Source organism: Barbatula barbatula (assembly GCF_947034865.1).
Source record: "Barbatula barbatula genome assembly, chromosome: 8".
Classification (NCBI taxonomy): Eukaryota; Metazoa; Chordata; class Actinopteri; order Cypriniformes; family Nemacheilidae; genus Barbatula; species Barbatula barbatula.
Window position 1 is genome coordinate 31603 of NC_136771.1, and position 72089 is coordinate 103691.

The following is a 72089-nucleotide window of genomic DNA, read 5'->3' on the forward strand; positions in this document are numbered from 1 at the left end:
AAAAATAAAAGTTTATTTCCAGTCCACCAAAAGCACCAAAAGCGGGTTTCTATGCAAAGCTTCCTGTTTTCTGGCTGTCAATATTTTGATTAATGAGAGGCCTTCAGAGGTTTGTCATTTGCATTTGTGATGAATGACTATTTAATGTGACAGGAGGGAATATTGTAGGTATGGATGAGTTGTCAGGGGTTTCAGCACTTTATATTGATCCTGTGGTCGGTCAGGAGTGATGAGATGTTGGACCGTCTGTGTGATGAATGGCCGGAGGTTAACAAGTGACCCTGAACTGGATTTGGACAGGTTTTACAAGAATGTTGTGACGAACCTAGATTTTTAAAAATATTAATGAGAACTGGCATTATTGTCTCATCTTGGCTACTGTGTTTCTTTTAATAAACAGAACCCCAGTTATCATGTGTCATTATTACTCTCTATATGGTAGGAATTATTTTATGCATAATAATGTTAACAATTAATACTTTTGTGACTATTTATCTGTCAAAATATTTGTTTAAGGTGTAGGCCAAGTTTGTTATATAAGTAAAATGACTCTGATATTCTGATAGCATCACTGTACTGTGCATTTTATTTGTAATATTGATTAACAATGTTATTATTCCATTGTAATCTGTCTTTTGTTTTCAAGAACAATGGCTCTTGTCATCCCGACTTTGTCATTGTTATACAGACGTCCCCTTATATGTACAATACTGCCTCTCCAAAACAACCAAATAAATCACCAAAAGTCACCAAAAGTATCACACAGGGTGCAAACATCTAGAGAAATAGCCTAATTTTACAACATATTGAGCCTGTCCAGTATTTCTCAGAGCGGTTTGTCTATAAGCACACAGACGTGCATGGAGACAGTCAGCGGTATGTGTTTGTGGGTGGCTAGAGTCATGCCGCTCTCACACCCTAGACTCTTTTTATAAAGACGATTTGATTTTATAGGCCTTGGCCCGACTCCTAGACCACAATTATGCCGGGGCCCGGCAGGGTCCTGACGCAGACCGCTGGGAGAGGTCCGCCTTTATATAGCCTCTGCTGTCCCCTGCGGTTCGATGTGTGTTTCCCTGTGGGTGAATCTGGGCAAGTAAAAGAAAGAAAAACAAATATGAGGAAAAGGTTTGAGAGGAAAGAATACTGTGAAGACAGAGAGATGTGGATGAGACACACAAAGACATGTATTGTTGTTGTATCTGCAGGCAGTGAGCAGGTCAGGGCTTGTCTGTATAAATTCTTCCAGGGTCAAGAATAGTGTACAGAAGCTGGAGCTGTGTGAGGGGTGTTAAAAACTCATACACGCTCCGCAGCCTAACCCTTTTTGTCCTAGCAGCATGAGATAAAACGAACACTTCAGGGCAGTCGACATGAACAAACATTCACAGCTTTCTGTTTCCTTTCTGTTATGTATTAACTATTCTAAAGAGAAAAACATGTGTGGTCTTTTTATGACTGACAAAGGTGAAAACAATGCAGTCAAATGCAGTCAAACACGAAAGTAACTTCAAAAGAAAATTTGATGCTCAGGAGATTTAATGGAGTTCATTTATTTCAACTTGTTTTTTGTCTTAGATGTTTCTCTAAAAACTACAACAAAAACAGAAAAACACAAAACAATTGTTGAAATCCATGAAGAGGTGTAAATGAATGTAGATTGTGGAGGTAAAATAATCTGGAGTTGGGTAAATTTGATGAGGAATGTTTGAGTTCACATTGAGTAACTGCAATAGTTATGCTATTGATATTCTGCAAGCATTAATCATAAATACGAAATGATCACACAACACGTGGCATAGAAATAAGCTGTTTCTTCACAACAGTGTTATATTCAGCAAAGAAATGTTGAACAGGACAACCAAACAAAGCTGCATTTTGAGTTCTTTGCCAGTTGGAAGTTGAGAAGAGTCTCTTGTGTTGAGCAACCGATGACGTCGCTGAAGTCATTTACAATCTATTTACACAAAAAGAGGTTCATGATTGTTCCATCTTACGTCCAGCCGACCATCAAACCATCTAACCAGAGCGTCAATGGGAAAGGCTGAATTCGCGGAGACCGTGTTGAGCGGCTAATCTTGCGGAGAGAAAGACTGTGAAAGGCAGTGAGCGGGTCGAGTCTCGTAAACCTGGAAACATACAGAGTCCAGCGTCTGTTTAAGCTCTTAAGAGCATGTCGAAGTTGGCAAAGACTAAGTATAAAGCTGTTTCCATATACTTCGTGCTTTTCCTTGGCCATGGTGTCAAGAGAGCTGAGAAAACATGAGAAGAAAAGAAGGCCAGGGTCTTTAAAATGTATCTTCCACAGTATTAGATATATTTGGGATTCTGCTGACTTCGTAATAGCTCTGATAAATGAAACTGTGAACTCTTCTATACTTTTTTTTTCCAAACATGAGCAAGAACTCAACATTTGGAACAGTCAACATTTCAGTTGCCATCAGTAAAAAGATACTGCAAAGAAAACATGGCAGTTTCAAAGTCTAAAATAAATTGGATAATCTTTTTGCAGATGATAATGTGTGAGTTTGTGTTTTTCTATCTTTTAAATGAACATAGAGAAAGATATTTGGAAAAATGCTTGCAACCCAACAGATCTTGGCCACCATTGACTCCCATAGTAGGAAAAATGACAATGGTAGTCAGAAGTGCCCCAGAACTGTTTGCTGTCCTCCATTCTTCAAAATATCTTATTTTGTGTTCAACACAACAAAGACGTTTATAAATAAATTTTTCCTACTACGGTGGTCAATACTGGCAAAAAAGTGTTTGGTTACAAGCATTTTTCCAAATATCTTTCTAAGTTTTCATCAAAACAAAGACATTTATACAGATTGGGAACAACTTGAGGATGAGTAATTTATCACAGAATTTTAATTTTGAACTTTCCCTTGAACTCTATAATGTTGTGTTAGCTACAGCCTTCATTCTGTTGCAATGAGAATATGTGTGTCTACACAACAGCATCTAACTTTTGATATTCATACACGTGTGTCAATTTCATGTTCATGTTCATGTTCCAACTTTTACTGTTCCAATATGGTGGACGACTTAGAACCTTAGACACAGCTGCAAATGAAGCATCTATGTATATAATCTATGGGTCAGATACTGTAATGGCAATCATCTTACTGCAATATTGTGTAGATCACAGAAATGCAAAAATATAAATTTAACATGAACAATAGGAGCAAACACTTGCAATGCATTAGCAAAGCTTTTGAATTTGTTTCTGGTCTGGGGTGTACAGAAGCATGGTAAGGTTAATTTGGCATGAAATATCAAGAGGCAGTTTAAAAGCAAATCAGGTGTGTTGAAGTCAAAACAGGGCTGGCACTGGTGAACAATGAAGTACAATTATGACAAGACCAACAACAATATTATTAATACAAACTATCCACAACTCCTTTTTTAGAAAAGCAAACAAGTCTCATGCTGTGCAGTGTAAAACAGAAGACCAGGAGTCCAATATTCTCCTATCACAAACCATCTACAGTTCAGCTGCCCTCTTTCAATTTTTCAACCCAACTGTCAGTCAAAGATTCAGTTTTCAATACGGCCTCCAAACAGCTTCAACAGACATGCTGGTTGGCGAACTGCTATGGCTTCCTTCGGCCTCCACCACTTCGCTCTGATTGGGCAGAGAGGGGTGCAGGAGGGTGGAGCCTGTGGAGGCGTTGGTGCAGGGCGGTAGGATGCGGGGCGGCGAGCGTTCGCCTCCACCTCCACCCGGCATCATGGAGAACTGGTACGAGCCAGCAGCACTGCTGTAGTACAAGTGATAGGGTGACGAGCTGGCCTGGAAGGGTCCACCCTGACCTTGGGAGGAGCCCGCTGGGTAGGTGGGGGGTAAATACGTGTGGTAGCGGCCGGCGGGGGTCGTCATGGCTGACATGCCGATGCCGATAGCGTTGGTGACGGGGGTGGGTGTGTAGGTGAACGCTCCTGTGGGGTAGGGCACCCGAGGGTCGGAGAAACGCCCGTCTGGTAGTGAGGGGAGGGAGGGGAACGAGCGCTCAAGACTGACACGTGGGTCAGAAAAAGCTGTCAGATCTGGACCTGCAAGAAGAGAGTGTTGTGATTAGTTATGAATCTGAACATGTGATGAATTAAACACAAAGTTGTTGAACAAAGTTCTTTGTTCATATCAGAATATGTATCATAGAAATTATTTATTCATCACATTATATTAGTTTAAATCAACAGTAATTAGAGATGATAAAATGTCATAAGGTTTCTATTTTAAAGCAGTAAAGACTTATTGGGAAACATACAAATGGACATCTGGAGACGAGAGATCTTGAGAGATCTTATTTTTGGGAGTTTTATTTTTCTCTATCAACCAAATCCATTGCGCTACATCTAGACTTTAATTAAAATCTATAGATTTTTACCATTTAAATGATTTAGACAATGGTATTCTTTAATAAACCATGTAAAAACATGGTATATAAATGCAGATAATATATAATATTTCAAGGTACTGTGGTGTTAACATTGAATATCATTACAGTATCATGTGCAAAAAGTACTACGGTGATAATGTATTTTAGACAAAAGTCACACTTACAGTGTATAGAATTGCGGCTGGGCGATATAGGTGTTGTGGGATGAACCGTTGGGGTGGAGATGGGACCCAAATAAGGGTATGATTGGTCATAAGACCAGGATGGAGAGGTTTGCATCTGTCTCGAATCTAGAAAAAGAAATAGCAAAAGAAATACGCAAATGTACACAGATGCAAAACAAAATAAATGCAACATTTTGCCTACATAAACTCACACATAAACATCTAGCCATAATACTGTCATGATTCCGCTATCATGTCATGTTAATTCTTGGTCTTGCAGCGGAATCATGGCATAGCCTTAGGTTTTGTGTGAGAAAGACATGGCTTTGTTTTGATTTTGACTTTCCATGTGCTTTCTCGTGTCTCGTCAGTGTTTCCCGCCCTATTGTCTCGTTAGCCTTTAGAGCGTTGGGCTTGTGATCAGAAGGTTGCTGGTTCAAATCTCAGTGCCAGCAGGTCATGACTGAAGTGCCCTTGAGCAAGACACCTTACCCCTGATTGCTCTGCAGTAATGTGCCACTGTAGAAAACTACTTGTAAGTCGCTTTGGATAAAAGCGTCTGCCAAATGAATAAATGTAATGTAAATGTAGAAATAAACAGGGAAAACGTAATTGCTGACTCATGAAGTTTCGTCTGCACATTTGTACCATCCGGTTAAACTATTTAGACAAACATGAGGACACTGAATAATGGAGTAAAGAGGGCGGGAGGAGACATTGTCTCAGTGTGAGTTTGGGCTTTTTTTTCGCTTTCCCTGCGGTCCAATGAACGCTCGCCGAAAGGCTACAGACTTCCAGACAGAGGAGTGAGGCAGACCATTACAGAGGAAGCAAATTGCGCACAGCGGCCAAAGAGCGCGGGGCGTTTCAAGTGAAGCCAGACCACGGCCCGCTGCCAGACCCCCCGAGAGCCCCCGCTTCTCCAGCCGACCCTCCCCGAGCTTGAGGCTTGTGATCTGGTGCAGGAGTCACACATGGCTGGGTGGGTGGCTGGAGGCAGATTCAAGCATCCGGGCTCAATCATTTATTGCTCACACACACAGCTACCAGAAAAAAGAGTCAGAAGAGACACACCGAATGTAAGACTAACACAAATGTTATTAACAAAACCGTTTACTTGGAACACTGTAAGTGCTCAAATAGCTTTAAGCGTATGAGATTTAATTAAGTTTTTAGTTTTTTTTATTCAGGTATCAAATTACAAAACACATGAACAGTATGGAGAATTAAAATGAATGTTGATTGTAGAGGTTAAATAATATGGATTTGAGTAAATGTGATGAGAAATGTTTGAGTTGATATTGAGATCTTCACTAATATTGACTTTTGATTGCAGACGAGACAAATCTGAGCTCAGTTTGACACATTGATGACATCTCTTCTCAAGCTCTCATGACAGACACATTTGTCACATTTATGACACTTTTTTGTTTTCATTCGCTCTCCATTTAAAATCGTTAATGTCTAAGAGAAATGATTGAGATATTAAAGATATCTGTCATTGTTCTTTCCGGTGAGAAATCATGTCTTTTGGAAGTAGACTTTCTTGAAAGGAAAAACTGTCATTCTCTCGGGATTTGATTTAGTGAAACGATCATAATTACGTTATCAGTTCAGTGAATTTTCCAGCTTTCAAAATTTCCTCTGGCAATTTTTTCCCTAAAAGTCTCTCAAAGATATCTGCTGACACTTGAAACATCTGCCTGAAACTTATTTAAAGTAACAGCGGTTTAAAGTTATAGGGTTATAGTGGTGGTTGTGAAAACATCTACAGCAAGCATTACGTTTCATTGGAAGCCGCTGCCAAAAATCGTTCTCCAAACATATTTCTGTCCAAACTTCCTCTTTCTGTGCGCTCGTACCTACACGCTGTGAATGCAAACTTCTTTAAATTCAGAAGCTTCCTCAAATTTGCACGCACTGTGACACACCAGAGCCTGTGCAAACACACAAACAAACGGACATGGCTGCCCCAGCTGCTCATCATTTTCTCCAGTATGTGAAAAGAGAAGTAGCGAGTAACGAGAGCAAGAAAGAAAACGCTCTTGAATGACTTAATAACGGTTTCCGTTGGACTCGCTCCCACTGCTATTTCTGGCTGCCGGATCAGAGGGAAGCAGGCAGGCAGGAAACATTTGGTCCGGTTCAAACCGCTCACTTCATCATTCAGCTCAATGTTAGAGGAACACTTTATTGCTCATACAGTATGTTGCTCTTTTCTTGCTCATCGGGATTTCCATTTAATATTAATACTAACTAACATAAACCAGCTTGGGTCAGAATGGAAATAATTCATTTTGGCATCATGATTTTTTTACTGTTTTATAAACATGTGTTCTTTTTTTAATGAAATCGCATTATTTCTATCAACAGAATGAAGTCGCGTAATTTGCTTGTGTTTTAAATGAGGGATTTTCTCACGAACCTGCTTCCTGTCAAATGAATCTCACTTCCTTTATTCTGTGCTCTGCTTCCTCCCAATGCACACGTGCAAGGTGTTCGCTCTCTATATCCTTCTGTCTGTCTCTCTCACACACAACATACACACGGACACACAACACACACACCTTGGTCTCATCTCCACGCATGAAGAGGAATCGAAACTCTGAGCATCTCAATATTTCAGAGGTGGAGCTCCGTGTTTTCAAGCTGGGAGATGGGTGAAAAGCAGAAGTGCACAGGCTGAACTCTGACGTTCCGTCAGTCCATTTCTCAGAAGATGAACCATATATAAATATATGAAGTAAATGATAAACAAAATTGAAGAGCATTTGTGGGATGCATGTTACGATGGGAGTTTATACTCATCTCTTACACATATTTGATGTGGATCTGAGTCACAGGAATCACATTCCAAACAGACCGTACAACAATTTCAGCAATAGCAGTAAAAACTAGCTATGAGCAACAGCTTTTTTCATTTACACCATGACTGCATACCAAATGTTATTGAGAAACTATTATTGTCTATGAGAAATTACAGAATTAAGTTGAGCTTTTTACTCATATTACAAATTCATATTTTGGATCTACTGTACACTTTCCATTCCAGTGTGTTTATGTTTGTGAGAGAGAGTCTGTGTGTGAAAGTGTGTAAATATCTATGTGTGTGTGAGTCAGTGTTTGTGTATGTGTGAGTAAATGTGCATACAGACTGCCAGCGACTGTGTCGCTCGTCTCTTGCTACGTGGTGGTTAGAAGGCGTTCCTAGTTTTGGTTGCTCTAGTATCATTTATAAACAAACCTTGCAGTAACTGAAGAGAGACGGATGACGTGATTTCCGCTGCTTTACTCCTATTGGTAGTCGCTCCCGAAAGTCGCTCAGCGTACATTTGTGTGTGCATATATATGTATGTGTGTGTGTCGGTATGATTGTGTAAATGAGTCTGTGTGTGGTTGTGGCGACACGCTCTGGCATGCTCGTCTAAGCTCCAATCAAAGGTGGCCTTGTTCTCTGTATTTGTTATGTCTGAATGTCCGATGATGTGTGATGTGTCCCCACTTCCCCCACGTCACCTGCCAGGAACAAGCCGAACCAATAACAAAGTGCCATACACACGAACACACACACTTTCATTATACCTAAACCAGCGAAAAGCACTGGAAAAGAAATCCAAATTCCCCAAACAGTGTCAACACAACAGCCTGCATGTATTCCTTACTTAACAAAACATTTCTGTGACGTTAAGAAAGGATGATTAAAAAGGACAAAGGTCTAACGCAGGCCTGCCCTGCACCTGCCTTGCTCTCTGATATAAATATAATATAAAATATGGAGACTTTCGGCTCTAACTCACCGGGAATCTGGCTGTGGGTGGGGCTGCTGAACGAGGGTGTGTTGAGGGCTGGGCGTGGATTGGGGGCGGGGCCGTGGTGAGGACTGCAGCGCAGGGCACTTCGCCTCAGCTGCTCAGAGAAAGCTAACGCGCCTGGCTTTACACCTTCATCCGGCTTCTGGCGGTGTCCTGGACACACACATACACACACGGAGATGAGAGAAAGCGGTTGTGTTGCCCACGGTCCATTAACAAATTCAAAACACACACCAAAAAAAAAAACATTTATCATACTTTTTTACTCTCATTCCAACACATCCACCCACACACTTTGCATATGTCACACAGGAGATCTCACTAATGCTGCTGAATAAAGTGCGAAGAGACAGAGAATATTCAGAGGAAAGCAGAGAAGAGAAAAGCAATAGTGAGCCGAGAACGAGACATGATGAGCATGAGAGAAGAGCCAAGGATTAGACATGATGAGGATAAGAAAGCAGAGAAAGAGACATGATGAGAATGAGATGAGCAGAGAATGAGAGCTGATGAGAATGAGAAGAGTGGAGGATGGGACATGATGAGAATGAGAAGGGTGGAGGATGAGACATGATGAGAATGAGAAGAAAGCAGTAAATGGGACATGAGGAGGATGAGAGGAGAGCAGAGAATGAGACATGAGGAGAAAGATAGGAGAGCAGAATATGAAACATGAGGAGAATGAGAGGAGCGGAGGATGAGACATGATGAGAATGAGAAGGGTGGAGGATGAGACATGATGAGAATGAGAAGAAAGCAGTAAATGAGACATGAGGAGGATGAGAGGAGAGCAGAGAATGAGACATGAGGAGAAAGATAGGAGAGCAGAGAATGCGATATGATGAGAATGAGGCATGAGGAGAATGAGAAGAGTGGAGCATGACACATGAGGAGCATGAGAGGAGCAGAGAATGAGACACATGGAGAATGAGAGGAGAGCAGGGAATGAGACATGAGAAGAATGAGAAGAGTGGAGGATGAGACATGAGGAGCATAAGAGGAGCAAAGAATGAGACATGAGGAGAATGAGAGGATAGCGGAGAATGAGACATGATAAGGATGAGACATGAAGAGAATAAGAAGAGTGGAGGATGAGACATGAGGAGGATGAGAGGAGCAGTAAATGAGACATGAGGAGAATGAGGGGAGACCAGAGAATGAGACATGAGGAGAATGAGAGGAGTGCAGAGAATGAGACATGATTCGAATGAGAGGAGAGCAGAGAATGAGACATGATGTGAATAAGAAGAGAGCAGAAAATGAGACATGAGAAGAGTGTAGGATGAGAAATGATGAGAATGAGAGAAGAGCAGAGAATGAGACATGAGGACACTGAGAGGAGAGCAGAAGATGAGACACAATGAGAATGAGAGGAGAGCAGAGAATGAGACATGATGAGAATGAGAGGAGAGCATAGAATGAGACATGAGGAGAATGAGAGGAGAGCAGAGAATGAGACATGAGGAGAATGAGAGGCGAGCAGAAAATGAGACATTAGGACACTGAGAGGAGAGCAGAAGATGAGCCATGATGAGAATGAGAGGAGAGCAGATATTGAAACATGAGGAGAATGAGAGAAGAGCAGAGAATGAGACGTGATGAGAATGAGAGGAGAGCAGATAATGAGACACCAGGAGAATGAGAGGAGACCAGAGAATGAGACATGAGGAGAATGAGAGGAGAGCAGAGAATGAGACATGATGAGAATGAGAGGAGAGCAGAGAATTAGACATGAGGAGAATGAGAGGAGAGCAGATAATGAGACACGATGAGAATGAGAGGAGTCCAGAGAATAAGACACAAGGAGAATGAGAGGAGAGCAGAGAATGAGACACGATGAGAATGAGAGGAGAGCATAGAATGAGACATGAGGAGAATGAGAGGAGAGCAGAGAATGAGACATGATGACAATTAGAGGAGAGCAGAGAATGAGACATGATGAGAATGAGAGGAGTCCAGAGAATAAGACACAAGGAAAATAAGAGGAGAGCAGAGAATGAGACACGATGAGAATGAGAGGAGAGCAGAGAATGAGACATGAGGAGAATGAGAGGAGAGCAGAGAATGAGACATGATGACAATTAGAGGAGAGCAGAGAATGAGACATGATGAGAATAAGAGGAGAGCAGAGAATGAGACATGATGAGAATGAGAGGAGAGCAGAGAATGAGACATGAGGAGAATGAGAGGAGAGCAGAGAATGAGACATGATGAGAATAAGAGGAGAGCAGAGAATTAGACATGATGACAATTAGAGGAGAGCAGAGAATGAGACATGATGAGAATAAGAGGAGAGCAGAGAATGAGACATGATGACAATTAGAGGAGAGCAGAGAATGAGACATGATGAGAATAAGAGGAGAGCAGAGAATGAGACATGATGAGAATGAGAGGAGAGCAGAGAATGAGACATGATGTGAATGAAAGGAGAGCAGAGAATGAGACATGATGTGAATGAGAAGAAAGCAGAGCATAGAATGAGACATGAGGAGAATGAGAGGAAAGCAGAGCAGAGACATGATGAGAATGAGAGGAGAGCAGAGAATGAGACATGAGGAGAATGAGAGGAGAGCAGAGAAAGAGACATGATGAGAATGAGAGGAGGGCAGAGAAAGAGACATGATGAGAATGAGAGGAGAGCAGAGAATGAGACATGAGGAGAATGAGAGGAGAGCAGAGAATGAGACATGAGGAGAATGAGAGGAGAGCAGAGAATGAGACATGATGTGAATGAGAGGAGAGCAGAGAATGAGACATGATGAGAATGAGAGGAGAGCAGAGAATGAGTCGTGAGGAGAATGAGAGGAGAGCAGATAATGAGACACGATGAGAATGAGAGGAGTCCAGAGAATAAGACACAAGGAGAATGAGAGGAGAGCAGAGAATGAGACATGATGAGAATGAGAGGAGAGCAGAGAATGAGACATGATGTGAATGAGCGGAGAGCAGAGAATGAGACATGATGAGAATGAGAGGAGAGCAGAGAATGAGATATGATGTGAATGAGAGGAGAGCAGAGAATGAGACATGATGAGAATGAGAGGAGAGCAGAGAATGAGACATGAGGAGAATGAGAGGAGAGCAGAGAAAGAGACATGATGAGAATGAGAGGAGGGCAGAGAAAGAGACATGATGAGAATGAGAGGAGAGCAGAGAATGAGACATGATGTGAATGAGAGGAGAGCAGAGAATGAGACATGACGAGAATGAGAGGAGAGCAGAGAATGAGACATGAGGAGAATGAGAGGAAAGCAGAGCAGAGAATGAGACATGATGAGAATGAGAGGAGAGCAGAGAATGAGACATGAGGAGAATGAGAGGAGAGCAGAGAAAGAGACATGATGAGAATGAGAGGAGGGCAGAGAAAGAGACATGATGAGAATGAGAGGAGAGCAGAGAATGAGATATGATGTGAATGAGAGGAGAGCAGAGAATGAGACATGACGAGAATGAGAGGAGAGCAGAGAATGAGACATGAGGAGAATGAGAGGAGCGGAGGATGAGACATGATGAGAATAAGAGGAGAGCAGAGAATGAGACATGATGTGAATGAGCGGAGAGCAGAGAATGAGACATGATGACAATTAGAGGAGAGCAGAGAATGAGACATGATGAGAATAAGAGGAGAGCAGAGAATGAGACATGATGAGAATGAGAGGAGATTAGAGAATGAGACATGATGTGAATTTGAGGAGAGCAGAGAATGAGACATGAGGAGAATGAGAATTAGACATGCAGAGAATTATATTTTTTGTTGATACCATGAAGTTTGTAAAAGTCTTCAGGATGAGATCACACTGCTCCAGCAGGGGGAGCTTCAGTGTTTTTTGTGAATGTGTGAGGATGTTACACAGGAGGATGTCAGAGGCTGTTTTTGACTCTGTTTTTATTCATGGTAAACGGAGACGCATGTATGTGGGTGTCTCACTCTGACCACACATCAAGAGCGTTCGAGCACGGTGGATTAATGATCACAGGCGATGAGAGGAAAAGCACACGTCGCTTGCAGCTGTGCGAAGCTGTCAGCGACACTCATGCAGACGCGCTCGTCTGCGCACGCGAGGAGAGGAAGTCCAGCTGAAATCAGAGAGCGAGTCTGAGAGCTTTGAACACCGGGCCAGACAGACCCTGAATATGTGGGCTGGCGCCGCCAGACAGATTCCCGACCGGAATAACGGACCAACGGGGAATAGCCGTTCCACGGCCACCAGCACGAGAGCACAGTGTGTTACGAGCGCATACTAAGACACACTATAAAACCCTAACACACACACCGATAGAAAACACACAAACTATAGTTAAATAAAAGAAAAGAGATGTGTTTGGACTCACGGCGTGGCTCCCGGGGCCCGTCCACTGTGATCTTTATTGCTCTCTGATAGGTGGCCACCTGCGGAGGGTTCGTGAAGACAGTGATGGTGAGAGTAAAACTTTTTCCTGTGGACACACAAACACACACACAGATCAGAAAATGCACGCAAGACATTTGTTGAACAGATTTAGCAGATGAATTTAGGATTTATTTATAAAACATCTGCAAGGCTATAAAATCTGTGTTTTTATGATGAGGATATCATGGCAGATGTTTTGACGGACGGCTGTTAGATCTACACTGACACGACTGCATGTACTCTGATAAAAAACGAAACCACAACTCGACACATGTGGGGATTTAAAGTCACTTTTGTTGTGTCTTCAAACACATGGTGTCAGGACAGCAAAGAAACGAGCTACGTGAGCGTCCCCAAATAACCACGGGACGAGCCGCATGACCTCAGAGATATGAGACACGGTATTCACTCCTCAGAAATATCTACATATACAGACAGATTTAAATTCAGAAGACACACACATGTAAACACCAACACAAACTTTAAAAATCAAAAGCAAGAGACATGGACAGCAAGAGACTGTTCAATATGCTGTTCTGTCTTAAAGGGACAGTTCAGCCAAAAAATAAAATGATGTCATCATTTACTCACCCCCAGGTTGTTCCTAACAACATCTGCTTGTTCTGCTGAACACAAAATAAAATATTTTGAAGAATGTCAGTAACCAAACAGATCTCATCCTCCTTCTACAGTCATAGTAGGGAAAATAAATACTATGGCAACATATGGGGGATGAGATCTGTTTGGTTACTGACATTCTTCAAAAGATCTTCTTTTGTGTTTGACAGATTAAAAAAATCTCAGGGTCAGTAAATTTTCATTTTTGGGTGAACTGTCGCTTTAAAGACTTTTTACATAGTCTTTCCTTTTAAACAGAACTAAAAACACTTGAACATACATCGTCATATAAAGGTTATAAATCCCATGCAATAAAAAAAGTTATCTAGTTTTATTTTCAGAAAAATACCCATGAATATTTCCAAATGCATCACCATAATCTGACAAACTTTCCCAGGGATGACTGCAAACACACACATACACTAAAGCCACACAAGAGATCAGAGCTCAAACCCGAGCAAACGCACCCGACCGAAGCCGGGTGCTATTCTGAGCTTTGTTGCCGTGACAACACCCATAAACTTCAGTCTGAGATATCTCTCACACACACACACTAGTATTTATACACAAACATTAATACACAATCACACCTGTGTACAAGTTTATTGAATGCTAAATATAAATTTTAAAATACTAAATATAAAAATATTTCCTATAGAACAGCAAGTATTGTAACTATTTTGTGTATCATGATATTTTCTGAAATGCCTTGAAGACAGCAAAAATACCACAGTATTATATATTTATACTGTAATGTACATCAATAGCCTATTATGACAATACATTTACGCTTCTAGCAGATGCTTTTATCCAAAACAACTTTCATTGCATTTTTCCTATATATTTGTGTTTAAGTTTGTGCAATTCCCAGGGATTGAACCCACAATTTTGGCGTTGTTAACGTATGCTCTTACCCCTGAGCTACAGGAAAGTTCTGTCTTAAGAAGACACTCACTATCCAAACAACCAGGAAGTGCATGCGGTTCATCAAGGGGACGTCCCCATACATACACAAGTGTGTGTGCTTGTGCGGTTCTCTAATGTGTGTGGGGGGGGTTATGTTCATTTGTTTGTAAATGTCTGGGTTAGAGGGGATTTCATGGTGTGTGTGCATGCAGAAGTCAAATTAACAAAGTAAAAGTTTATATACAGTATGTGTGCGTTGTGTGAGTTTGTAACTGCCTCAGGACAGCAACTGAGCAAACATAGAAGATGAAGAGAATGAAAAGCCACACAGATGAATCTTTGTTGTCTTATCTCCATGTCTTAACCGATGAAAAACCTTGAGCACTTCAGCAGCATTAAAGAGAGAGTGTGTGTGTGTGTGTGTGTGTGTGTGTGTGTGTCTAGTTTACATTTGTTTCTTACTTAACACGCCAGCTTTCTCTCGGCCCGCACTCTTTTCCGGCACTAACCATAATCACTTCCATCACTGTAGAGTACAGCTGCTCTCCGGCGCACACACATCGCTCTAATAAACAACAGTCTGCTCAGACGTGCATGTCTGAAACAGTCGTGTGGTACATTCTGCACAACAGGGGCCTTCATGCAACCACACAAATATCTTCATTAAGTTAAGCACCCCAAAACTAAACATTTACATACGTCTCTATACACATTCATGGTGTACACAACCAAAAACACAAAACACCATACACAATCTTTCATTTGCGGTACATGCCTGTCTCTGATCTAAACACACCTGTAGCAAACACAGACCCCTAAATCCTGTTTTCACTCTATTATGCATGTGCGCTTGAATAAAAATGCAGACAAAAGAGAAGAGGACAAAGAGTGTGTTAACATTGTGCTTGTGTGTCTCAGGTCCGGGCATGTAGGTGTAAGACAGCAACATTAACATTAAGGGTTATATCAGACTCATCGCATCAGAGCAACAATACAGCCCCGCGGGACATCACCATTTCCCAGAAGAAAATCAAGTGTGCGTGTGTGTGTGTGTGTGTGTGTGTGTGTGTCATCACCAGAAACAGTTGTTGACTAACTTCTCTGTCATCATGAACACTCATAAATGTACTCTAACCTCCTTGTTTTTACTACTAAGATGAATTTATAGACACATTTTGGCTAAATATAATTCAGTTTCAGTTCACTTGAAAATAAAAATTTCATGATTATTGTCATACAAACCGTCCGTGTGTTTGTTTCTTCTGTTGAAAACAAATTTCAGGTTAAGGTCCAAATTTCTGTTTTATCTCAGCTTCGAAAGGCTCTACACGACACGAGTCGATGAATAAGGGTGTTGTCTAGTGAAATAATTGGTCCTTTTCCAAGAAAGAGCTTTGGAGTGCCTCCATGTAGCATGTCCGCAATTTATCGGAAAGCTGTGTTATGGTGCAATATGGCCTAATGTTAGAGAGTCGGACTCGTAAATAGAAGGTCAAATGATTCGAATCTCAGGGCCAGCTGGAAGCGACTGTCGTGCCCTTGAGCGAGGCACCTGACCCTGTTTGCTCCCCGGGCGCTGCAGTGATAGCTTCCCACTGCTCCGGGTGTACGTGAGTTCATGACTTGCTGTGCGTGTGTTCACTACTCTCTGGATGGGTTAAATGCAGATGTCACATTTGGTTATGGGTCACCATATCTGACAAATAGGTCACTTTCAGGTACTCTGTTATCACGTTGGAGAAAGTTCTGAGAAAGTGTGGAGTGTGGAGAAAGAAGACCGTTCTTGGATGTTGAATGACACGTTATACTGTATGTATTTGTGAAAGATTATTGTTTAAAATAGTAAGTTCATGTGAATATCAGGGATACATTTACATTTATTCATTTGGCAGACGCTTTTATCCAAAGTGACTTCCGAATAGTATTCTACAGTGGCACATTACTGCAGAGCAATCAGGGGTAAGGTGCCTTGCTCAAGGGCACTTCAGTCATGACCTGCTGGCACTGAGATTTGAACTGGCAACCTTCTGATCAGAAGCCCAACGCTCTAACCCCCAGGCCACAGCATGATTAAATCTGTTGAAATCCACATCACGTGTGACCTTTCTAACATGACTGCGTACTACGTAAGTCATGGACGTGGGTTGCCCTTATTCCCTTAAACCGTTATTCATCAACTGGTGATGTGTAGAGCCTTTTTAACCTGTGATGAAACTTAAATTTGGACCTTAACCCACGGCCCCCGTTTAAATGCTTCATAAGGGGAAGAACCCTGGAAAGCTTTGCTAAAAGGCCTCAATTTGTATTTGACAGAATAAATAACCATACGGACAGCTTGTATGACTTTAGGGTAAATTAATTATCATGAATCTTTAACTTTAAAGTGAACTACTCCTTTAAGTGACTCTCCATTAAGTCCGTCTAGTAAGTCAACAAACGCGGTCTACATGAGAAGTGTTTTGTTCAGACAATAATTCATTTCTTGAATATTATTCACAAAGTTACAATAGACCAAACGGATTGCAAATATCCAAAACAACAATGATCCAACTTTAAAAATGTCTACATTGAGGACACTTTTGTATCCAAAGTAACTTACAAATGAGGAACATTGCAATACATCTTAAAAGCATTAGAAGCAGGGCCGGCCCAAGCATTTACGGGCCCTTAACAGAATTTATTTTTGGGGGCTCCCCTGTGATCCCAATACAATCGACTATTGTCAATGTTTGAGCTGTGTTAGCTGTTTGGGATGTATGAATGTCATAAAAACAAATAAAACTTGCATTTAGTGCTGGGCAACAGTAAAACCTTTTAAGTCGCATTAATCGCATTACTTTTCTGTAGTTAATCATGATTAATTGCATTGTTAAGCGTAAAAATTGCTTAATGAATTTAAAAGTAGTTTTTTTTTTTTCCGAAGTACTGCTATATGGACAAAAGTGCAATAAGATTTGGTTTGCAAACACTTTAAACAAATAATGTGCTTTTTATTTAACAGTGTTTCCTTTACATCAGGGGTCTTCAACTACTTTTCCTTGAGGGCCAGTTTCTAAAAGTATAAATAGGATGCAGGCCAGTTTTTTGACAGACCGATCGCTTTATAAGTCGTCAGTATCGTTATGAATATTACTTTTGTATTGAATATTGCAGGATTTTGGAGTTCAAAGATGTGGCATCTCTCCACTTATGTGAAATGTGAAGGGGGGCCAGCTAAAGATGATTGGCGGGCCGCCTTTGCCCAGCGGGCTGCCAGATGACTAGCCCTGCTATATATAGTAGCATTAACAATTTTAACTTAAAATATTTCTTGTAAATTTCAACTTAAACGTAATTGTAATCAAATTAAATATAAAAAATATAAAAAGTTATCTGGCACTGCCAGGGCATTAACCTTTCTAGTTTCTAATAGAAAAACTTGTTATAATGATTATTGATTTTATTGCTTATACACAAACTCTATTTCAACACAAATTGTAAAGTGTACTGTATTTAAAATGTATTTAAAGCAACAATAACAATTCATATAAGGAGAACACAATTCCTTTAATATAAGTGATAGTTTTGGGCCCGTCCTTTGTTGTTTGATAAGCATGATAAAATGAGATCTTTGTCATGCTGCGGCCCCTTTAAGAGCGTTCTATATAGATATACGGATTTAATATACTGTGACACGTCCATTTAGTTTTCCAGCTGTTAACGTTCCTAAAACTGACTTTTTTTACATGGACCCTTGCTAATATGGTAATTTTTACATAATTGTGTGTTTATTTTTCTGTTTCAGAGTAATACGACGTGAAAAAGAGCTCAGTTGAGTAGTTTGCGCTCTGACGCTCTAGGCGTGCATGTTTAACAATGTTGTCTGCATTAGCCTCACTATGCATACAATAGGAAAAGGAAGAGATTTAAAACGAAGGCCAACCCCAAATGCTCTCATTGGTTGAGCCAGTGCCGATCATCATCCCACCCCTTCTGTGACCAACTGTTTGTCTGTACATTGACAGTGAGCAACAGTCTTTAGAAATAAAATAATACTCAAAAAAATGATGCCAGCGTTAATTAATTAATGCGTTAACGCAATAATAACGCTGTAACTTTCCCAGCACTACTTGCATTACAAGTGTATTGAGATTTAATAATTTCATAACTTCCAATTTTAGGTGAACTGCCCCTTTAAATTTTGAGCACAGACCATACAATTGTTGTGGCATTAATTTTTCAATGCATTAAACTATTTGCAATTTTTTTCTATTTTGTTTTAACCACAACCTTAAAGTCACACAGCCCTTGAGCATTATTTAATCTTTTTATTTAGTGTATTTGCCATAAATGTATTTAGTGTATAAACCATTAAATTAATTTACAATATGCCCACAATTATTTTTTAACTAATTATTCTACAACTTGATCCCTAATAAAACATTGAATTGAAAGATAATTATAAATTACATGAATCACGTAAATAACATTTTTTATCTAAATCAGCATTTTCTTGTTTGCATCAAGTGAAAAGTGCCGGATGTTCAACATTTATATAATATATAATAAACAGTTGTCAAATATTGAATGTGTTAGTCACTATTTTTGTTTTGTGTTGCACAGCAATCTCGACTTGACCTGATGCGTCTTGTTGAACAGCTGAAGGCGTGACTGTAGCTCCGACTTCATTGATTTGATTGGCCACTGCTCCGCTCCGTAACCAGTAACTCCCGCCTCCTTTTATTTGATTGGCCACCTCACTTATTTTGATATTGCAATGTTGCGTTTAGTCAGTCATTTCACAAATTCTGACAAACACCACAGAAAAAACAGTGTGCACGGCCCTACATGACAAAATTGATGAGTGTCGTAAAAATATCACAAAAAAGCTGTCACATCATGTGCTCTTGGGGGCCCCTAGTGGCGGTGAGGCCCTAGGTAGCCGCTTAGTTCGCTTAAAGGGCTGGCTCTGATTAGAAGTTAAAACTTTGTCTCAGATGTTTCTTCAAAAATAGTCTGGGAATAAAAAGTTAACCAAATGTAATTGTTTAAATAGTTTATAGAAACGTAAAATTAATGTAGATTGTTGAGGTTGAATAATCAGGATTTGGGTTAATGGGATGAGAAATGTTTGAGTTGATATTGATATCTTCAACAATATTGACTTGTGATTGCAGACGAGACAAATCTGAGCTCAGTTTGACGCATTGTTGACGTCTCTTCTCAAACTCTCATGACAGACACTTTGTCACATTTCTAGCTCTTTATTTTCTCAAGAGAAACATCTGAGGTCTCCATTTAATCTTACGGATATCTCTGAGAAATAATTGATTTCATCTGTGATTTTTGTCACATTTAAATCTATTTCTACATTCTTGTACTCTACTGTTGCTCCGCCCACAGCCCGATGAAATTGTTAAACAGTCCTACACTTGTTGAGTCAGCAGTACAAAACACTGGATGGGGTGGATGTCTAGCTAGTGTACATAATGGGTTATGCTTTAAATAGATAAGACTGCCGTATTTGACTGCACCTGATTTTGTCTGACTGTCGACCAGACGCACAGGAAACAGAAGTGTCAGGTGTAAAGGTCTGATGTGTGCGTTCGTACATCAAACACAAAAGGGAATTAAAATGTCTCGTTATTGTCTGCGGTATGACTGCATCGACCGTTTCCTTCGAACAAACATGCAAATTGTCCACTAAATCTGAGAAAACCATCCTTCGGGGACATCTGGGGACGTCCTCCTCACTTGCTTGTGTCTAGGAGCCAATATGGTCCTTCAGAGTACAAGATATACTGTGTGTGTCATATTTCTACAATCAGAGATATGCAAGCCAACATCTGTTCCACACAACCGGCTAAAAGCATCGTGCAGGGTGACACAAAGCCAAGAGAAAATCTATTTTGGTATCATATATTCACCTCTTCCACTGCGGCCCACGAAACGCAGGTCGTTGAATCGGGCAACTTGGTTTTTGATGGCGGCTGTGGCGTTGCGGAGCTCTGCCGAGTAATTCTCATCGTTCCCCGCCATTACTGTCACCAGCGTTCCATCGGGAATATCGCCGAGAGCCACCACCTGCCGTCCGGTGAATGATAATATATGTTAGACACAAAACAATTATAGAAATTCCGCATGCAACAGCACATTCATTAAAACACAATAACAAAACAAGAATAATACAATTAGATAGCAAAAAATTATAAAACATGTTGTACAAGTCGACGTTTTTTTCTTATTTAATTTGTCTTATTGTTGTTAAATTTGCAGCATCAATAGACATTTTATCATGAAAACACATGGGCAGACGTGATGGTGAAAATAAAACACAAATAACATTCAAATCGTCTCCGCTGCCCTGCGTCATGGCCAATATCTCCACATCTAAACAGAATAAGCAGGTTATTTGCATATTAACTGTAAATGTCAGTACAGTAACAGTCCTGAGTCCAGCGAAAAACTCTCGCAGGATCATTCATTACGTTTTAGCGTTGGCAAGACTGGGTGGGTCACATTTATGCCATCGATTGCCAAACGCGATGATGAAAGAACTTGAGGTCACCCGTGACCGCAGCAGATTAACAACAATTACAGACGTATCCCTCCAAAGCATTTAAGGATGTTAAAAGACTGAAGCAAAATTGTCAAATTGGACAAGATATTTTTAAGATTTTAAAGCTTGAGGCAGAACTGCATTTTTTTATAATGATACATTATGTTATTGTCCTTTCATTCAGCTAAAAATATTTACGACAGATGATCATTTTTGCACAATGATCTCCTAGAAATCATTTATTATGATAATTTCGATATTAAATAAATTCTTCAACCAAAAAATTAAATGTAATTTTTACCCCCAAAGTCTAAACTTTCATAAATGAAAGGATAATTGTTTAGTTTAGCAAACATGTTTGCCATTAGGACACTTGGAATATACAGCACGAGTGGCGTTTTGCATTAATTAATCCTTTAAGTTTAGTTTGGTATGTTTGGTCTGTGTCAAAACACTTTATAGCGAATAAAATTCAATGTGACAAATCCAATGTGAGCGCATCTCACAAGTAACAAAGACTCTTACTTTCCATTTAAAGACACTGTAAAATTGGGTGTGTAACACAGACGGTGTTGAAAGGAAACAGCAGACGGTGGTCCGGTACCTTGAAGGCGATGGGTAGGGTCTTGTTACAGCGCCAGTGTGTGGGCAGTACAGAGCACAGGAAGTTTGGGCTGTCCGTGCGCACCAGTTCTCCCGGGTGGTCGGAAAGCACCTCCACCATGCTCCGGTCAGCCATCCGCAGTTTGCCCACCAGGGCGGCGCCGCTGCTCTCCTGAGCCCCCAGGGGCAAGCCCTCGTTCATCTTCCCTGAGCTCAGGGTGGTCGAGGGAGGCGTGAAGCGTCGCCCAGGCGCAGGTTCTGAAACAGGAAGCAAGAAACATCACATTTCGTTTCATTGTTGTTCAACTCATCATATGTTAAGAATAAAACACCTCAATTCACGTTGATGTCAAATTATATTATTTAAGTATTGCATTCATTTTAATAAAACTATTTAACTTATTTAAGATCTAAGATACAATGTTGCATGCAAATTTTTTTATTAAATAACTGTCTGTAGAATCTGACTGGATGAGAAATGTCTTAAATTGAATCACACTTTAGTGAAATTCAATGTTATGCAATTTCAAGTTCTGATCTATCTGAAATTTTGATGTATAGTATGTAGTTTATTACAAAACTATAGACTACACACTTTATAGATTTATATTTTTTTTATAAACAAAATGATATATTTGATTAGGTATGTCAATAAACCTCACCATTTATTTTGACCCCAAAACCACTGTAACATACTGTAAGGATCTCATTCCATCCACACTATTATGTTACTGCGTTTTTTTCTCATTTCACCTACGCATTTGCAGTATACATCTTTAGATTATAAAGAGGCAAATTAAACCATTAAAAGCACATTTATTCAACCACTGGCACATGAGTGCGATAAACGCTACTGTAGGAAGGACCTGCTGTGGCACGGACGCGCCACCCAATATAAATGCAGAAGCACTGGATCAGCTCAAAACTGGAGCTGGTGACGATGAGTATTTGCGGTTATAAAGAGAGAGGAATAAGAGTAGGACCTAGGTGATGGAAAAGAGAGAGTTGCCGTACGCTTAAAATACACAGACACATTTGGGAGAAGATTTATATCATAAACGAATGAGATGTGAAAACTTTACCAAACAATAAAACAGTTTCAGTCTATTACACTTTTTAATTCTTTATCCCTTTAACGACTTAATAAATGTTACATTCGCATTTTAATCATGTTAATCTTTAGTCTGCAGTGAATTGCTTTATTATTTAAAGATGCTATTCGCTAATTCTTTGTACTGTTACTATTTTACTTTATTACTGCTTCGAGAACAAGAATGGTTGTCTCTTTTACTCAGAGAGAGAGAGAGAGAGGGAGGCTTATATTAAAAATAACAACGAGGAGCGTCTATGCCTATTAAATGTCACATCTAAATCACCAGCAGGTTCAGATATGAAATACTGTGGATATTAAAAGCTGCCAACGTCGAGATATTATTAAACACGAAGTCAAAATAGCCCTGTGTCCAGAGACTTGAGAAATACATCTTACCGTATTTGGCGTCCCAAAGAAAAACCATTTGTATGTTTTGAGAGCTTCTCACACCGGATCAGGATCCAAAGTCTCCAGACGCGCAGCTGAGATGCGCGGAACAGCAAGAGCCGAAGCGCAACGTAGAAACTTTTCGTTACTATCCGCTCGACGAGGTAGAAAAGACTTTAAGTCAGTCTTTAGACTGAACTTCGTGAACACTTCGATATTCTTCCTCTTTCAGAAGGAATCATCAGAGCTGACCCGCGTAGCCTATCCGTTAGAAAGCGTGCGTAAAGTTGCGCACCTTGGACACGCTATCTCTGACGCACGCGTTTTTGCGGTTCACTTTCACCTGGAAGAAAAAGAAGATGTACTCTGTTGTCTTTCTATGAACATAAGCTGTTAGGAGAAAATATTCTTCCTGAATCCAGCCCACGGCGCTTCCAGGACGTCGCTTTGCAGTGGGAATGATGGTGCGGTGAGTGACTCTCGCGGCAGCGACGCGGCTTTTACTGGCAATGCTCAGCACAGGAATGCCAGACCGGGGAGATATTTGCATACGCCGTCCCTTCGAGCTTTCTCATTGGCCTCGACTGACAACACTCAGTAGGCTCGACCAATTAGAGGCCCATCCGAATGGGGGAACGAGCAGTCAATGGAATTCCTCTCGAGCGTGCTTCGACGCGCGCTCTCGTCGCAATGTTAATTTGTTTTGAATCGTTTGGTTTGAAGTTACCGGTCACGTGACAGTAAAGATTAACCGACACGATGAAGAGATGAAAGAAAAAGACAGTAAATAATAACTTGGTTTATTTTAAATGATATATAATGCGCATGAACATTTGATTTAAAATAAATACAAATGTTTTTAAAACTGCCAAATAAACAGACGTCAAAAAGAGTACAAGATTACATCCAGTTACTTAAAAATATATATAAAATGGTTTTGTCTTAAAATGTGAATATTAGTTTTGTGATAGGTGAATCTACGTGAAGTTTTGTTATTGTTATTGTCAAATGCAAAATAACAAGAGCTGCATCTTCAAAGCATTATCGTGTTCATGAGAAGATGTGATTGTACTGTAACAAACAAACACAATGTGCACACGCAATAAACATAGTGTTACAGACTTTCCAAAATAGGTAAAGAATGTTATATAGAAAGGTCTATCCTCTACTAAAATAAATGACGACAAGGAACAGGAAGAGCAAGGGTCTGAGTGTGAACCGAAGAGCAGATGTCTGATCGCAGTTATAATTCGTATTCTGTAGCCAAAAGGGGGCAGCACTAGATTTTATATGAATCTCATGGAGCATGTTATGATGTGGATGTGCCAGACAATGCAAATGTTTTTCAACCACCATTAACCACCTGAGAACTGCAAATTACATGTATCCAAGACAACACTCCCAATGTTTTAAAAGAGGAACAGTTAATCTGGCTGCTAAAATCCCCAGGTTTTGCTAATTTGGTGTAAAAGGTTGAGTCTGCCTTTTGATGAAAGATACACTTAATGACAAACTGTATAAAATTCACAATGTTCATTCCAATTTCAGATACTGACAGAACATATATCAACATACAATCTATTCTCGACTGATTTACTGTTGCGAGATGCACTTTTATCTCTATGCCTTGACTAAGAATAAGTAAAACGAGTCAATGTGCAGCTTCATTTCACAACAATAACACAAAGAACTTAAAGATTTTGATTTCTACATGAACTGATTCATTTGTTAAAATGCTGTGTCATGAGATCTGTTACTCATGTGTCATGAAGTCTCAGTTGAGGATTATTTTATGTTCTGCTTAAAAAAGGTAAAGTGATGCACTTGAGGTTACCAATTCAAGTTAACTTTGGTAAAATTAAAACACACACACATACCAAAAAATACTGTTATCTTGGCCCGAACGTGAAACCAACGATCAATTTCAGGGAAAATATAACATGCACACACGCCAATCATAAATGATTTTCTAGCACAAAGGCTCCGCGGGTCTGGATGTCCAGGATCCTCCTCTTCTGTTTTACTGAATTGGAGTAATCTGATCTCTGAAAGTTGAGCGATCAATAGTGCTTGTAGTCGGCCATAAAATATATTGACAAGCATCGCAAGGTTGCAAATATGTGATCATGTTCAGTTCAGCCATGGAGGGTCATATCCTAAACAAAAATATATTTTTTATAACAAAGCTTATAATATAAAAATGAATGAAAATTTAAGCAAATATTTCCATTTGCGCTCTATTAAATGCCACTGATGGTTAGAGAAATAATCGAGATATTAAAGAGATAATTTAATTCAGTTCAATTTACTTATTTTTATATAACATAGCTAATTCTATATTACATGAAATTCAGGGCAGCTGAAAATTTCCAGAAAATATCCAGAAAACAAAGTGAACACCTTAAAATAATATAAAAATCATTGTATATATCCTGTGATTTAAAATTGTTATTCTGACAAATAAAATCCTGCTTTAAGGCCTGATGGAATCATACAACCACACACACACACACACACACTAAAGTTGTATTTCCCTATTTGAGCGGTTCCTCTTTTATATTTTAAAGCAAGAAAAAAAAGAAACAAAAGAAGATATGAATCGACATCAAAGAAAAACAACATGCAATGTAAAGAAAGGGAGAACAAAATTCTAATCTAAATAATATCAAAACATTTATGAGTGACAGTTTGGACTTTACCAAAAAGTGCGCTGCTGCTTCGGCCCTTCCTCATGAAGTACATAGCCCACGAGAGCGGTGCGGATGCTTTGAAGGACGCCGAATTCATTTCTGCTCGCTCTGACGGGACGAACCCAATCCAAAGTTTTGCACCTGAAATAAGGACTTGCTCTTTTCCCTCTGCTTTTATACACCAGCACGCACCAGATTACAAAAAAATCCAGATTATGAAGAGGTGATGGAGGGAAAGATGACATGCAGTCATGACTAATATATCCCATCAGTAACCATTGCCTCAGGAGACAGACCCATCTCTCTGCCCCAAGGCTATTCTGACCTTCTAATTTCATTTAGGCAATGATTTCTCCTCCATCTCGGGATTTCTGGATGCTGTGAAAATGGAGGTCGTGGATGAACTGATTCTAGGCAGATGACGTGAAAGATATGAACAAAATTCACATTGTTTTCACAAAGTTTCTTTGCTCTACTTAAAAAAATATAGACTTTTTTTGGATATCTAATCCCAAAATCCTGTGACGTAATCTCTTCGATATTTAAATTATTTCTCTCAGACGTTATTGTGATAAAATGGAAACGTTTGCTTAAGTCTCAGATATTTCTCCTGAGAAAAAGAGTCATCAATGTGACAAATGTGTCTGTAATGAGAGTTTGAGAAGAGACGTCACCAATATGTCAAACTGAACTCAGATTTGTCTCGTCTGCAATCAAAAGTCAATATTACTGAAGATCTCAATATCAACTCAAACATTTCTCATCACATTTACTCAAATATAGATTATTATAACTCTACAATCTACATTCATTTTCACCTCCATAGTCTTTGTCATTTTACAATTTTATGAGAAACATCTGAAGCTAAATTGAGACTCAAAAGAAACACAACTGAGAACTGCATTAAATCTCCTTCGCCGTTTCACATATTCACGTTCAGCCAGAGAGAGAAAGACAACTTTAAAACATCAATTTTAGACATCATAAACATGCACTTTAAACAAATTTGTGCACATGACAGATATCTCAACATGTGCTTGTTGAATGGTGCTCATACAAAGATGCTATTTTGGTCGTCAATAGGTCAATCGTGTCAAAGATGACAATGGAATAAACACGATTCAACCCACAGCTCAGTTTTCAAAGGACCTGTATGACTTTGGGTAGCAGGAAAGGTTTGGTAAGCCACAGTAAGTCACAACGGTCGTAACATCACAACTATGTGATGTTACAGGAGCTACATATGTGGGTATGTAGCTCCTGTCATTGCTCATCCCACAAAGATGGGTTGCATATAGTGCTGTCTGTCCAGTTTTGAAACTATCAGCACCTCAGACACACTTATGGAAGATGGCACAGATTTAGTCTCTGCCCAGAGGCAGTCTGTCCCCTGCGCCCCTAGAGACGACCCACCCCGGGGCCGGTACTACTGGGCACAGAGGATCAATAATCCCTTCCTGAGGCCCAACAATCAATGAGGCCAAACCTAGCAAACGTTCAGATTAAATAAGAAGGGTCATTTAAAGAGGGGATATCATGCAATACATTTATTTACTGTACAACTGGAAAGAGCTAATACCCTGCAATGTTTTAACTATAGCAAAAAATTGTTGGTTCAATTGAAAAACAAAAGGACCTGTTTGACTTAAAATTTGGAGATAATTCAATTTATAAATATAAGTCAACACAACAAGTTTGCATCAAATATATTGAATTCATATTTTTAAGTTGAATTGTAAGTCGAAACAACAAAAACCTACACATTGTTTTTTAGAGTATACCGTATGTTGTTATTTGCATATGAAATACATTTCATTAAATATTATTTTTTGTCTGAAACAAAAAACATTAGGAGAAATCAATCAGTTAATTAAATACAGTCGCTTTGTAACAATGGAAATGGTAAAAAGCGCTATTTAAATAAAGTTGACTTGACTTGACTTAATTGATGACTTATATAAACAGCTAATATGTTTGAAATAAATGTAAATAGTACAACTCAAATCTTTTTATAATGTTTATATTGAGACAATGTTGAGACAATCTCTTCTGAATCTGGGAAAGGTTCGTTAAAGGTTCTTTTTTGGACTGCATAGTTCCACACCTTTAGCATCCACAGAACCTTTTCTTTGCAGATAATATTTTCTCCTGAGAAAGAGTCAGAAATGTGACAAACGTGTCTGTCATGAGAGTTTGAGAAGAAATGTCAACAATGTGTCAAATTGAACTCAGATTTGTCTCGTCTGCAATCAAAAGTCAATATTAGTGAAGATCTCAATATCAACTCAAACGTTTGTCAAAAAAAGATGATTATACCTCTACAATCTACATTCATTTTAACCTCCGACTCTTCCTGGATTTCAACAACTGTTCTCTTTTTATTCTGAGAAACTTTTGGAGAAACATCTGAGACTAAGTTGACACACAACTGAGAACTGCATTAAATACTTCTAGGGCAAATCTGAAGAGGGGTATCAAAAAGGCCAAGCACTGCTATAAGCTGAAGCTAGAGGAGCATTTTTTCCAATTCTGACCCTCGACGCATGTGGCTGGGCATTACAAACCCAAACACTCCACCCCCATAGCCACAGATGCCGTCTTCCTGAACGAGCTTAATGACTTTTATGCTCGCTTTGAGAGAGACAACAAGGAAACAGCTACCAAGCTCACACCCTCTGCTGACCACCCAATCATCTCACTTAACGCCACTGATGCTCACAATGCACAATGCAAGTCGGATCAACGCGCGCAAGGCTGCTGGCCCAGATGGCATCCCTGGTCGCGTACTCCGGGTATGTTCGGAGCAGCTCGCATTTCAACCTGTCCCTGTAGCACTCACACCAATTGTCATGAAGTGCTTTGAGCGGCTGGTCCTGGCACACCTAAAGGACTCTCTACCACCCACACTGGACCCATACCAATTTGCCTATCGCAACAATAGGAGCACAGATGATGCAGTGTCCATGGCGCTGCACTCCGTGCTCACACATCTGGACAATAAGGACACTTATGCACGTATGCTGTTCGTAGACTTCAGTTCTGCTTTCAATACCGTCATCCCTTCCAAGCTAATCGTCAAACTTGGAAACCTAGGCATCAACAACCCTACCTGCAACTGGATTATGGACTTCCTGATGAACAGGCCTCAGCTTGTTAGGTTAGGCCCCATCTGCTCCACCACCACCACCCTCAACACTGGTGTACCACAGGGCTGCGTACTGAGCCCCTTTCTCTACTCCCTTTTCACACTCGACTGCAGGCCTGTGAACGGATCTAACTCCTTCATCAAGTTTGCAGACGATACAACAGTGATTGGTCTCATCAGCAACAACAATGAGACTGCATACAGGGAGGAGGTCCGGCATCTGGCCACATGGTGCACCGACAACAACCTGCTCCTTAACACCTCCAAGATAAAGGAGATCATCGTGGACTTCAGGAAGGCGAAAGGAGGCACACACGACCCCATCCACATTAATGGGATGGCTGTTGAACGTGTTTCCAGTTTTAAGTTCCTGGGGACTCACATTTCGGAGGACCTGTCCTGGACCACCAACACCTCATGCCTGGTCAAGAAGGCTCACCAGCGTCTCTTCTTTCTGAGGACACTGAAGAAGAACCAACTGTCTTCAACTATCCTGGTGAACTTCTATCGCTGCACGAGAGAGAGCATCCTGACCAACTGTGTCACAGTCTGGTACGGCATCTGTTCTCTTGCTGAGCGCAAGGCACTGCAGCGGGTGGTGAAAACAGCCCAGCGCATCACAGGGACTACACTTTCTGCCATTGAGGACATCCAGAAGAAACGCTGTTTGCGTCGAGCTCGCAGCATTCTCAAGGACTCCTCTCACCCCGCTCATAGACTGTTTACTCTCCTGCCTTCCGGTAGGCGCTTCCGGTGCCTCCGGACAAGAACCAGCAGACTAAGAAACAGCTTTTTTCCCATAGCTGTTTCATTATTGAACTCTCCCCCAACTGATTCCACTACCTCTCTTACCTTTAACTCCAATGCTGCTATAACATTGTTTACATTGCACTACAGGGCTGCATGCATGACTGAACTGTACACACCAGTACTTCATGTTATCTGCTCTACCGGACTGTTTACACACACACAGCATCATTTGCACTCTATACTGCTCACTTGCACACCAGGAATATTTAACTGAATGCTCATTTGCACTAATGGACCACTTCCATAACTGCACTAACCTATCTACTGCACTGTAATTCTATTAACTGCATCTACTCATCTATTGCACTGTAACTTCAATTACTGCATTAACTAATCTACTGCTCTGTAACCTATAAACTGCATTAACTCATCTTCTGGACTGCAAACTATTAACTGCATTAACTCGTATACTCCACTGTAACTTTAATAACTGCATTAACTCACCTATTGCACTGCAACTTTAAAAGCCAATGTTAATAATTTATGCATACCTAAGTCACTTGCACTATTTTAGTCTAAATTATTATTTGTTCATAGCCACCTGTACATTAATGTTCATAGTATATAGTCATCTGTATATATTGTTCATAGTATATACCTACTGTCATATTTTCATAGAACATTCCTACTGCAAAATATTTGTATAGTCCATGCCCACTGTATTATATTCTCTCAAATTGTATTCTGTATTTATTCTAACTGTATATCCTGCACTTGCTAACTGCACTTCTGGTTAGACCTAAACTACATTTCGTTACACTGTACTTGTATATGTGAAATGACAATAAAGTTGAATCTAATCTAATCTAATCTAAATCTCCTGAGCGATGAAAGAGAAACAACTGAGCAATTAAACTGCATTGTGTCTGTCCGTCACTACTGTACTGTATATGGGGAGTTTAGTTAAGGGATGTGGGGGGCAGCTCTTCTCTCTTTAATAATTCATGGGTCTGTATTGTGTGGATGCTGTTAACTGCTGCTTAAAAGTAATTAATTGATTTTCTGACATATCGTTTAGCAGCACAGCCAAGTGACAGCGCAAAACACTCTACACTATCCTCTCTCTCTCAATTTCACGGCATGATTGTGTGTTCTTAAAATATTGCCTAAGCATTGAACATACAAAAGACACACAATAAGTACAAACATTAGAGTCAAATTAAAATAAGGTGCTAAATAAGACATAAATATAAAATGAAATATCAAATTATTATAAAAATATGTGAAAATACATTTCAAAACAAATGAATATGTTATCAAATAAATAGATTTCTATCAAATGTATTTTTAGGCAGAAACATGAGAATTTAATAAAAGTAAACTTGTGCATTGATTGTAACAAGGGACAGATTGTATTTTCTGTTTAGGGTCCGATAACATTCTAGCTTACTTTGGTTTTTACTTTCCTTTTCCCAATGATCTAAAGATGACTTTTGAATTTCTTCGATCAATTAGTTTATTCTGATGTGGTTTTGTTCAGTTTTGCCTGTATGAAGTGTCAGTCATTTATATAGAAGTTAAACAGAGTTGGACTCGAGTTGCATCCCAGTCTTACTTCCCACCCCTGAGTGAACAATTCTGTTCGTTTAATCGCCAATTTTAACTCTGCATTTGTTTTCTGTGTACATGGATTTAATGATGTCATGGTAGAATTTTATAATATAGGCCGTCATACCATATTGAATCAAATGCTTTTTTTAAATCAACAAAGCATGCATCATTTTGTTATGATCGACGTGCTCATTGACTCATGTCTTTTGTGTGTCTTTTGATGTGGTCGGTGGTGCAGTGGTTAGGTAGAAATTCGATCTGACTTTTACTTAAGACATTGTGTTTGGTGAGGAAAGCTTGAATTGGAGTATTCAGGATACTACAGAGTCTTCACACAAATGCCTCGGTAGTTAGCAGGGTCCAATTGATCTCCGCTTTTGTATAGTGGCTGTATTAAGCCTGTATTCCAGGATTCAGGAAAGTTTCCAGATTGTATGTCAGATTAAATCGTTTTAGGAAAGCCTCCTGTATTACTGAATACTGTGCGCTCTCTCTGACACACACACTGTTCTAAAACCTATAGTGAGCAGCCTACACACACTTCATTATAAGGGATCATAGGCTATCACCCCACACAGTTTATCAAAAATTTGTCTCAAGTGTTACAACAGGTTATTAAAGTTATCACTCAGCACATTGTGTTATAAGACAAGACGTTTTATCTTAAAGACATGTCTGTTCAAACGGAACTCAAAACTGCTGCGTGTGAAAAACAAACATTTACAATGTCAATTACTGTACTGTACTGTATGCATCGTGTGTTTGTATTTAAAGTCATTTGCATTGAGCTGGATTAAGCTTCATTTCTACAGAATTTTGCACTTTGCATATTTTTCTTGTACTCACGCACCCATTGGATTTCCATCTTTTAAGGGGACTTACCAATGATGTATTGATTTGTATACTTTACAAACTGTATTGTATCCCCTAAACTTCACCTTACCGTTAAAACAAACCCTAATAATAAATCAGTATTTTTACAGTTTCAAATGAAAATAATTTAGTCTGATTAAAAAAAATCTCTCATTTATAATTATATATCATTTTAATTGTATTTTGTTATGTGGTTTTATATTGTATAACTTTTTTATGATTTAAGCTTATTTAAAAATATATGTATATTTTAGGTGAGTTTCTTTTATTTCCTTTCTTATTGCCTTTACTACTTTACTTGTCATGTCATGTTTAGAGGCGTGGAAATGTCCCTGCAGTAACAGACCGGTGTATATTCATGAATGTGTCAAAAGTTAACAGCAACAACGTTTATGAGTTTATGCCGTGATCTTCGTATACTTTTAGGAATTCAGCGCTTAGTCGATCATGATGAATTCTCATTGTAACAAATGTAAACCGATGTAAACACGACGGCTTTGTGTTGTTTCCAAACGGACCTCTGAAGAACGCAAACACGCATGTCTTCCGGAAATCCTGTACATTTGAACCAATCTATTGACGACTTCGAGCTTTCTGAAGTTTTTCCAAGAGAGTGTGCATTATGCATCAGACGTTCAGCCAACCATCAGTGGGCGCAACTCTGAGGCTGAGACAAACATTTTTAAAATTAGATTTAGGCCTGTATTTTATTTGATTTCAGAAAATAAATGTTTGAAAAGTTTAGGTAAAAATAATTACTCTGTTTGGGTAAATGCTTACCGGATTTCTTGGCTCTGTACTTGTAGTTTTATATAACCAAAAATTGCCCAGAATTGAAAAGAAATACTTAAAAAATGTGTCAAATCTATTTGACAGTGCCACATAATTGAATACCTATTAGATTAATAATGTTTTTTTCTGTAGCACTTTTCACAATGAGGATTGATACCATGCCGCTTTACAGATTTGAAAAAATATGCAAAAATATCATCAAAGCAACCATTTACCTTAGCAACATGTAATGTACTCAATGATATTAGGTATAAGTAAAACATTCTATACCTGTGTATACACTATAACTGTGTGTGAAGATGTGAGCACTAGAGTCACAGAGGTCTTTAGACAAAAAATAGCTCGGGACCAAATTGAGACCACACACACACACACACGCTCCCACAATGCAGCTGTATTTACATTTCTGCTGATCAGAATGTTCTCTTTTGATCACACATCCATTCGGACGTCATCGTAGTGTGACAAAATAATTTTCCCATGATCCTCTGAACCGGCCTGTGTCTGTCTATCTATCAGCAAACACCTGTCTGTGTCTCATCAGTGTCTCACAAACTACACACAAAGTCATATATAACTACATACCTCCATCACAGCTCCCAAAGGTCTCATCTGCTGTAAAGAGACACCAGATTGGTGCATGCTGACATTAAATGCTAACATTGGATTTGAACAATGACAGTCTCTTTTTTTCTAAAGCAAGGTTAAGAGAAATATCGGAGACTGAGGTGAATCCTAAATGAAACACAACTGAGAACTCCAAGAGGACTGCAGTCCGGCAGGAATGGGTCACGAGTCGACGTGAATAATTCAGAAGGCCCTTCAGTACAGTGGACACTTAAAGTGCCGAGCACTTCCTGAGAAAATACTGACAGATTTTCCGGCACATGGGATGAATTAACTCAATGTTTCTCTGTCAGATGTTAATATTACAGTGATCTGGTGCATGTCTGATGGTCTTGAGTCTTTGCTTTAAGTCTGAAGTGTGTGTTTTCTGTCCTGGTATGGCCAAGGCCCGGAGCGGTGTGTGTGTGTGTGGGAGGGAGCTGAAAGATGGCTGGAGATGTGCCTCAGGCAACATTTAGTGCAGTTTGAATGGATGAGTGGGCACAGCAGAACTAAAACTAAAACGCACATGAATGCACACACACACACACGCACACCCTAACCCACAGAACACAAATTAAACATTATTCCAATTATATGTATGACTCTCTTTATTCTACAGAACACAAAAATGTTAAGTGTAAATAAATGATGACAGAATTAAGTAGACCCCCATCCAACCCCCTTGTACTTTGCTTCTTGTTCATATATTGACACTCTAAAGAATGATGCTCTTTTTTGTCATTTATGATTTTATTATTAAGGCAAGTTAGACAAATAGATTCATTTATATTATCTTTGGGTAAAGCGTTCCAGTAAGACCCTGTGAAATATTGACGTTTAAAATTTCAAGGTTTCCTGTAAAATGTGTCTCATACACACACACTGACTTTGAAATCCTAAAACACACAGCATGCGATGATTTCCAAATACAGAGAAATTCATCTCGAATTCAATATGAGACGTTTCATCTCGTACTGGTTTGTTCTCAATAAAAATCTAATACAAGACAAAGTTTGATAAAGCACTCAAGAAAAGTGAATAAACAGAAGTCAATGAAGGAACGAAGGGAGTCTGAGGAAAAGGGCCGTACGGTAACTGGGGCCTCGGGGGCGAGAACTGGAGGATGTGGGGATGTCTGGAGCCGGAGATGAGCGAGGAAATGAGAAGCAGCAGTTAGATGATAAGAGACACGAGCAGAAACCTGGAGAAGGAAGATGCTGGAAACTGACGATCATCTCTTTAACAGCTCAAGATGAAATGTCAAACAGCTTTTGGTTTGAATCTAACGTGAAACTACAATTTAAATATATATTTTTTATTTGACTCTACAACAATGTAACACGTCTAAACAAGGACTTTCAGAAGAGAAGGAAACTGTAACTGATTTGAAAAAGGTTAGGGTTCTTTCCCTCATACATACTCTTACTGTATGTCCACTGTTAAATAACATCTAAAGTTTAAGTTAACAGAGAACTGCACTCCGATTAAAGAACAACCTATAAGTAATTGCACTTTCCTATTGGAAAACCATGTGTTTTAATACTGGACCAAAAAGAAAATAAAATTCTCCATCCCCAGAGTTAAGCACTGACTAAATGATAACAAATATTTAAAATGTGCTGCGAATCATTTGAGCGAAACTATTTGTTTAATGTATCATATACTCACGTGCGCACACACATCGCAATACAAAAAATTCTAATATATGTAGGCTATTCTACAACATTTATTTTACTATATGACATCTGTTTAGTCCTATTAATTGAACTGCCACATGTAATCTGCATCACTATATATAATTATATGTAATTGTATTGTTTTTTTGTCTGTTTTCATTTTGGATTTAATGGGGTGATATGACACGCTAAAACGAAAATTATTGTTTGCTTTAGATGTAATGCACTTTGTATACATGATTTAAGGTTTATAAACACTGTATTTTCCGCATAACATGCATGTTTGTATCTCCTCTTTGCTCCGCCTCTGAAACATGCAGATTTTTTACAAAGCTCATTGCTCTGAACAGCGAGGTGTGCTGTGATTGGCCAGTTAACCAGTGCGTAGTGATTGGTCAAATACTACAAGCGTGTGATGGAAATGTAACGCCTCTTACCACATTCGGAACATCAGGTTCCAAAGCAATTGTACTGACAGGTGATAAAATGTCATCAGTACTTCCTTCTATCAATTCAAGCCTGAATCTGATCCAGAAAATAAAGATGATAAAGCCGACACATCCACTCTGCCAGCCCGACTTGAGCAGGATTGGTAAGGTTTTATCAAAAAACATAATAGCTAACTGTTTTAACTTTTATACATGACATAATAAAGACCATAAAACAAACAACCATATACATTATACAGAGTTTGTGTGAGAGAGAAACAAGCTAACATTACAGAAGGGAATGGTAACATAATAAATAATGTGCACGCTTTGGACCTTCTTGATCAACCAGTGTTACGCCACGTCTCGTCGCGACTCAACAAAGACAATAAACATAACATGTGTTGCCTCTAGTTGGTACATAATTACTGATTATTAGGACTTATGTTTTTTTTTTTCACGCTTGCGTGCATTTGTAGATCACACAAAGAAACAACGTGCGCTACAAACACACAACAAACTCAACTCGTGTAAGTCCTCAACAAAGTCTTTAACTTACTGGTTTTGAATATGAAGCGCCAGACTGTCCTTGCGAAGTTGAAATGGTTTTTAACAAAAGCTTTTGTGCACAGCCAGTCTTGATCTCTCACAGGTTCGTGAAGCAATCATCTGTGAATTGTGCTGCACACACTTGAATATTCGGATTGTTCTGTTGTGGAACAGTATTGTCAATAAAATTAAACCATTCGTTTTTACTTGTCTCATCTTCTAGAGGGGCAAACAAAGAGGACCTCTTTTCGCAACAAAACACACAGTGTCTCCACGACATGGCTGCCACGGTGACGATACAATTAGATTTACAAGTACGCTCTACTTACTTGCATATTGATTTGGGCGGTCTAAGTCAAGTCATACCACGAAATGACGTACATTTGTGGTGGTGTGGTTACAGGTTTTTCAGGCAGGTCTGGATGAGCATTCGCTTTTAGATAGAATGCATCTTTTAATAATGTTATTCAAAAGTAATGTTGAAATAATATTTTGGGGATTATGATTTTTATTTACAGTCAATGTGAACTTCTGTACAAAACAAATATTGACAAATTAATGTTTCAGAAAGAAACCCTTTCTTGTCTAATTTTTTCTTTTTCAGGATTTAGGTATTTTTTAAATGTGGTGACGCTAGTACATGAACCACAGTATTGTATATTGAATGGCATTGTGAACCAAGTATTCCGCTCAACAACTGTTTTATATACATATTCAAAATATATTAATTTCTTTGTGAAGCAACACTCAAAAAATTGCAGGGCTATGTTAAAGCCAACGTTGGGTCAAAAAGGGACAAACCCAACCATTGGGTTGTGATTAACATATGCTGGGCTGTTTAAATCCAAAATGCTGGGTTGTTTAACTCATTGTTGGGTCAGAGATAAACATTTTCTGGGTTAATGTAACCCAATGTCTGGGTTTGAGTATAGAAAATCGAAATCTTTTTGACCCTGTGTGTGTAGCGTATACATACATTTTAAACACAATGTGTTCTATACAGAACAATGCATTCTCTATACGCCCTGACACGTCAGTGTTAAACACGTTTACTCATTGTTGATCTGCAATAAACTGAATCACCCAGACAGTTTGAAACTCTGTGAAAACAACTATTGTTCACATCAAGAGTGTTTAATTAAAAGTCTCATTCACCAACTTTGAGTATTTCCTTGTCTGTCTACCCCTCAATACAGACGGATATTGTTTACTCACAGACAGCAACATTAAAAACCCGTCTGGCACTCGCCTGTTATGTTGTTGTGTTGTGGTCTGTGATTATACAGAGTGGACCACACGGGCCGCTGTGGCGAGCGAAACTGCTTTGTTTGAGGGAGAGTCTTGGATCTGGATCAGGTCTGGATGACCTGCGGTCAGTCGGGGCAGATGGGCTCTTAGACAATGACTCAGAGATCAGACGTACACACACACTCGCCGTTAACAGCTATATGGGGTCATCCCTATGGTGAAAAACAATCAAAATGGTGCATGCATGAAGAGTCCTTGGCTAATTGGTATCATTTGGGTCTTGGACTGGATGTATGGTTGCCTAGCAACTAGTTGTTACATCATCAACAGTCAAGCTATCCTGTTTGAGCTGCAGAATCCTCAGTAAAAATCCTAAACTTTTCAAAATGATATCATTTGAACGTCTCTTCCAGTCAAGATGATCTGAGGTGGAAGAGATGTTAAAAATGTGTCAAACTGAGCTTAGATTTGTCAAGTCTGCAATCAGAAGATCTCGATATGAACTCAAACATTTCTCATCAAATGTGTCCAGATTATTTTATCTCTAGTTGCAGTTTGAAGTGACTGGTGACCAGTTAAGCAATTTTTAAACCCTATGTTACGAAAGCTGTTCTCATATGTAGGTCACAGAGTTTGGTGCGGTCAGTTTAGCCTTTCCACCCATCTGGGTCATTACAAAACTGCTCAATAAAAAGTCATTAGTCACCCACAAAATCAATTAATAACTCAAAGTCAAACGCTAAAAGTCATTTCCACCGTCATCTCCATCCTTCAGCAGGTCAGTTTCTTCTCTTTTATCCTTCACTTAAACTATTATGCGGATGAAGGCCTACCAAATTAGCCAGAAGAACATTCTAGCAAATGGGAACGTCTATCCACAAGGCGACAACCAAGCCAAATCCACAGATAAATAAATTAGCAACCGACAAATGGACAAGGACACGTTTTGCATCTCCAAGTTGTTAACCACATCGACAAAGAATGCTGGAGTTCCTCTTTGGGACAGATCCCATCGGGCTCGGTGGCTCTACTAACGGTCCATTATCAAAGTCTGTGAGGGTTATGTGGTTTGGAGAAGCGGCTCTGACCGTGTGTCGTACCGGGCCAGTATCGAGCGTTATATTGGCATTTGCTGTTGTGCTCTCACAACTTAGGGTTAGGGGTTAGGGTTAGGCGGGATAGATGAGTGGCATAAAGGTGACTGCGTGCATTTTCAACAACTAGCTGCTTCTGAAACATCTTTCGTGATCACATCAGAGCAAATGTAAATGTCTTAAATCATCAACAAGCTATAACATCAGTCTCAGATGTTTCTCATATCATTGCTTAGGAAGAATAACATTAGAAACAAATGAGACAAAATCTGACAAACTGGCAAATTTGAGCTCAGTTTTACACATTCTATGTTTCAGCAGGAATTTCTGAGAAGCACATGAGACTAAAGCAAAAGATTCCATTTGCTCTACATTTCATCTAATTGATGTCTAAATTAAAGTTATTAAAGATCTCATCTTTGATTTAACTTTCTTATGAGTTGTAAAGAACACAGTCGAGTTTTGATCCTCCCAGCCAGTCAGCCTTGCCCGATCTTTGATTTGTGGGACGAAACAATAATATAAATATAAATGAAAATATAACAAAACTCTCCAACAGCTGCAGTGAGAAGATAAAGTGCTGAACACATATAGGAAAAATGCAGATAAAGAAAAACATGGAAAATGAACACCCTACTTCCTCTAAAGCATTTTGCCTCAAGCTGCTAACGTAACTGACGGTCTGTTTGTTCCTCACGCTATTGTCTGCACGTCTGTCACGAACGCCTCTAAATGTCTCAGCAGTTACTAGTAACCAAAGTCAGATGGATCATTTGTGTCTATAACACATCAGACAAACTGTTAGTCAAAGAGCGATTAGCGCTCTCGGTTACAATCTTCAGGGGAACAAAGAGGCTCCTGTCAAGACCGTGTTACGATCAATGGCAACACCTTCCATTCACTCTCCTCCTCCGCCTCAACCAGTTCATTCATGCAGATCAATATTACTCGGCTGCCAGTTGGTGGTACAGCCTCTTTCTGCCGGATATATTCAACGACCTGTTGAAGTGAAGACGAACAGATTAGCGCGCGGATCTACACCCCGGCAGTTTTATTATCGACTAGCAAAGGTCTAGCATCACTCAACATGTCTGAGACGTGGGTTAAGAGGAACATGATTCTAAGTCAACATGAAGCGCTGCTCACAAACTAGTTTCACTCTCTGTAACTAGTTTTTTGTGCTATGGGATGATTTAAGACAGATTAAACCAGTTTAAACCGAGAGTTGAAAGATGTTGTTAAAGGTCTGTTGTTACACTGTAAAAGGTTGTTTTAACCTGTTTTGGGGGAAAAGTTCACATTTATTATTTAATAAATAAACAAACAAATACATGTATAAATACATACAGTACATACATAAATAAAAATTATATTTATATACATTTAAATTATCCTTGAAAATGTCCATATTAGACCCATTGTTATAATTGACTAAAACTAAAACTATTAACACATTTCTGTTGATTTAAATCAAAATAAAATATAAGCCTAAATATTATCTGAAAATGTTGTTGCCTCAAGCCCTCAGCAATAAACTAAAATAAGTTTAAGTAAAGTAACTGAACTAAAATTGAAATAGAATTAAACTTACATTCAATACATTTACAATGTAAAAACATTAAATAAACATAAAAACAAACAAATAAATATATAAATAAATAACAAAAGCAAATAACAAATTCCTAGAAATAAAAAATACATGAAAACTACAAACAAATCAAATAGAAAAATATTAATAAAACTTCATATTACAAAACGTTAAAGGGACAGTTATCATTTACTTGCCCTCAGATTCTTCCAAACCTGTATAAATGTATTTGTTCTGTTGAACACAAAGAAAGATGTTTGGAAGAATGTCAGTAACCAAACAGATCTCATCCCCCATTGACTCCAATTTAATCTTCCCTACTATGGCAGTAAATGGGGGATGAGATTGGTTGGTTACTGACATTCTTCAAATTATATTCCTTTGTGTTAAACAGAACAAAGACATTTATACAGGTTTGGAACAACCTGGTGAGTAAATGATGGCAGAATTTGCATTTTTGGGTCAACTGTCCCATTAATAACTCTTGTTGATACATGTTGCATCCTCAATTGAAATGTTTATTATTGCAGGTGGACGTAGCGAAAGCATTGAAGTGGACAAAGCGTACTAAACGTAGGTGGATTGTTTTACAGGTTTTTAAGCTGTTTACCATCTGGATCATCTTAACAGGTGTAAGCTGTTTCTTCAGCGGGGTACGAGAGCAGAGAGAAATGAAAATAAAAGGAAATGAAGAGGCTTTATTAAAGATCCTCTTCCTGTTCCGCGGATGTTATGCGGGGCGGTGCAAAGAGCAGATCAAACACCTCGGCGGGCCTCTTAGATCCAGAGCCAATCTGCCACATGGCCGAGGCTCCCCGGGGACGGGGGCGGGGTCAGGAGGGGAGGCTAGGCAGGGCTGGACTCTCACACAAGACAAAGATTCTAAGGGGCCAAGAGAGAGACAACATGCACCCCTATCTGAACACTGTGAGGATTAAAGCAGGTCACGTTAGACAACAGACTAACCTGTTTAACCTGACGAGGACAGATAAGACATGATGATGATTAGAGCTCGGCTTCTGGTGTGAGAACATACTGCTTCTGACAACCTTTCAAAGGTGATAATGTTGCATGACAATACAAACATGTCTGCCCTATGAACACGTGTTGTTTTGTTTTAATATTCTTGTGCATTTTTTATAAAAAAGAAAGAATATAACCTTTTTGTAAGCGAGGGCTACCAAAATATCTAAAATCCTCTAGAGGGCTACTTGTTGATAACATACTTTCAAACTTTAAACATGTGATGCCTTATTTTTACGCTCACAGAACCAAATTTAGTTTTCTTATATTAAAGAATATATTAAAACTTACAACACTTATAATAAACTTTCATGACGATGTAGCACTTGGCTGATCGGTATAGTCACAGATTTATTATTGGTGAGCCGTCTGTTTAGCGGGCACCTTACAGAGTTCATGCGGGCTACCAGGTGCCCACGGGCACCACGTTGGAGACCACTGATCTAGAGGTTAAAAAGAGAAATCGCTCAAATTCAGATTTGAGCTCTATCATGTTCTGTTGTACTGATACTGTTTGTGTCTTCTTTGGAACACAAGAGAAGTTACACAAATGTTAAATAAAAAGTATTTTCTATCTAACTTTTTTGATGCCACATGAAAGAAGTGAAGAGAGAGAAAACCTTCATACTTTATAAGGTAAACAACAGCAGGACAACAGGACCACAACATCTTTCAAAACTGCAGAAAACACAGAAAATATATCTCTCATCCCTCTTTTATTAAAAAACTATCAAAACCATGGTTTTACTACAAAAAGAAACATGTTAACCATACAATTTTAAAACTGTGGTTATACAACTGGTGATCGTTCCACCAAAAACATAATGGTTACCACTCTTTTATTATAGTAAAAACCATGGTTAATGAATTACCTTAGTATAAAACTACCACTGTAATAGGAGGGTAAAAAGGCTTAATTTGCCCTATATTTTCAGAAAAAAATCTTATTTTACACAATTCTTCAACTAAATTGTGTCATCATTTATCCTTCTGCCCGTAAGAAAATGAACCATGGTAAAAGTGTAGTAACCATGGTTTTTTGTATATTCATTACTTCTGGCAAAAAGTACTTTTCTTTACAGTAACCATGATTTAACCATGGTTTTTGAAGAGCATAGTTTTCGAAATCACTATTATTTTGTGGTTTAAATTTGAAATCTGATTGATACATGAATCTTCTCAGATCTTCTTAACATTTTTAAGGTAAATGCATCAGTCTGGTGTGGTTTGTATATCTTCAATACAATTTTGTGCCATAGTAGTTAAACAGTCATTGTTTACATACAAATAAACATAGAGCACAAAAGATAAAGCAAATGAAAATGAAGCAAAATGCTTTGTTAAACTGCCTATAATACATATTTATTATCCATTACGAAATTTCTTCCATTATGAAACAAAAATATTTAATGCAATATATTACATAATACATTAATTTTAGTGCATCTTAATATTTGAAAATGTCAATTCTTTAAGTATTATTTAAAAGATTTTATATATTATTTTAACCAATATACCACTCTATTTATTTCCAAATCTATATTAAATGATTTAATATATTATTGATGGTTTATTTAGAGGGAACTATTTCTTTAAGATTATTGTCAGTCGTTGCACCCTGAAATTGAACTGTAACTTAAAAGTTATTCACTTCAAATGATGTTACCGGTATGCCAATTGCCAAGAGGTGTGTTTGACTGCACAGAATAATACAATGTATCGCAAGAGCCATTTAAAAGAATCTGGAGCAGTCCGTTCTCACAGTAGTTTGCGACATACTGGGATCGGTCTGGGCCACTTTCAAGTCAAAAACCCAGTTCATGGGTCCAGTTCTCTCACCCCGTTTGGTTGCGGGGTCTAAACGAAAGTCGGTGACAAATGAGTCTGAAAGTCTTGTTTTGGGCACGCAGGTGTTTCCATGAGCCGAGCTCCCGACTGTGCGCAGATGCTGATGACATCATTAGCCAGCGCTGTTATGTGATCAAAACAGCAAAAATTTCCAAAAGAGGACATGGGTGAAGCTCATAACTGAAACGGTTTCTTCCTATATAATTTTGCAACTGATCAGTATATGTCTAACTCGTCAATTGAAGGTTGGGTGCAAAACTGACTATTAAAAAAATCAGAGGGGGCACTTGTCCCTCTGTTTGAATGGGCATGACACCTCTGAGTAAAACCGTGGCTTTTTGGTTTTAAACTTTTTGGTCTCTTTATTTTCATTTACATTTTGCATTTGGTATCAACTTTAAAGTCTTAGATGTTTCTTCTAAAATTGCTCAGGAGAAATAATATAACAAATGGAAAAGATTGTTCAAATTCATGAACATTATGGAGGTGTAAAATGAATTAGAGGTTGAATAATCTGTATTTGAGTAAATGTGATGAGAAATGTTTGAGTTGATATTGAGATCTTCAGTAATATTGACTTTTGATTGCAGACGAGACAAATCTGAGCTCAGTGTGACACATTGTTGACATCTTTTCTCAAACTCTCACAACAGACACATCTGTGACATTTATGACTCTTTTTCTCAGGAGAAACATCTGAGACACTGTTACACTGGAGTATCCATTTTCTCTCCATTAAATCTTATTAATTACTAGGAGAAATCTTTGAAATATTACAGAGATCTCATTTGAAATTTCTTTCTTACAGATGGAAATGCAACAAACACACAGAATTCACGTCCACCCAATCATGTGTGTGCATTAGTGCAAAACAGATTGAGACGCAGTGGCTAGACATGACTACGGCTTTCTAGCGCGGCCAAACGACGACCGGACAAGACGCTCCCCAACTGTGTGCCAATGCACTGATACTGTGACTAAACATAGCCAACTGCGATCTCCTCTGACTCACCATCTACACAACACACATATACACACGGGCGCCCGGGCGACTGCGCTGGAAACAGGTGATGCTCACTGTGCCAACAGACACTGAGTCATACGGACACAATTACTGCAGCAGATGCAGACTGTAAAGTTTGCGGACGGCATTCTTGCAGCGCCCCACTCAGACGCATGCGAGCTTTAAAAGGATGCATAACAGAAGCATTTGTGTAACCGGGGTTAGCATGAGCTTTCTCTTGAGTCATTTGTCTGGCAAATGATTTCATGTGTGAAGAGGGAACAGGGCCGATGGTGAAATGAGAGTATGCAAATAAATATGACAAAGGCCAGAGATGAAGATGATAACAGTCAAATAGTGTCGAGGAATCTACTGTACAGAGCAAAAAACAAGAGGTTGATGTGGAGAGTTTTGTGTGTTTGCTTGTATGTAAATGAAGCTTAGTTATGATGGACATGGAGATGATGTGTTGATGATAATGCAGTGGTGTTTATGAGCAGTACTTTTAGATATTGGTGTAAATCATGGTCTACATAAAAATTAGCAGTGTACTCTTAAAGGACAAAAGCGTGTTTTTCTGTCCATCGCTGAAGCTGATATTGCAGAGGAAGGAAGCTGCAGATGTGAGTTTGCCGTTAGGAGCTCAGAGCCCAACTGAACAATCTTTGTGACATCTCCTGAAACACACACACACACACACACATGCAGACACTCATGCTGACATCTCTGTCTCACACACACACATACACATTGTTACACAAACACAAAAACAGAGAGATACAAACAGATGCTAGAGACAGACACAAACACACACACACACACACACCCCATGCACACATGCACACACTCTTGCTCTTTCTTTCTTATAAACTCACACACAAACAAACACATGCACACACATGCAAACTTACGCACATTTATATATAAAAAAATATTAATATTAAAAAATGTGCCACTGCTGTTACAATCAATGGCGACGAATGCAACGCTCAATATGGCCGCTTTAGCAAAGTCCCTCCTTCCAGTAAAATGAGCCAATTGCAAAACAGTAAAGACTGATGACTCTCTGGGGCGGTGATCTTGTGAGGCGCTTGCTAGCCTGTTTGCTGACGCAGTCGATGAGTCGACATCGAAAAAAAGGTGATTTTCATTGCAATTAAAGCTTAGCAAACCAAAGTTATGATATATTTCTTGTCATGTTTCATCACTGATCCGAAAAATACTGTTAAATTTGGATTTTTACCAGCGATTTAACGAACATCTGCATTCCCTCATTCAAGTAGATAGGAATGTGGACTTGCTAAGACCCAAATAGCTGCCCAGAGACATTGCAAACATGGCCCCCAAGTGGCACGACTTCCGTAAACTGACTTTGATATAAACATGCTCACTCATACAGAAACACATTAACTGATGCTTTAAAGGAAGTGTACCCTCATCCAAACACCGACCTGTCAATCATTTCAAAGTCTTCACTGGAAACGTCTCTTCTGTATTACATGCAAGCTCGAGATGAATTTCTAGAAATGTTTTACCCTGAAACAGAACCTCATCTGTGGACTTTTCATATTTGAGTCATTTGTGACCCTGGACAACAAAACCAGTCTTATGGGTCAATTTTTAAAGCTGAATAGTTAAGCTTTTTATTGATATATGGGTTGTTAAGATGGGACAATATCTGGTGGAGATACAAGAGTGTAAAACTCTGGAAGTAAAGGGTGCAAAGAAATTAAATATTGAGAAAATCGCCTTTGAAGTTGTTAATCCGAGGCACTGTAGCAGGCCATCCACTCACAAAAATAAAGTTTTTATATATTTTGGGTTGAAAATTTACAAAATATCTTTATGGAACATGATCTTTACTTAATATCCTTATGATTTTTGGCATAAAAGAAAAATCTATAATTTTGACCCACACAATGTTTTTTTGGCTTTTACTAAAAATGTTCCCGTGCTACTTAAGACTGGTTTTGTGATCCAGGGTCACAATTCTCTGTAATGTGGCCGTTATTTTGCTTGACTAGTCTTACGTTAAATCACATTTATTGGGGACTTAACCTACAAAGAGATAATGTCATGTTCTCTTTTTATTTTCAGAATTTATTTTAACTATGAGTTCTTATTTTAATCTTACATAAGTGCACATGTCTTGTTTCCAAGCGTGTGGCCGGTGTCGTTGTGTTGTTATTTTAAACATGTGTCTACAGCAACACTGTCTGAATGAAAGCTTTGGTTAGGCTACTTTGCATGTGGGTAGAGAATTGTGGCTAGTCGGGCAGCCACAGTCTCTGCTCCATCACCACAAGGTTAGTCTTACTGAAACCTCACATAGACTCGCCACACACAACATATACAAGGACTCGACACAGAAACTTCAGAAACACATACATGGGCACGATGCTTCAGGGCTATCCACTGAAAGTATCAAAGTCTTTGTATGAAGATAACTTACTAGTGAGACTAACAAGTTCCTATGCTTCTAAAACATATTGTACCAGACAAAAACGCTACTTCTCTATTTGTATTATATACAACAACAATCAGTCATATAAACAAAAAGGCAAAGTGTAACGATATTCTCAGCGCATAATTATTATTTATGGCGGTCACATAATATCAAGAAAAACATTGTAATAGTTCTAAAATACATTTTGTTTTTAATAATATCTTATTACATCCCTTATAGTTTATATAAAATTAATTTAAAATGATTCACATTTTCGCAGCATCCATCGTTGTTAACTTTGGATATCTATTTTAGCCAAAGTTATAAATTGAAAATTATATCTTATGACTGGATAGTGTAATTTAAACATTTATTTCAAAATACTACAACTATTATGATATATTATAAGATATTGTTTCCCCCCAAAAAGAGATCTGGTGCAGCTATAACTTTGTGTGAGTAGCTTAAAGTGTCGCTGACAATAGTTGAAATGTATTAAATTTCAACTAAACCAAAGCTTGAAAAACGAGTTTCCAAGCCTGGATATTAAACACACACGATGAGGTTTGCATTTCACTGTTGCACCGGGGTTTTGCACATATCCTGTGCACATGAAACACGTGGAGTGAAAGCAGCCGTTCTTCATGCACCTTGCAAAAGCAGCTACTTCCTGTCAGGGCCTTCAAGCGAAGCACTATTCCGCTTTCTCAAGCGACATTTGGGGCCTGAGGTGTTAAAACAGAGACTCACAGCGAAACAGTTCTTTTCTACTCGTGGCTGTTGACTCACAGGAAAAGTAGGCGGGGGGGTTAATAATGAAGGAGAACACAGAAGAACTCTTATCTCCACTGACAAAACCTTTCTGTGGTTTCTGAGCGTACATGTCGAAGCCAAAGAGGCGTTGCACTTCTCCCTTCCCTCGCCAACACAAAGCTCCATCTCTCACATTGTTTTTACATGCGTTTGGGCCTGAAAGATTATTTCCATAAGGAAATCTGCCTTGATGGTGACTTTACAACAGGTTCAAAATTGTGTCTTTATGTGGAATTTTACAAAATGGTCCGCTCTGACATTCCATGTAAAGCTCGACCTCATCGATAGCTAGCCAATCAGTGGCTGATTTAATGAGATGCAGTCGACTAATCAATGTCTGTCCTGAAAATAATTATTGAAATGAAATTGGATTTGTGTTCATACCAAATCAAACGTCCTTGGAGAAATGTTTTAATATATAATTTAAACCAATGGAGCCGGACTTTTTAAAATAAATATTTAAATGTGACAAACTATTCGAACAATAATCACATACATTCATCTAAGTCGAATATAAAATGTGAACAAACAAAAAACAAACATAACTCCAGCTTTAAAGTGACACCGCAGGCAAATGTGAGGTTTTACAAAATGACTAATTGATTTGCATGCGACATCACTTCAACCATCTTTTTGTTTTCTTAAAATCCCAATGGAACAAAAAAAATTTCAGTAAATATACACAAACATTATTTACCACATTCGTTATTAAAGATAATACTACAGAATTTACTATAATTGTTAACTGCGAACACATGCAAAATAGGTAATCCAAACCTATTTTTAGTATTCTGAATTACAAAATGAAAATCAATAAATAATATCATAGACCGTGGAACTGGGGTGGCCGGAGGGGCCACGGCCCGGGCAACTTTTTTACTCTGACAAACTATCTTATATGAATAAAAGCCTAAGTTGTATCTGTGTTTTTACGAGTCAAACAATACTAGTCACCACAACGGCGGGCGACTGTTTAACCGCTGGCAGCATTAACAGGCTGCGACAATGAAGAGACAGAAGTCAATATCAGATTTTTACAAATAAACTGGCAAAACAAAATGAGCAAACTACTCCAGCTTCCACTGTGGCCTCAACAACAGTCCCGGAGCGTCCATCTCCATCACGGACTCCGACGAGCTCTAAATAGCTCGGAATAAAATAAAGTGCTCCCCAACGTTATTTAATATATCAGTAATATTGTCTGTTTCAATGCATATGCGCCCCACTCCCTCTGCGTGACTTGAAATTATGGCCCCCCCCTTGTTCAGATGCGTTCTGCGGTCCATGCATAATATAATTATTATATTATATATATATATATATTATATTACATAATTGTATTTATTTATTTATAATAAAATACAGAACGACTTAATACTATGAGCGATTTCATCTTCTCTCAAACATGAGTCCCCTACATCAAACATCTTTATCTTCGCTCTCAGGAGTCGCTTCATTGTCCAGGGATGGCGCCACTGGAAACATTCCCAGCATGGTTGTGTCAGACACGGGTTCAATAGCGAGCGGCCTGCCTGCCTGTCTACCAGACAACGGGGCTCGATATTAGCAGGGCCAAACTCTCTGGGCAGCTGCATTGTGTAAAGAGAGCGGGGTAAGAAAATCCATTACAGCAGAGCGACACTTCAGGGGCCAGTAAGGACAAGAAACTCAATATAGGCCTCATCAATGACCGGCAAGATGATCCCTTTGACAAAATTCTGATATTGAGAGTATCAGCCTTCCACATTGGAACATATTGCTCTTTTATACAGATCAGGTATTACACGGAGATACAATCTTCTAACAGGCCTTTAGGAAGATGCTGGGTTAGGGCGGCACTTTTCTACAGCCACTTTGGAGAAATATAAATTACTTTGGGTTTCTTAGGTAGGGTTCCAACACAAACCACATTCTCACAATTCCTGAGGACCGATGAGGCCGTCGCCCCTATCCGCACCTTCTTCAAGTTCCGCTAAGCTCTTGAAATTCACCGAGAGCTAAGGGACACACAGGAGCGGACGAGAGGAATTTATGACCCTATGCGAGTCCCTTTCTGAATCTGCATGGACCATGGCTTCCTTCTCAGGTGCCTGGGGATGTAGATAACCAAAATCAGCCATGGCCAGGCGTGAGGCCGCCGGGTCACAGACCCGATGTCTGCAGGTCCGCAGGGCAGTGACGATTCTTAACACCATCATAAATTAATCTCTGGTGACACTACAAGCCACAGGAGCACAAAACTAACTTGTAAAGCTTTCAGCTACAGTCAACACTGGAAGATATACAGTACGCAATACAACACAAGCCACAGCGCCAGAGAGCACGGATCGCATCTGGAAGAAGGAAACAAAGGAGGTGGAGGGTGAAAGTGGCTTCATTTGAAGATAAAAAGAGTCAAGGGGTTCTTAAGTGTGACCTTTTCATCACTTGGTTGGGTTTTATGGCACTTTTAACACCTCTGTCAAGACCCTACACACATGCATGTCAGGCGTTGAACCTGTGACCTCTACGCTAACGCAGGGTGCTACCAATTGAGCTACATGCATGTTGTAGCTCAATATAAATATGCTGCTTTTATAAATATGATCTTAGCATATGTCAGAAGCTGTTCTATTAATGTAACCATGGTTAGGCGCCTCTAAGAAATGAAAGTTAAGTTGAGAAGTTACGTTTAAGAAAGTTAAGAAGTAAAAATGTCAAAAATGTTTTTTTAATGTAACCACAATCGATGTTGGGAAGCAACTAATTAAAAGTATTAGTTTCCTAGTGTGAGCTTTTTCAACAATAATCTGTGTATATTAGGCAAAATTGAGGTAGTAATCACATACCGTCTATACTCAAATCTATATTTGAGAGAGAGAGAGAGATTTTTAGTTTGTTTTAAATGTTTTGCTGTCACACGAACACATATTTACGATAAATTTGTCAACTACTCACATCTGCTATCATATAACTTTAGTGAAACCATGGTAACCACAAATTAACCACAGTAACCTTGTTTAAAGTAGGCCTATCTGTAGTGAAACTGTGGTTATACAAATGCAAACCAATCCAACATTAAAAACGTGTCTACACTCTTACAATAATAAAACCATGGCTAATTTGAATTTATTAAATATATAGGCTGTTTGTGTGCACAAATGATCCAACTGAATTTTAATAAATATTTAATTGAATATTTCCAGCAAACAATAATGACTATTAAACTATAGTGTGATATATACTGTTACTGTTATATAGAATGAGTCATTCTTCTTTACTTTTTGAGTCATGTGAGAAGTTTCCTATATACCTTCTGCCCCACAACATTTACACACACACATGCATGCACAAACTCTTAAACACATGCACATGAATGCACAAAACTCTAACACAACTACCACATGCACAAACTTTAAACACACACACACACACACACACACGCTTTGTGCATTCACACATGCATGTAAGCGCACACATATACTCTCATTCACATACACTTCAAAATCTGCAAAATCTGAGTAAAACATTCCCAGGTGGTGCAGTATTACTCAGGTGAGATGCACAAAGATGAAGCGCATGTAAAACTGCTGTTGTGTTCCGTTCTTTACACTGATTAGGAGAATAAAGCCTTTTATTTACACTCAATTGGCCGTTGGCATGACTTTCAGAGCTGAAGATGCACCATCAAGGCTGGTTCACATGCACTCAGAGCAAACACGCATCGGGTGCGACTGATAAACTTCCTGTGTTAACTGAAAGCGCTTGCACGTATGCAAACGCGTGAGAAAGCGAGAGAGCTCAGGAAATTAAAATGAGATGTACATGACTTTGTCAGAAACAAACAGATAATAGGTCACATGTCCTCATTAAAATAACCTTTCATAATGATCTCGCGATCGAATCTGTTATTCAACCGATGAATTTAAATGCATGTACAAACACAAGATAGGTTATACTGATATGATCCAGTAATCTGAGCACAGAGTGAAATAAGCCGGTTTAAAAACTACAGGGTTATTTACATTCACCCCAACCCAGTCATTTCAGTACCAGAAACTAAAGCATCATGTTTGGATCTCAGCCGTGACCTCAGGCACCCTTGGGCGTTTTACACACAAACGAAAATGATGAGGGAAAGTTCAGAGATTTGGGGACGAACCATTTTCATACAAACCATCAACCTGAATCATACCTAATATTTACTTAAATATTATAATAAATCCATGACTTTAAAAAAGACAAGATCACTCTTAAAGGTATAGTTCACCCCAAAAAACTTTTTCACTCTCATGTCATATCAAACCTGTATGAGTTTCTTTCCCCGGCAGAGCTCAAAATAATATTTTAAAGCATGTTGGTAACCAAACGTCGACATTGACTTCCATTCTTAAAATATCTTCTTTCAGAAGAAAGAGTGCCATACAAGTTTTACAACCATATCCACATTATTATTCTCGCCTCCATCTCCAAGAAAAATAGAAAATGCATCCAAACGAATTTGTATCTCGATTTTTTCTTCATCTCTTCATCCTTCCCATCATCCTCCTGCTTAAGAAAGCAACTCGAAATGATCTCAAAACTATTAGAAAAACATTTCTGTATTAAACAAGCTTCCGTCTATCCTCCATTCAATCCTATAACAACTAAAAGTTTAATGGTTTCAAACTAAAGTTGCAGGCGACCAAACGCTCAATAGGTGCCTACCGCCGACTTTTTCTACGAGGAAACATCAGCGTAGGAGACGCGGTGGAGTCCACTACGCACCGGCTGGTTGACTGAGGTTAACCATTGGAGTGCTGACTAACCCACAGCCCTGTGGTTTTCAGATTCAGCCACAAGATTTCAGTACCTCAGTGACACTGCAAACCAGAACTTCACTGTCGTCACGTTGTGTAAACAACAGCATGGATAAACCTTCATCATGACATGGAGAAACGTCTCAGACACTCACCTCTGTTGAAGAAAGGCTGGTAGGACGAGAAGCTTTCGAAGATGCTGTTGGAGGCCATGGTGAGCGACTGCTTCTGTTGCGCCTCCTCCTCGGTTGAATCCAACACCTCTAACTTGATTTGCTCCCTAATTTTGAAGGGCTCCCTGCCTTGCCCTGCAAAGACCAAAAATACCACCGTGAAACACGCCGCACGCTCAACGACATCCACGTTCCACCCCGTAAACCGAACCCCGAAACCCCAACATGCAGTACACACCCACACCCTGGAACCCATGGTCACCCTGCGGCGGTCCGGTGCGATTCTGTCCTTGGGCTCTGTGCATGGCTGACAGACACGAAGATTGCTATCGGCGGTCAGCCTGTGGTTGACTGATGCTTACCCAGTGCAAAAGAGAAGCAGCACAAGCGCGTAGCTGTGGTTTTTTGCGGCAATTCGGCTGATTCACACTCTGACATCAACATGTCGTGTCATCCCTCCCTCCCTCTGCCTCAGCGTCTATCTTTATCTCCACTGCCTGCAGAGCCGTGGCCGGTCACAGACTCGGTTTGTGGTTGGCCCACAGAATGCTGAAGCCAAGCCAGACGGCAAGTTTAACCGTTCCCCACCATTGCAAAAAAAATCTGGAAGTGGCAGAGCGCCATTGGGCGCCATAGGTCACATGCTTTCATTTTGACTTTGAGGTTTTGTTATCTGCTGGTTGGACTCGTTCAAACCCCACCTGTCTGCATTTGCTTGAAAAGGAGGAAACAGTTGTGGTCTGCTTCAATTGCACAGAAGAGGCGAGCGGAAGGGGGTTGAGAGCGAGGAGCAATATTGTATTATTGCTCCTGTATGACATATCGCTTATTGCTCCCTGAATTCTTTGTAAGACGCATTGGATAAAGCTGTCTGCTAAATGACTCAATGTAAATATAAATGGAGGTGAGGACACCATAGCATTTAAAAGTCGAGCGCTGGGGTTAGTGTTCGTGAGAGTCACAGCATGCAAATCCTCCTGCGAGAGAGAACACAATTACTTCAGTGTCTCAACTACCATTAAAGTTCTGCAGCTTGACTAAATTTACGTGCTGCTCTTGATATCAGACTCGTGTATGAGAGAGAGAAATAAGAGATAATTTGCTGACTGAATAAACTCTCATACGTCCCTTAAGCTACTGACAATGTATGAACATTGTTGCATTAGATAATAAAATATCAAAGCAAATGGCTTAGAACGCTAATTTGGGTTCCGGAAAACTTTTAGTTTCAGTCTATTTAAAGATTAAAGTGTACAAATCAAAAAAACATCAACAGGATTTTGTGAATCATTGCATTACCTCATGTAAATATTCATTTTTGTGCAAGATGCCTTCGTGGATTCTGCAAAAGAGGAAACGTTTAAATAATGAATTGACAATAAATTATACCATATTTGGTTTAAACAATTCTGCACAAAATTTGGAGAGAATCAGGCATCATCGTACTTTTTGATTTCTGAAATGCAAATGCAGTGTCATCATTCTTTATGAAAATAAACTATGGTTTATTACAAGTGAAACTAAAATAAAAATATGGTAACCACAATTTAACCCGAGATTTACTACAGTAACCATAGTTAAACCATGAAATAGTAAAACTGCGGTTACCTAAATGTAAAAACCATGATTCATTTTCAGACTAAACTGTAAGTAATGTGTTAGCTGTGCTTTCGCCACTTTTACTCTAGGAAAACAATGATTCTTTTACTGAATTGTTAATAGGTTAGATACATTGCAGAGATTATTTACTTGAGTAAAACATTTATGACGTCTTACGTTTTTAAGCACAATCAAATTGGCTTTACATTCATTTCAACTTACTATTTAAGCTTAATATTTAGATTATTTCAACTCATCAAGTTGAAATGACTTAGGGATAGAAAGCCAATTTGACTGCAATTAAAAACTTAAGGCAGGTTTGACAGTTCATAATATAAATGTTTGTGAGCGATCACATTACCTGGATGAAATGATACGTCATAATGCATTTCACCCGTCGGGTGTCTTCATAATTGGAGGCCTCATTACGGTCTCACGTGTCGGCAATGAGTGCATTACATTACACATCCAGGTGGGCCATGATATCATACAAGAGGTCGGTCCATCCCGACTGCCACAATACGGACGCTTCGTTTCATCCAAAGAACATCACGTTCAACTGTCGCATAACCCCCGCCTCCTCAATCCCTATTATCTCGTAGCCACACACCTGCGTCCACCTCCATCTTAAATGGCCTTAAATTGGCACATGTACACCTGCACCACACCTCCAGCACATGCCGAACACACCCACACCTGTGTCCTTTTTCACCTCAGAAGCGTTCGGACGGGTGGCTTGGGGCTGGTGGGCGGAGTGCTTTAGGTGGTATTGGCGTGCACGACCACCTGCTTCCACTTTCAACCTGGAGTCAGATTTCAGCTCAACATCCAGACACGCTTCTACACACAGGCTTCATGATGATTAAACAGCGCTGGGGTTCGTTGGTGAGTCCTGACGTCACGTGAAGAGCAAATGAGATTTGATTCTCTGGTGCGTTTCATTTCAGTATCAATTTAGTCTCCGATATTTCTCTTAAATTCCTTAAGGGAAATAAAAACAGAGAAATTAGACAATTGTATGTAAGAGCATGGAGGTGTGAAATAAATGTAGATTGCGAAGGTGAAATAATCTGGATTTGATATCAAGATCTTCAATAATATCGATTTTTTATAGCAGACAAGAAAAATCTGAGCTCAGTTTGACCCATTGTTGATGTATCTTCTCAATCTCTCATGACAGACATATTTCTGACTCTTTTACTCTGGAGAAATATCTGAGACGCACATAAGACTTAAGCAAATGTTTCTATTTGCTCTCCATTTCATCTCATTGAGATCTAGGAGAAAGATATTTGAGATAACTCTTCTGCGATTTTCTTTCTTTCTTTACCCTTGGCTCCATGTTTGTTATAGTCCGGGGTCCAGCATATAGTATAAGTGAGACTGTTGAGTAGGAGGAAAGGTCTATGTGTTATTTATTTATTTTATTTGATGTCTGGGACAAACAGCTGTTCCTAAGACACGACTCCTGCTGTGTTCCCACGGCAACACATCGTGCTGCATCCTGGAATTGCATACTCTCGTCCCTGAGAAAAATACTCCAGGACGACCAAACTCTGGAACATTTATTCTGTTTGTCCATGTTGCTATGATTTTCATCATAAACCACATAGACAAAATCTAAACGAGAAATACGTGTTGATGTACCAGAACAAACTTCAAATGTATTTAGAGGTGATTTACATCCCGGTCACTTTTTTGAGCTGATTATTAGAAAAATTTAAAATATACTTCGCCTTTTAAAAACCATTGTTATATAATCGCAATAATCACAAAAAATACACATTATTCAAATAAATAAATTATGAAGATTATGTAAATTCGTCGTCTGTGGACCAAAAAACTTGGTTCGTGGTCAATGATAGGTATATCATATGTACATTTTCAGTCAACGTATTTTGCATCCCACTGCTCACCTATTCACGCAGACACCTTATGTCATCAGCACGGTCACATACCCTGTACAGACACAGCAAAAGAAAGGCAGGTAAACAGCTGGACCTAACTTTCCCCATGTTAAATATGTGCACGTTTTGGTTATGACCTTGAGTCACAACAGCAGGCCAGGAGTTCAAGCACAGGACAAGACTGCACATGAAGTGCTGCTTTCATTGGTTGCTAGGATGATGCTATGCAGTTCCTAAGGTGTTGACAGTGATTCCTAGCAGGCACTTAGAGAGACCCAAAGACTGACCACTTGATTGTTGAGATCTCTTCTGAACGTCTAGAGGAGACAAACGTGAGAGTCTTTAACTCGAGAGAAACATCTGAGATCCTATCATGTCCATGCAGAAGCATGAAGTAGAATCACCGTCGTGAGTTTGTTCAGGGGAGCGATGGAGGCAGTGAGGGATGAGACCGGGATGAAGGGGGGGACATGACACCTGCTGACATCTCAATGCTGGAGGAGGATGAGTCAGGACACAAACAGACAGAACAGCAAACTGTGAGAATTCCCCTCCCGGCCGAGCTCTGCTGCTGTCAATACAGCACTCAGATCTCAGCCAGAAACACTCATTCTCACAAAACACATGCTGTTGACAGTAATAAAATAATTTATTTAGTTAGAAATATTGGACACTTTAAGTAATAGTCACCCAAAAGTCAAATTGGGGTATCATATATTGACCCTTTAAACCTGTGTATGATTCTTTTTTATGTGCCACACAAAAGAAGATATTTTGAAGTCAAAGAGGTCCCATTTTGCTATATTAACAACATTTCTTTCAAAGAAAGTCATAAAAGTTTAATGACACGACAGTGAGTAAATGTAAATGTTTTGGGTGAACTATGCCCTTTTTATTTGAAAAGGATGCCAAACATTTCCAAGCACAACGCTGCCCAAAAATAAACAATAAAAAACACTAAATGCAATAACATTCGGACAAGCCAAAAATGAGTAGCGCCAACGTGATTTTAAAATCTATATTTTGTTCAGCTATTTTATTTATATACTGTAAGTGAATTTAACTTTTTTTTAGCGTTTAGACATTTGTGTCAGAAAACAAGATAGAGATTATGAGTTTTTTTGTCATATATCTGCTCAAAATGGTCTGAAAGTAAAACCAGATGTAATGTTGCATAATCAGATATTCCCAAAATACACTCTCTGACATGGAACAAGATTTTCTTTTCACGGCTGCTGTGAAAGCTAGAACAAATCTGATTGAGGTTTTGTTTTTCATTTTCCACGAACGCACACACAGTGTATAAGAGTAAACATAACCAGACCGCTGTTTTGTCAGACCTGACCAAGGTGCCGTTTGCCAGGGCATGACAGGAATCTGAAGCTTATCCAGTGAGCGAGAGAGAGAGAGAGAGAGAGTGGGAGGAATTCTGCAGTAATTCTGTTACATCGACTACAAGAACTTACAGACACGATCAACTAAACTTGTGCGTCTGTATGTGTCCAGAAGAAAAGCTCACACAATAACTTGTTATTTCTCATTTGCTTGGGAATTTTAATGGACCCTTTAGTTGAATCAGCTTTTCTCAATAGTTTCTACTAAAATAGACTATAAAGAGAGATAAGCAAACACAAGGTCTGAAATTAAGCTCATGTCTTCCCCCGTGTGAGCGCTGCAGTCATGTTCATAACTGTCGTTGTTTGGCACGCGCCCCGGCCGGCAGTCTGTGAAATGTGAAACCAGGTGAAGCAACAGGAGAAGATCAAACTTGTGCTTTGGGTTTGTTACAAAGAGAATGGAATCGCTTTGATCTTCAACGCTGCTGTTAAAACACACACCGTCAGCCAATGAAACCCTCGGAGAGAAAAACCTATTATAGACACAAATGTGTTCAATTAGAACATTCTAAAAAAAGATTAGAAGACATCCATTGTTCACATACATGGAGAGTCTGAAGGTGTAAATGAATGATGAGTAAATGTGATGAGAAATGTCTGAGTTGATATCGAGATCTTCAATAATATTGACTTTTGATGGCAGACGAGACAAATCTGAGCTCAGTTTGTCACATTTATGACTCTTTTTCTCATCACATTTCCTTAAATCATAAAGTGAGCACACAGTCCTTCCGTATGCTGTCGTCACAATCGCCACGACAGACATGTGCTATACGCATTTTTTCTCCTAACTGCCAGTTGCTGATGATGTCAGTGATGAGCAACCATTGAGCCATCTTGGAGGTCAGGAAAACAGATGTGTGTGTGTGACATTCGGCTCGAAGAACAGAAGCCTGTGGAAAGTCCCTAACAGGACAGAAAAGCAAATATGTGTGAGTGGGGGTGTTTTGAATATGATTCTCTGTGTAAAAATGCTGTTAACGTCTGTGTGAAAGTGTGTGTGTATAATAGATCAGCGATTGAGTTTCCTGACAGTGCAAGCTGCATTGAGACGTTTACAGACAGATGTGAATATTTTCACATTTCTCATCATTCCAGTAAATGTAGTGAACAAACTCACCCTTCACTCCCCAACAAAACACACACAGCTCCTGGAAACATGACTTCATCTTTACTAAGAGAGAGAGAGAGAGAGAGAGAGAGAGAGAGAGAGAGAGAGAGAGAGAGAGAGAGAGAGAGAGAGAGAGAGAGAGAGAGAGAGACACTGAGAGAGAGAGAGAGAGAGAGAGAGAGAGAGAGAGACAGACACAACACACACAACACTGACACAACACAACACAACACACACAACACTGACACAACACTGACACAACACACACAAACTGACACTTATGACAGGATCCTGTCACTTTCACTAAGAACTTTTGTGAATACTTTGCACTTTTCTGTCTGTATTGATGTGTACATATTGTTTCTTATATAGGATACTCTTATTTTGTTTTAGAGAGAGAGAGAGAGAGAGAGAGAGAGAGAGAGAGAGAGAGAGAGAGAGGGAGAGAGATAGAGAGACACTGAGAGAGAGAGAGAGAGAGAGAGAGAGAGAGAGAGAGAGAGAGAGAGATTTAAGATTTAACAAAAAAATAACAACATTTTACTATAGTAAAACCATGGCATTGTAGAAAATAATGGTTATAAAAATGGTTATTATTTGATACAAAAGAAGCAATGTAAACTATGGTTTTGACAGTAACAAATTCACAAAAGAAAACATGGTTACTACACTTAAACTACAGTATTGTAAAACCATAAAGGATTTTCATAAAGGCTAAAAAACACTGGATCGCAAGCTCAACATTTTATTTCACTCTGAAGAACCAATGACACCATTAAATGACACCATTTTCATTATGAATTCACCCAAACTCATCCACCCACCACTGTTTTTCCTCATGAGCGATTTCTGCAGCTCAAGCAGTAATGAACTGCACATTATCTACGAGTTTATGATCTGTTAATTAGTGGAGTATAAGAGGCACGCTCCATGACAGAAGGTTTTGACCTCTGCTGTGTCAGACGGCCCATCAGACCTTTAACATCACAGCATAAACAGCTGCTGTCCGTTTCAGTAATTCAAATAAATAAACATCATAAACAAATATCAAAACATGCTGAAAAGTTCAAATGAGATCAAAAAAGAAAACTTTTACAGACCAAGTTTACCCAAAGGAAGTTTTCGGCTTGGTAAGGATCAGGGGACTAAATCTAAAGCCGTTGTTGAGATTTCTTCCAGTGGTGACATATGAGACAGACCAGAGCAAAAGTGTTTATTTGCTTAATATTTTAGTACTGTAGAAAAGAAGAATGTTTTAGAGATCTTGGATTTGAGAGAAATGTTAGAGATCTTATTCCTTCAGGTGGATTTGAGAAGCAAGAGATCATTACTTTCTATGTAAAATAATAAATGCATAAAATAGAGCTGTCAAGCGTGATCTTTCATTTGGATGTTATTAAATCAGAACGCTTGATGGTTTGTTTCAGTATAAGGAAAGTTTTCACATCAACATTTAATGAACTTCCTATCATGTCCACCTCCCCTATTAAAATCTGGAAATTGTCCATTTCGTACCATTAATGATTTACAAACGCTGCGGTTTAAGGCCATCATCTGTCTTCAAGAATGATATAAAAACAACACACACTGTCAATTTTACTGTAGTGGGCGTGTGTGTGGATCTGTTTAAACCCAAGCGCTGAACAGGCTGGTGATGTGTGCTGATGGATTTGTTCATTCTCTGATTGTCCCTCAGGGGCCCTTTGGCTGTAGCGAGTGGCTCATGCAGGGGCCGGACGGTCGTTTGTTCCCCGTTAGGAGGAAACGTTAGCGACCTCTAATAGTCCCACTGCAACGAAGGTAAAATGAAAGTTGATAACTTCCTTTACTTATTCTGCAACAACTTTCAATAAATATGGCTTGAAATAAAACACTCAAACTCTATCTTTCAAGAAATATTTATGGAAAAACCAAACCTTTTGGTTACAAATTAACATATGCTTGGTTGTTTCAACCCAAAATGTTGTGTTGTTTTAACCTACTGTTGGTTCAAATATAAACTTTTTGGGGGGGTTAAATTAAGCAAACAATCGGGTGTGTTATATTTGACCCAATGATGGGTTTTTTTTTTTTGTTTTTTTTTTTTTAAAGAAGGAAAGGGAAGAGAATTAGGAAAAATCAATCAGCGACGTGTTGACGGAAGAGATGCGTTTTTAGGCGTTTTTTAAAGATGGCAACCGAGTCTGCTGATCTTGTAGCAGCTGGTAGATCATTTCACCAATGTGGAACAGATCCAGAGAAGGTACGGGAGAGAATTTAACTTCAGATGAATTATTTCGAAATGTATCTTTAATAACTAATTCACTTAATCACATACTCGGATATCATGCAGTGGCCAGCAGGTCATGACTGAAGTGCCCTTGAGCAAGACACCTTACCCCTGATTGCTCTGCAGTAATGTGTCACTGTAAAAAAACTATTTGTAAGTCGCTTTGGAGTAAAGCTTCTGCCAAATGAATAAAAAATAAATAAATAAATAAAAATCTCCGGAGTTTAAGATTTGTGATAAGAGCCTTTTCTTTTCCACGCACACACGCACACAAACACACACACGCACGCAAACACACACACACAAACACGCACGCAAACACACACTTTCAAGTAAATGATCAGAGTCTTAATGGTTTAATTCTTCCTCTACGGTTAATCCACAAGAGGCCAATTATCAGATTGAACCTTGTGGAACCCTTGACCCCAAAACACACAGTGAGAAATAAACAAATATGCTGTCACCACCCTATTAAACACTAATGCTGATTTATATTTCTTCTGAATAAAGTTTGTAGATGCATGTTTCGGGTCTCATATTTTATAAGTGATTTTATGTGGAGTAAATACGCAGAATGTGTAACGTTTCCAATTTAATTTCAAGGCACCGCAACCGATGTACCTCTTGATCCCAACTATTAGAGTCCTGGTTTAGTCAAAGGTCACTGTTGCTGTTGACAGTTGTAGCTGTTAAAGACAGTAAAACGCAGTCATATCTCCGCAGAAATGTAAACATTTTGTGTGAATTGTTTGAATCAATTGAAGGTCAAGAGTTCTTGAGGTTTTCCCGACTAGCAGATGAACGGATGAGACAGGAGAAGTTTAACAAACAAACAAAGAAAAAGCAGAGGAACCAAGTGTAAAGAGAGAGAGAGAGAGAGAGAGAGAGAGAGTGTGTATATGTATGTCCCATTTGACAACCTGTATGCACAAAAAATATTTTTTCTTTATTCTTGTTCATAACGTCACCTTAAAATTCAATGTTATTATTATATAATTTGTTCTTATCTTGTTTCAACCTTAACCAGCCCCAATTGGGTTAAAAAGTGGCCAGTGTCCCATTCTATCCAGTAAATGAAGACAAAAATCAAACGCATAACAGAAAAGACCTTATTAGCCATGTCAGAAAAAGCAATAGAGGTGTGTGGCATGTGTACAGGTGGGTCTGTTTGTATTCTGTGGTTTGGTAAAAAGATACCATGTGCTTTCCTGAGCCACCTGTTAAATCTCTCTCTTACTTTCTCTTACTTTCTCTCTCTCTCTCTCTCTCCAGTAGATCAAAGATGTTAATTACCGAGCGACTCTCTTACACACACCGAGTGTGACACTCGATCATGCACACGGTAATTACACCCCGCCTCAAACTCCTGACACATGATCGCCACGCTGCCAAAGGCGCCTAATCACAGCTCACACACACACCAACAGCAGCTACAGGTTAATGACACACACAGTTGCCTCCGAGCATGCTGTAATGCAACCTAATGAAGCAGTTAGCAGGTGTGCGGTATCACGTATGGGAGAGATTAAGGCCTTCCATCACTCAGACAGACCAGATGAACGGAGAACTTCTGCAGGAGAGCAAGTATGAGAACAGGATGAGAATCAGAGAGATTAGAATTTGTGAATTAGTATGTGAAAACGCTGCTGAAGTTATTTTATTAGGATGTCCGGTTTTCCTAGTTTTTCATAGGGTAAAGAACATTCTATATTAAACTCATCATTAGATAAAGAGATTCACAGACCGTCACATTAGTAAATTGTCTGAAGTCTCAAATCTGAACTTTTTCATACCATTATAGAGTTTTTGTTTGTCTCATGTTGTCCAATGTCATGTGAAGTGAATTTCTTATATTATATTTCTTATGTCATTTAAAGCACCATATTTTTTGTATATTTCTTGTCACTGCTTGTTGTGTGCATATGCTTTAAGGGATATTCCAACCAAAAATTTCAAGTAGTTCCATATCTTTATACATTTCTTGGTTCAGTTAAACATATATTTGTAGGGTCTTTCTTGTAAAGCAATACAGAAATAAATAATAGAATTACAAAAGCTGCTTTATGGCTTTATCGATACGAACAAAACTCAAATAAATAAAACACATATCAAGCTGATTTCAATATAATTGATATTATAAAACTCCATCAAATCTCGTGAGCTATGAAAGAGCAACTGCTGAGCAATAGCATTTTCCTCTGTCTCTCTTGGTCAGAACGTCTTAGAAGAAGGACCAGACCTTAAATCCTTTGTGAAACATCAGGCGACGTGGGGCTAAACACATGAGATCGAGCAAAGAGACAGCTGACGTGAATTCGAAAAGACAAAATGACATGTTATTCATGTTGTTTTTCTCTCTTCGGCGCATTATTGATGAGTCAAGTAACTGCTTTAACTAGGTTGAGCAAAGTCTTCACATATGAACTCACAGTGAGGTTGAAGTTTAAAGCTGATGTTACAACGGGACGGCCATCCTGATCTGTGATCAGTCGTCCAGTGGCTGTGAGGTCTACCGCTGTGGCCACAGTGCTGGAAAGTAGCGGTCTGTGGTGGAAGTGGTTGATGGCAAAGAGGACAAAACCATCAGCACCTGTGTGTTAGTACGAAAAAATACACAAGATCAAAAAACGCCTGACCACAAGTTCCCATGAAGATCACTCATGAAAATATTTGACATACTTTTAATATCAATCAATTTGAAACCAACAAGATTCTCTCATCATTTAATCAACCTCACGTAGTTTCATGTATGACTTTCTTTCTTCTGCTGAACGCCAAAGAAGATATTTTGAAGAACGGTGGAATCCAAACATTGAACTCCATTGACTTCCATTCTATGAACACAAAACAACTGGGACATATCTCTAAATATCTTATTTTGGGTTCAACAAAATAAAGAGGTTTTGAATGACAAGAGGGGGCATAAATGACAAAGATTTTTATTTATTGATAAAAACTGTCCCGTTCAGTCCCGTAGCAAACAGGCGTGGAATATCTTATTTTCCTGAATGTTATCTTACTGTTTTTCAACTTCTCTTTTCAGTTACAGTGTCATTTAAGAGTTCCTCTTTATGAAACTCTCATATCAGACATCCCTCCTATACAGAACACCCGCGTCCTGCAGTGCTAAAATCTAAAATCACTTTTTAAAGGGCGTCGCATCATGCATGCGTCATCTAACAATTTAGTTGACTGTTCCAACATGGCGGAATACATGTATATGTATATCTACGGTATAAGCAGGCGATGCCTGCTAAAACTGATCAGAGATCAGCCCAGGGAAGTCACGTGAGACTTGATTATGACAAAAGAAAAGCGGCCTTTGGCTTGTTAGAGATATAAGACCACAGTCATGACTAATAAGGGTTAGCGGTTGTGTTTATGGCCACAGTCACCTCGAGAAACTGCTGTGAGACTCATGCCACGTCAGCATCGAATGACCACAATGAAATTATGACCTTCCCATATCCCCATTTTATTCATATTTACACACACTTCTGTTATCAGGCAAACAGTTAGCGGTCGTGACATGCCATGTGGTTTAGTTTGAGGTCAGCATTGGGCTTCTGGTTGTTGTAAAGCCAACAAAATATCATAGAAATCCTATTAAAGTATTTTTCAAGGTGGCGAATTTGTATAAATGTGTACGCCTCTAATGATGATTAGGTTTGGAGGTGGTCCTTTTGTGTTGCTTTTTTTCCAATAAACATACAGGGTCCATACAAAAATCTACTTTGTAAAATAGGCTATTTATTAATTCCTGTGAAATCAGGCGGATAACACTGAAATCTCCATACATCTACAGTTACAGTAGATGTCACGGCTGATAAATGCTGAAGTCATGTCTTTCTGACTCATTTATCAACCCCCTCTGGAAAATATTAAGTGGGTCTGGATGGTGTCTGTCATGTTTCTGCTTTAACATTATAGATTTCATCCACCTTCTCTAACCACACGGCTGAGGAGGATCAGAAATCTTCTGGGTTTTGAGCTCCATCTACAGACACAATATTGTACTACAGTCTTTCTACTGAACCCTAACTCACTTGGGACGATTTCACGGCAACCAGAAGAGATGCAATTTGTTCCCTTTCACTGAAAACATCAGGTTGTAAAATCCATCGGGATGAAGATAAACGCAATAATTACTCCTGCGGTTTGAGATGAAATTAAGAGCAGAGCGTTACAGTGTGTTGGCATGATGGAGTCTGTCCTCAGCTCCACCTCATTCAAGGCTCTTTAAACCTGTTGTTCATTTGTAGTTATTCTGCTGGTAGCGTCTCGTGAGTCAGACAATGCTGTTAGTTCCTCTAGTTTGGAGAAATCACATAATCAACACCTCATCTGGTGTACACACACACACACACACACACACACACACATTAGAGAGGATTGTACTGTACGGCATTTTTCAGAAAACCACAGTCAAGTTTTGTCTCACCTAGCAATGAGATTACATGGAGGGCAAACAGAGACTATTCTCTGCCCCTGCTTCTCAGATTCTCCAGAACAAATAGCAGAATCTAGACAATGTCTAAAAATGTGCTCAGAGCAGAGTAAAAGAGACAGACAGACAGACAGACAGAGAGACTAGCAGAAAACTAGAGAAAAGACGGATTGACAGAAAGACCAGCAGAGGGAACGAGACAGATAGACAGAAAAGCAGAGATACACACAGAAATGCAGACAGACTGATCAACAGAGACAGTCATATGAACAGACAAGCAAAGAGAGAGAGAGAGAGAAATATAGACATGCGCGCAGAGAAAGACAGACAGACAGAAAAGCAGAGACACAAGCGAGCTGAGGAAGACAGACAGACAGAGAAACAGAAAAAGCAGAAAGACAGATAAGCAGATAAAGACAGACAGACATACAAGCAGAGACAGACAGCAAGAATAAGAAAGAAAGAAAGGTTGAGAGGTTAAGTTGGCTCAGTTCAGTGTTTCTCATTAATGACTCTCTTGGCATTCAATCGTCTCTTTGTTTAGTACTAACCATTTACCGTTACCACTAAACAACAGGAAGTGTGTGTGTGTTTGTGTGTGTGTGTGTGCGTGTGTGCGTGCGCGTGTTTGCGTGCGTGTAGAGGAATGGCTTTTTGTCTAATTGCTCTTTGAATTTTCATCACAAAGCTCAGCGATTGTTCTGACCGTTCGGCTTTTGTTTAAAACACACAAACAATAAAGAGACCCAACCTTTACCACAGATAAAAGCTCTTCTCAAAGGTTTAGGACCGGTCTCCGCGGCAACAAAGATTTCTTCTATTTTTACATTTGTAATGAGAGATTAGTTTTAGAAGATTTATCTAAGAAGCAAGGGGGCTGAAACCAACGTTGATTAGTCTCATTTAATCTCACCGCTCACGTAACTTCAGAGACTTTGCAGAGCCTCTCACCGCTCAAACAGAGAAGACGTTTGGTGGTCAGGCGAAGAGATTGAAGCTGTGGTTTTGGTCAGACACACTGTCTTGGTGTCAAACTAAAGGAAAAAGACAGATTTGTTCAAACCTCAAACGGTTTCATACTTCCCTTTTCACTTCAACATTTCAAAACGTTTGTTAAAGACTGACACGATGACAAAACCATGGCGTTGGCCAAGAGCCATTGTTCATCCTTTTTCTTCTGTTAAACACAAAGTTCAATAAAGAGGAACTATGACATCAAAGATATTATGCAAATTATACACTATAAAAATTGGCATATTGGTTGTATTATTTAAACTAACATTTTTTATACTATTATAAACGTTTACATTATTGTGACTCTGCTAGTGATGAGATGCTGTAACTTATGAAAAAGATTGTAAAATTATGTCCTGTCCTTTTTTCAGAATTTTTAGTGAGGTAGGCGAGACGAGAGCCGGGAGTCGAGGCCGGTGCGCATACAACTGATGCTGGTTATCACTCGTATCACGGAGGAGATCGGGAGCATAAGAGGACGAGCGACCGGACCGTCAGTGAGAGAGGACCAGGACTGGCTTTTAGTTATGGTTTGTGTGTGTCTGTCTATTTACGTTTATATGTATTAATTAAAATTTGTTTTGTGTCCCGGTTCCCGTCTCCTTCCTTTTATGGATGTTTGTGTCATGAACGTTGATGAAGAACCCAATTGCAGGCAGCAGGGATGAAGGGATTAACACTAGGACTTTAATATATATATAAACAGAAAACAAAAACCCACGAGGGGTAACAAAACAGAGTACACAATAACAAACACGATAAACTGATAACTAAACACTTAACAAGAACTCAACTATAAACCACTAAGACCAAACGAACACTCACAAAGACTAGAATATACTTAACAGTATTTCTCAGGACAAGGCTTCTAGGACAAGGTAACAAGTACAACGAACAAGCACAAGACAATAGACAAGAGGGCATTAAATAGGGAGATAACGATGGGCAGGTGGGTAAAGAGACACAGGAGGAAAGCTATACTAGGAACGAGAGGGGCAGGGCCAAATGACGAGACTGGAGAGAACATGTTTGTTACAAGGATCTAAATATTTTCAAACAGCAATAAACTTAAGAAACCTAAAAGATTCTGTTTTACACTTGCTCTCACTTAACAATAACAAGTATAAACATACTTGTTTTTTATTTGTAGTAAAACTATGGTATAACCACAATGACCAGTTTTAAAATATTTGTAGTAAGTCATATAAATCTATAATACCATGGTTAATTTTCCATATGTATATTTTGTTATCAAATTATATTTAGAAAGTATAACTGTGACTCGAAGGGATTGTTCACCCAAAAAATGAAACTTTCTTCTGCAGAACACAAAAGAAGATATTTTGAAGATTGTTGATACCCAAACAACACTGAACTGCATTGACTTTTGTTTACCAAAACAAGAACAATGATGCTTCCCTTCTGCTAAATGGAAAGTGATTTGTGTTCCTTGGAATAATGGTAAGTAATAAAACTAGGATCAGTAATGACAAAAGGGTCAGTTTTGGCTAAAGTGATGCTTTTAGAGCTCAGGGCTTTTATTTCTAAATGTTAGAGAGAACACGAGCAGAGATGTAGTCCAGCCCTAGAGATGAGAGTGTTAGAGAAGGACACATGATATGCAGAAGAGATGCTGAGCTGTGTTTATACTCTCAGCAGATGCCTGCCGGGGTGAACCAGCTCAAATGAAAAGCATGTGTTACTCGTTCTCTTCTAAGAGCTTCTGGGAAACAGCAGGACGTGAAGATAATATTTGCTTGCCTTCTGCTCTTCAGTGGTTTGCAGGCGCAACATCGCAGCCGACCCCCGAGACCCCACGTTCTGTCAAATCTCTAGTCTTTATCAGCTCACTGGTTTTCAAATCAGTAACCTTTCGAAAATTACAGATTTACTGGAAATGAATCCAAATGTAAACACAACACCTGGTCATGTTTTGTCAATCTTGGCTAGCTCTTTGTGAACGCTGGCTGTTAGAAAGGTTTCACAGAGACTTTATTGTTTTAGTTTCTGTGTGCCAAATATTTGCCACATTATTGCACTGTACATATAGGGTTCCTAATAATATATTGCTTTAATTCTTACAAACTGCTGTCAAGCATAGAGGTGTAACGATATATATCGTGGAGCATTATATTACAATACAAAATATATCATATAGCTTTTATATATTTATAAATATATAGACATTTTTAGTCATATAGATGTTTTACGGTATGACATCGAATTAATCGTGTTGGTCGAAAGTCCAACATCCTCTTGTAACCACAGACATCATTTAATTTAACACATAACATTTAGCTTGTATGAAAAATAACTTTGAAGTCTACGGTACATTCTATACATGCTACTTACCTAAACAACTCCACAGTCTGAAACATTCTGCAAAGACATAAATCACAAAACTGAATTGCAATACAATATAATATCATATTTATACGAAATGATAAGACAGATATCAATAAAATGTTATTTATTTACATTTATAAATAAAGCATGCTGTATATTTTGGCTTTTGGTAATGCAGGAAAAAAACTGTGCACAAATGATTTCATCGGCATCAAGAAAAACACTGCACAAAAGCTAAAATGCTGAAGTTGCAATTATAATTGTATTATTATCCTTTAACAGCTTCTCATGTAAAGAACAGGTCTAACTGTTTATTCCTTTTGTTGGACCATTGAGAAATCAGGATGGAGAAATATTTACACTGATAACAGAGGACGTGTGTGCTTTGATAATGAGGATTGAGGAACTACAGGGACCATCTTCCTTATTCGCAGAATAGTGAACTGCCATGCTCCAAGATTACAAAATACAACAAATACTTCAACAACAGAGTTAACTGCCAACGTGTGTTAATAACAAATAGATATAAATACAGAAAGAAATATTGCAACAATAATCCACAAATCTACGTCAATTTAGAGTCAATTTAGACTCAAGAACTAAAGCACTAATGTAGTCGATTGAATACTACAAAAATAAAAACTTGTGAAGCATCTGTCCTGGTCATATTACATCCAAAATTGAGGAATAAAAAAGCAACAAATTACACATAAAATGAGAGGATGCTAAATGTAAAAATACAAATTATGTGTTTTTTTAAACTATACACAATATACTACATTATATAAATACCTGTCATGATTCCGCTATCATGTCATGTTTATTCTTGGTCTTGCAGCGGAGTCATTGCATAGCCTTAGGTTTTGTGTGAGAAAGGCATGGCTTTGTTATGAAATGTAGACTTGCCATGTTCTTTCTCGTGTCTCGTCAGTGTTTCCCGCCATCTCGTTTCCTCGTTAACCTTCCCTGAGTGTTCATTACCTACACCTGCCCCTTGTTAATTATCCTGTGTTTGTTCCCCTATAAAACATCCTCGTGTTCATTGTCCTGTGCTCGTTCATTGTTTTCGGTACCTTGTATTTTGTTACCTGTGTGCCTGTACTTGTTACCTGTGTGCCTGTACTTGTTACCTGTGTGCCTGTACTTGTTACCTGTGTGCCTGTACTTGTTACCTGTGTGCCTGTACTTGTTACCTGTGTGCCTGTACTTGTTACCTGTGTGCCTGTACTTGTTACCTGTGTGCCTGTACTTGTTACCTGTGTGCCTGTACTTGTTACCTGTGTGCCTGTACTTGTTACCTGTGTGCCTGTACTTGTTACCTGTGTGCCTGTACTTGTTACCTGTGTGCCTGTACTTGTTACCTGTGTGCCTGTACTTGTTACCTGTGTGCCTGTACTTGTTACCTGTGTGCCTGTACTTGTTACCTGTGTGCCTGTACTTGTTACCTGTGTGCCTGTACTTGTTACCTGTGTGCCTGTACTTGTTACCTGTATGCCTGTACTTGTCACCTTGTCCTTGAAGCCTTAGCTAGAGATGTTGAAGTTTATGCTAGTCTTTGTGAGTGTTTGTTTAGTCTTAGTGTTTTATAGTTGAGTTCCAGTTGAGTGTTTAGTTTTCAGTTTATGGTGTTAGTTATTGTGTACTGTCTTGTTACCCCCTCGTGGGTTTTTGTTTTCTGTTTTATATTATTAAAGTCCTTGTTAACCCCTTCATCCCCGTTTCGCTGCCTGCAATTGGGTTCTCCTACACAGTTCATAACAATACCATATATTCTATACAAAAATGTGTAAATGTAATGTATTTATAAAAAAGATATATATATATATAAAATATATTAGTTCTTAGTAAAAAAAACATTTTAATTTATTATTTAAATATTAAATTTGATATTTAATGGTTGACCACATAGATAGTAAAAATCAATAAATTTTTCAAGATGCCACAACAATGGTTGTAACAACATCAGGTTATATACTACGGACAAAAATATATGTTCTACATAAAAAGCTTTGTATATAATAGATTTATAATAAATAAATAAAAATATATTAGTTTTAGCAAAGTATTTTATTTATTATTAAAATATTTAAATTGATATTTAATGGTAAGACCACATAAATCAATACATTTTTCGAGATGCCACAACATTGTTTGTAACAACATATGGTTATAAAAGTTTAAATTACTGAAGAACATAACTAAAACCAATTAAATTTTTTGTGATTATATGTACTTACTCAATATTACAGGTTGTAAAACTATATGGCAACTTTTTATGTTACGTTAACGCCTTCGTCTTGTTTTACTGTGTTAGTTTAGGACTTGTATTTGAGTAACAGTATGCATGTGTTTAACTACAGTTACAGATGTTCGCACGCCTGATTTGACTATTCTAATGTGACGGACGTAGTGTATGGTTGACCATCCTTGCCTTTCTTGGAAAGTAAAAATATCGCTCAGGTCAAACTAGTTAAAGCAACCAATGGTGACCACACATTTCAAAACCAATTTTCTGCCAAAAAACCCAAAACAAAAACCATTTTCAGGTATATTATTACCAAAGGCTGCAAACAAGAGGACAGTTTGACAGTGAGCCAGTTCTGAGGCATCCCTTTACACCAAATCGCCCTCATTCCCTCTTAACGTCCATGTCACAGGAGATGAGTGTTCCTCGCGCACACACTTGAGCGAGACACCCATGCCAGAGATCCTAATTAAAGCCAAACTCCTCACCGACATCTGACTGGTAACCCAAAGCTGAAATATGTATCTGAAGCATATTTAATAAATTATGCATCCCTTATTTACTAATGGGCTATCGACTGGTGAGCCACGGCCCTGATAGGATGTCAGCGAGCTGAGAGAAGGATGAAGAGCTGGAAGACAAGAGGAGAGAGACGGCACTTAAAAGGGTCTCACTTCTCCCTAGGGACAAGTGAGGAGAGACATTGTTACACACTCTCTCATTCTCATTCTCATTCTCATTCTCTCTCTCTCTCTCTCTCTCTCTCTCTCTCTCTCTCTCTCTCTCTCTCTCTCTCTCTCTCTCTCTCTCTCTCTCTCTCTCTCTCTCTCTCTCTCCCTCTTCCCGTCTCTCTCTCTCTCTCTCTCTCTCTCTCTCTGTCTCTCTCTCTTTCTCTCTCTCTCTCTCTCTCTCTCTCTCTCTCTCCCTCTCTCTCAGTCAAGTGTTTTTTTGGGGGGGGTTGAAGTTGTTTGGAATGCAAAATTTGATTTAGTTTAAGGTCACTTGAAAATGTGACAGAATTAATCTTTTAATGGAGACTTCAGGTGTTCTTCATGTAAGTATTAACTTGGCCTCAGATATTTTCTTTACATTTTTTGGGAAGAAACAGATGTAAAGACGACAATTATTGGCATGAAGTAAGTACAGAAATATAAATGTGAATATATAAGAGCTCAAACCATTTAATCATGCAAGAAATTGATAAGAAATGGTCTCTGACTATTGAACATTTTTGTCTAAAAAAATAAGGGAAGAATAAGTGAAGCAAAAGTCTTCACGTGTATATTTTGCTTTTATACGCTGTTGCTGATGATTAGGGGTCGTGTCTAATGTTAAAGAGACTCTAGTTACAGCTGATCCCGGAACAGTGGATAATAAAAAACCGATGTGGGGGTGATAGCACATATCATGTGACACTACACCCTCTGCAGGTGCTTATGGGTAACGTCATACGTCTTAAAATATACTGACAGATAAAACTGCCGGCATTTCCGAAATATCATTTTCTATCAAGGGTATCAATGATGACAGTACGCAGACTAAAATGATCTTAATGCCGAATCTTTAAAATAGAGATTTCATTTCTAAGCAACACGATTTATAATTCAGACCGAGCTGTGCAGACTAGAGGCTGACATACACGGCCTGTCTCCATCCTCTTTCTTATCTAGGACCCGTCCAGCCCGTGGCACCGCTGTGG

At 39.0% G+C, this 72089-nt stretch overlaps 1 protein-coding gene across 5 annotated transcripts; it reads right to left on the reverse strand.

Moving 5' to 3' along the window:
* Nucleotides 1-1542: 1542 nt before the first annotated feature.
* runx1 (RUNX family transcription factor 1) lies at nucleotides 1543-52488 on the reverse strand. Of its 5 annotated transcripts, none has more exons than XM_079461520.1 (8): nucleotides 52418-52488; nucleotides 52038-52190; nucleotides 21440-21696; nucleotides 20204-20360; nucleotides 12715-12819; nucleotides 8368-8535; nucleotides 4571-4696; nucleotides 1543-4059 (listed from the first exon to the last, which is right to left on the reverse strand). In XM_079461520.1, the coding sequence occupies exons 2-8, from the start codon at nucleotides 52093-52095 to the stop codon at nucleotides 3551-3553; spliced, it is 1380 nt and encodes a 459-aa protein (XP_079317646.1). In that variant the 5' UTR covers nucleotides 52096-52190; nucleotides 52418-52488; the 3' UTR covers nucleotides 1543-3550. The 5 variants fall into 5 exon arrangements, with proteins under 5 accessions (XP_079317646.1, XP_079317645.1, XP_079317648.1 ...); XM_079461519.1 differs by having other exon boundaries at nucleotides 52294-52431; XM_079461522.1 differs by lacking the exon at nucleotides 8368-8535.
* Between the last annotated feature and the right edge of the window lie 19601 nt (nucleotides 52489-72089).

What these genes read in the sequence shown, in the direction of transcription:
- runx1 (XM_079461519.1), bottom strand. Translation starts at nt 52,360, where the DNA reads ATGCACAGAGCCCAAGGACAGAATCGCACCGGACCGCCGCAGGGTGAC. An exon ending in CCAGCCTTTCTTCAACAGAG is followed by an intron (nt 21,697 to 52,037) that starts GTGAGTGTCTGA and finishes TTCCTGTTTCAG; the next exon opens with AACCTGCGCCTGGGCGACGC. An exon ending in CAGCCGCAATTCTATACACT is followed by an intron (nt 4,060 to 4,570) that starts GTAAGTGTGACT and finishes CTCTTCTTGCAG; the next exon opens with GTCCAGATCTGACAGCTTTT.